Source organism: Parus major, chromosome 14 (genome assembly GCF_001522545.3).
Source record: "Parus major isolate Abel chromosome 14, Parus_major1.1, whole genome shotgun sequence".
Lineage (NCBI taxonomy): Eukaryota > Metazoa > Chordata > Aves > Passeriformes > Paridae > Parus > Parus major.
The window spans coordinates 12034132-12106220 of NC_031783.1; the positions used below are offsets into that span (position 1 = coordinate 12034132).

Consider the following 72089-nt stretch of genomic DNA (forward strand, 5'->3'; position numbering starts at 1 on the left):
TTATTGAAATACTTTAAATTTTTTAAAAATGAAATGTTAGAATGGAAGAATTTCCAAAGACATTTGATTTAGATGAAAACATATTTTCTAACAGAACAATATTCCATTGAAAAAAATTCCAATTGCATTTTCTAGTGGGCAATTTTTCAATGACATTTTCAGAAGAACAATCTGCATGTGAAAAATTTTCCAACAAGCTCTTGTGAGCTCTTAAAGGCAAGAAGAAGTAGTTTTCAAATAATCCATTTTGAAAGGCAGTTATTATTCTATGTTTTACACCTCTTACAGTAAAAGCAGCAGACCAAACACAGCGCAATTTTCAAGCTTTCTGTTACCTCCTTTCTAACTTAAAATACAAATTGCTGAGAAATTTCCCCAGACTTATATTAAAAGCCATGAGTGATTTTAAAATGGGGTGTGCTGTGAATGTTGCTTACCTTAGGTAGGGATCCACACCTGGGATCCACACATGGCAGCCAGGCTGGAGCTCTGGTGTCCAAGCACAGCCTCCAGTTTCAACTCAAGTCTGTAGCTTGAATTTCCCTCTTTAGACTGATTTTGAGGATGCATCTGAATTTTGATGGTACCTCCAAGTCCAGTTATTGACCCCAAATCTCAGATCAAGTGCTATCTAAAATACAGAAACAACCAAAGAATAACTCAACATTAAACTTGTCCCATCTTTGATGAGATCGGGTGGAGAATCTGATTGAGATTCCATTGTGACATTATTTACAGGGAACATTTACAACATTTCCAATTCTCATTTTGTTTTCTTAATTGCTGTTCCCAGTTTTTCAACCACACAACCCCTACTGAAGCTGGCTATGCCTGCTGAGCTTTTGTGCATGTGCTGAGCCCAGGTCTGTGTATCTGGGATGTGCATGTGAGGAGGGTGATACCTCACAAGGGAGATTTAGCAGAATGGGAAATACCACAGTGATCTACAGCCCAAATTCTGACTCTGCACTTCAAATCTGCTGGTTCAGAACTTGGAATCCACACTGATTCAGGCACTCTGACATTCAGGAAAAATGATGGCCTTTTTTCAAGATCTGAATGTATTTCAGAAGGTGCAGGGGTTAATTTCCTTCAGTTGAGAGGACAGCTCTTGGCTCCAGAGCAGAGGCACCTCCCAGCCAGTGTAAATGACAGCGGCCGCTTTGGGCTCCTTTTGCAGCACCACCCCAGCTATGGATCTGCTCTTGGACTTCACACCCAAAAGTCAAGAGGGAACAGAGTTTTCAATCCTTTTCCACTGAGCCACAGAGAGATGAGGTTTGTGCAGGGTACAGCACTCAGCTGTGTCATGAACTGCACTGGACAGGGTCTGGTTGTTTTGCATCACAGGAGCAGACAACCACAATGCCCTGTAGTGTCTGCAGAGCTGGGAATTTACAGAGGCACTTGGACATGAAAAAAAGGTCCATTCCATGTATCCATTCCTCTCTTGTTTCACAGAAATAATTAGATCTCTTGTTCTCTGCCACTTTTCCCATAAGGTGGTTTAGCTGTCCTAAATTACAGATCAAAGAGCTAAATGCTAAAGGCCAGGCTAATTCTCTTGTTTCTGGCTGTAGTCTATGAAAGCCCCAGACAGTTCAGAGGGCAATTCATCTCACCCTTAGATAGCCATCTCCAGTAAGGCAGAGAAACAGCTCTTTGGAGGAGTATCTGTGCTCACTGCAAAGGAGCCTCCTCCAGAGTTTGGCATATGCCTTTCCTGTGCCGAAAGTGAAGTGGGACAAATCACATCTGCAGCTTTGTCCATGAAAAGAGGCATAAAGCTGTGGGGAGAGGAGATCACTGCAGAAACAACCCCAGCATTCTGAGACAGTCCATCCCCTCTGCCCCACCTGCCATCTGTTGCAGCCATTCCAGCAGATGGTAGCGATCCCTGTGGCACAGCCGGTGGCACACGGACATCCTCCACGTGCTGCCCGGTGAGCAGTCAGCTGCTGGCTCCTGGAGGCATCTGACGCTGACCTGGCTGAACTTTTTGCTGAAGCAGCTGAGAAATGTTCCTGCAGTCCCTCCCATTGCTCTGCTGTGGACTCAAAAGCTTTCACAAGAGGGGCAGAAACAAACCACGGGCAGCTGTTACACAAGGTTGCATTATCAGGACATTAGGAATGAATGCAAAATGCTCCTGGAAGGCTTAATTCTTCCAACTGATGCTTTCTGATTTCTGCTTGAGCTACATATTCTCTGAAGAATCATCCAATTTGTTCTATATATACCCCAACTGGTTGTTATTCTTTGCCCTGGAGGGAGTTGCAAATTGTGTGTGCAGCCTGTCCTTTTTGTAAAGAGATTGCACATGGAAGTATCCCCCTGCTTGCACAGTCCAAGCAGATGGCATTGGGCAGGTAAAGAGCTATTCTCTGAGAAGTGCTAGCTATGAGCATTCTTTCAAACATTAATAACTTGAGAAACACAGCAGCAGTAATTAGATGTAAAGTGACATAAATTACTTCTCGAAGATTCCATTAGTTAAAAAATTATGTGCATAAAAGAGAAGAGCATAAAAGAAAAAAGAGCATAAAAGAAAAGTATAGTCCCACAAGCCAACATGAGCTGACCCAGTCTACCTGAGAGACACCCACAGCAGAAGTTTGTTGCAAAGGCAAGGGAGCAGCTAATCTAGTGAAGGCAACCAGGCCAGATGTTCTGTTTAGATTCTGATTTTTTTTTATTGTGGGCTGCTGTACATCAGTCCACAGCACCAAGATGGGGGACTGGGAATGAATGCAGAAGGAAAGGAAATTTGTTATTAAATGCATCTTTAAAAGAGAGGGATATGGCAAGGAATGAAGGATCTAAGGACAATGGGATGGACCACTCTTCATCTGTAGGTCAATTTTTATTGCATTTCAGATCAGCAATTGCACGAGTCATTATATTCGGGTCAGTTTTATTGGATCAATTTGGCAATCTCAGTACAGCGTCTAATGTCGAGAGGAAAGATTTCAAAGACTGAAGAGATTTAGGAGTCTAAGTCACACTCATGAGCAGTGGAACTTAAACTCTCTGAGGACTTAAGTGCTTTTGAAAACGGGACATGGTCTCCTTAGCTCTACACACACTTCTGGAAGCATTATCCCACTTGGCCACAGCACAGCGTGGTGCCCGCTGGTCTCCTCGCTCTCAGTCATGGCACACAGGTCAAGGACTGAGTGGTTCACAGCAATTACTGGCTTATGAAATTCTCCTTTCCTAAGAATAGTCCCTCCTGTAGAGAGCAGGCATGTTGGCAGGCAATGATGTTGTAGAGAAATATTTCAGTGAAGAAACAGAGAAACCTGTTGTCCGAAGAAGGCACTGTGGTATTTTCCGTGAGTAAAAAAAAATTGTTAAAAACTGAGAGATGTACAGATGAATGTGATGCAGAGGCAGGGATAAACTAAATGAAACGTTGGCAGATCTGGAAAGATCTATTGTGCCACTGGGACAGTGAAGTCTCTTTCCTGTAAGCACCAGGACTACAAAGGAAACCTGCAAAACTGTTAAATAAAAATGGGGTTTCAAAAGGAAGAGAAAATTTTCATTTTAGTTAATGCCAGGAGGAATAGATATTTTCTTCTCTTTTCATTAAAATGACTTTGGAGAAACAGGGCTACAGAACTGCTCTGGCCATCAGCAGTTGTGTTGCTGCTGCTCCCAGCCAGCCTTCAGCTTCCTCAACTGGGTAAGTTCAGAATCTCACCTCAGGGAGGTGTGGGGCACATCTCAATTCCACATCCTGGAGCCCAGTCCCCGTGCCTTATCCCTTTCAGATTCCACTTATTTGGTCTCATCAGAAGTTTTCAATGAGACAAAAGAGATCCATATTTTGAACATAATAAATTACCCCAAGCTCCCTCTCAAGATCTTTGTCCTCATGTGTTAAACAGGTGCTGTCCCTTAAGAAATGCCAGTGGATCAGGAATTGTGGTGGTGGCCCCACAGCCTGGATCTCAGCATCTGAGACTCTGGCTCTTCAACACAGCTCCAGTCCCGTTCCAGACATGCATCCTGCCAGCAGGAAGTGCCCAGCCAGCAAGGGTGAAACAGGAGTGAGCTCTGGGCACCTAACCAGAGACTTCTGTCAACCCCTGCTCCACCTGGGTATGTCCTTTCCTCACCAAAGAGCTCCTTGTTACTTGGGGCTTTTTATAGCTGATCTTCATCTATCCAGACGGTTTTCCGCTGCTCTTCCCCGATCCTGTCCTTTATTGTCCGGATAAGATCCTCAATGCTGCTCCACACCTCTGCCTCCACAGAGGCATAAAGGCAAGGCAGTGCTTCCAGTTCTTTCTCCTTCAGGCGGCACATCCGTAAAAACTCATCCTCAGTCTCCGGCTTCGGCAGCAGTTTCCTGTATCAAATGAGCAGACCAAAAATAAATGTCTTGCATTTTAAGTTAATCCTGTAGTCCCAGCTGTCCCATCAAGAATTTATTTTCTTCTAACTACTTACAAGCAATAAAAGCAGTGAGGAATGCAGCTACTTCAGGTCTACCATCCCCTTACCTCCATGCTGCCCCCAAGGAGAAATATTTGCTATGGGGAAACAATTCAAGAGGATTGAATGGAGGGAGAGTGCAAGTGTTTACGAGCGCTCCTCTTCCAGCTTGCATTACCTTAAGAAATGCTGTGGGAGTGCTGAGCATGGAGAAAACCACATTTTCTTCTGTCTCATCCTCCCACAATGCTCATTGCCACCAGTGACAGTGAAGGAGTGCCAGATTTGGGGAATTCCTGCTTTCTCTCGTTGTTAGATTTCAGGGAGGAGTCATGGGAGGAAAGAGTGCACATAGAAGTAGCAGATGGAGAGGGATGAGGTTCTTTATTTCTCTCAGTGAGAACATTATAGGACTCAAGAATTATTCACTGAATAAGACGGAATATCAAATATGCAAAAGGTTTGACATGTTACCTGAACCTCTTGATGTTTTTCTCTGAGACTCTTATAAAGAGAACAATAGGATATATCTTGGCTTTGATTAAATCCTTCGTGCAGCTTATTCCAGCTTCCAGGAGACAATGCTTGTTCTAAAAACAAAGTCATAACAGTGTCACAAAGGAAAATTCATTGCTGTGGAATCTCAAGATAACGATACCTATCCCTTATGGGGTCATTTGGAAAGCACTCTATTTACCATTGTACTGATGTAAAACCTTTTAATCAAATATACATTTAAAGTCCAGCTCCTCCTACTGTTTTAAAACTAGTCAGTCAAATAACAGCTGAGCTTAACAGCTTTCTAAAAAGGTTTAAAATGGAAATGGATTGCTTTAAAGATGAAGAGTATGATAAAACACCAGTTTTACATATAGACACAAACACACAGACTTGTTTTTTGCTCAGAAAGAACATCTACTGCAACTACTTGTGAGACAAAAAACCATCACTTTAATTCTCCTTTTTTTTTTCATGCTGTGCATCAAATCTACTCTACTTGACATCAGATCTGTGTCTTGGGCATTGTAATCTTTGTTCTTTACACCCCTGTGTCTGAGTTTCAGGCTTCCCTTTCCTTTGTCTAGGTCCTTGTATCTCTTACTCTCTCGTGTATTCATATATACTTATGATATGAAAAGGAAATGAATAAAGGATGGAGCACAGAAAATGAAAGGATATTTAACTGCATCTATGTGGGTCATCACAGGGAATGAGGGGGAATACAAAAGAATATGGCAGAGGATGTGAAAGAAAAGGAAAAGTAAGTGCACAAATAAAAACCATTTGGGGGAACAAATAAAAATCTGAGATTGAAGAAAGGCAGGAGAGAGAATGTGCAACTGTAAATTGGCCAGTCTGTTATCCAAGACATTGCAGAGAGGTTCACAGAGAAGGGACACAGAGCACTGTGAGCACCTTGAGAGCAACAGCCTCGATGTTGGCAGGTACAATACACTCGTATGTGTTCAGATTCTTCTCTCTGCTGAAGATGACTGTCTCTGTCCTTTGCTTCCTTAAGAACTCTTCCTTTGTTACAATATCTAGGAGGAGATGTGGATGGGGACAAAATCAAATTTACAGCAGCAGAACACATAGAAAAGTACCCAGTAGTACTTTACATGGGATGTGAGGATGGTTCAGGGTAGGAGGATGAGCAATGAATTGTCTTAACAGCTGCCTCATTTCTTCCATTGAATTCAATTAAAGCCTAATCTGATCACAGCTGAGCATCTCAGCTATATCCTGCACCAATGAGTCCTTGGGCAATTACTACAACGCTATGAAGGCATTAAATTAAAACAGTAAATACAATTCCAGCACCTAATGTTATATAGTATCTGTTCAGCAATGGAGGATGCTGAGAAGTGCTAAAAAAAGGTGGCCTCTTCAGTACAGGATCCTAAAATAAGGATTTAGTGTTCCAACATTTGTGTTTAAAGTTTCAAAAAAATTTGGCTTAGGTTGCAATGTGTGATACCGGCCCCCTTGTGAATTGCAGCTCTACATCAAAGCTTTTGTTTTATGTTGCAAGACAGGGGATATTTATTATAATACTTAACTTCTCAGTTTCTCTGTCTGGATGACTGTAAGGCTGCATACGATGCTGTGGGTATTCAATATTAGTGTAAAAATGAAACGTCAGCTCTGTTTAATGCTGGGTTGTATACAATCCTGCCCTGCAGCCATCACAGCACTGCATACTGCTTTAATAGTAAATACTTAGCATGGAAGAAAATCAGTCTTTCCAGTAGATCAAATGCACAATCTTCACAGCTTGGATGAGACAGAAACCTAAAGTCGCTCTAGGGAAGATAGTCCTCATAATAGCAAATACTAGAAACAAATTAATCAAAATTTCACATTGCCTAGATATGCAGTATGCAAACAGTATGCAAACAGAAAGAGCACTCACAGCATTTCAGTCTCTGAGGGGCAGCCTAGCAACCACACAGCATACACATGGATAATATTTATAGACACAGAATCTCATAACCATGTGTACTGGCTGTCTCAAAAACATTCAAATATCCCAGATAGTCTCAAAAAGCAGGATTTACAGCTACACATCACTCTGATGTGACTTGAAGTACCTCAAGCAACTCTCACATGTGCATTCCCCTACGTGTGCATGCATATATATGTTCGTATTTCCAACACTGAGGGCTGACAGTCATGGCCCTCTCTTATCCCATTACCTGGCTTGCATATGTTGAATTCCAGGGCACCTCCAGAGTTGAGAAGCTTCTGCACCAAGGGCTTGGCCAGCATGGTGGGGGTGAACAGCACGGGGCGCCTGCGCTCGCAGTGGATGGGTCTCACCAAGCTATAAGGGATCAGACTGAGCCTCTTATCGATTTCACTCTCGGAATCCACATCTGAGCAAAGAACAAGACATTTATCCTCTGGGTTCTTCTCCATCAATATTTGGAGAAAAGAAAGGAGGCACACACGAACCAGAAATTACATGGTTAGTCATACGTGGTCCTTCCCTTTCATTGGGGTTGTCTTTACTATACTCACAGCACTATGATGTCCAACCTAATACTAAATAATTCAACTGCCTTTTGCTTTCAAGAGATTATTTCTTAACCTCTTCAACTCAACATTTGCTTGGAGACTTTCTGCTTGTTAGCTTGACTTACTCCAAGTTAAATGTTTTGGAGCAAAAGGCAAGAAAGCACCTAGGAAGAACTGCCAGCCAAACAGGACATTTCAGTGTTCTAAAGCTGCCTGTGAAGGCTCAGTGCCCCAAGCACTTAGCAAAATCAGGTTTGGTTACAATTGCTGTTGAACTTTTGCAGAGTGGACTACAAATGCAAGACCTGTGATATATTTTGCAGCCATGCTGCTCTGTAGATGTTTATGTAGGCCTCTGTGTCAGTGCTGTGTAAAAGCTATTTTAGATTTGTACCTTCCAGTTTATCAGGCAGCTGCTTCTTCCCTTCGGATGAGCTCAGTGCCAGGCCCGAGGGCCAGCCTGTGACAATGCGGACCCGCTCGTTGCTGTTCATTCGTTTGTATTTGTTCTCAGACCTACTGACAAACTGAAAAGGTGAACAAAATAAGGAGAGATTTGAGCCTCATTTCTTGCATTATTTGTACTCCCATGTATTCATCAGCTGACACTCATTACCGATGAGATCTGAATCATTTGTGTCTATCAAAGACAGGACTCCATGGATCTGTGGACTGAATTCTGAGACTCTTTAAATATCATAGATCTGTTTCAGAGCCTGTGTTAATCCCCTTTGGGGTTTGTTGTTTTGTTCTCTGCTCTTAAGAAGCATCTTTTCCCTTCACAAAGCTCCCTGCTACCACCAGCACAAGCACTGATGTGTACATCATATCCAGAGTATGTGCACTAATGTATCACAGGTTATACCCAAACTGCCTCTTCTTTGCTCTACCAGAGAGACTCTAAAACTCCCAAATGGCATCTTTTTAACAGTCATTTTACACGAGAAATAGGGTTTGTGCTTTCCTTCCTCATCCACCTGCCTATTCCTCTATCCAAACATTAACTCCTCCTCCTCTGTATATGCTAACCTTTCCCAAACACCTTCCTTCCAAAGCTTTATCTTGCACCCACACAGTCTGTCATGCTCAGAGTCACTGGCCCACAATTAAAGGACTATTTTCTGATGGAGCCCTATCTCAGAGACTTGGAGATTTGATCCAGCCCATCAGATTTGTCTTTATGGTAAAAACAAAGCACATTTCAGCCTCTGATGGCAGATGTGTGGGATTCCTCAAGGTACATCCATAAGGGAAGCCATGCTCTTTAAAACAAAGACCCCACATCACAACAGAAAACACAACCCATCCTTTTCCTTCATGCATTAAATCTCTTTTTGATAGGAATAAATTCCCATACAACCTCTAGGCCTGAACTGGGATTTCTGGGTGAATTAGGATAGCCTGAGAATATCTACTGTTCAGATCCACTATTTCAGACATTGCACTGAGGATTTGAACTTTATTACCTGTAAAATCTGGCCCAAAAGAAAGCTTGCTCTGGAGAGGCGAGGGCTGGTTTTTGTGTCGTTCTGCAGGGCAGGCTCCTCTGGCTGCAATGTATTCTAGTAAAAATAACATAGGAGTTTTTCTCCCTCCCCCTCTTTTTTGTATTTTTTTCAATCATAACATTTGAGAAAAAAAGAAGCCAAACCAGATACTTTATATTTCCAATAAAAGGGATAGTGATTTATACCTATCCCAAATGCAATGTTCTAAACAAACAGGGGACATTGCATGGCCTGTGCTGACAAACACCGCATTTTTCACTGCTCTTCACATTCCTTTGTTCATAGACTGCTCTCCACATCTAAGAAAAAGATAATTTCTGCACCAAGAAAGAGCATGCACAGCTTTTGCTTTCACATGCACCTCTGCCAGTGGTTTCTGTCCCTTTGATCAGTGGGGCTGGGAGCACAGAAGGAATGTGTGACACTTAACCTTGACTGAAATCAAGCACAAGCACTGTCTACCTAAGTCTCTGCAAAACTTAGCAGCATGAAAAGTCTCCCAGACTCTAAAAATAACTTACAGTAACTAATACACCAGGAAGGCAGTTTTAATTATGTAAAAATGGAATTTGGGGGTCTAAAGAAAGAAAAATCAAATTGCTGTAATGATGGAAAATGAAAAATTAGAAGGGCTGTTGTGTGTGAAGGCCTGATAATCCCAATTCTCTCCACAGCATCCACCTGGAAGAGACAGGTCTTTCTAAAGTGGGACAACAGACTCTGTGGTTTAGAGGCTTATTCACAATAGGAGAGAAATAATTCTGATTATTAACTGCAAGGACACAGATTCTTCTTCATGTGTACATGAAGATGCATCAAACATTTACATGCAAAGAAGCATGAGAAGTAAATGGAAAATAAACCACAGAACAGACTTTGGACTTTTAAAGTGTAGTCTCTCCTAGCTGGAAGGGTTAATAGAGAGCCAGAGCTGGGTTCATTCCCAGGGACAATATTATTTAAAGCAAACAGAAGGTGCCCATTGCCTGACACAATCAAAACCTACATATAGTGTAAACAGGAATTTCTTTAAAATTATGATTAAAAATGAAAAATGAAAATCCAGCAGCAGGGGAGTATGAGGTGTTAAAAGACTTTGTTTGTAGATATTTACCCGCAGTGCCCGAAGGGTGTTGTAGGAGTTTTCTGTCTCATCTTTGCTTCCTCTGTGCATCAACCGCTGCAGCTTCACCAAAAGGAGTTGCTGGGCTCTGAAAAAAAGGATGAAATCACACAGATCAAGATATTTTTGAAACCACTCACAAGAAAGCTGGACTGCAATGGGTCTGTGCCTACAGAAAAGATTAAATAGAAATAGCAGTGAGGACTGACTGAACCATGCAGTAAAAGCAGGAATGAAACAATACAAAGGACTGCAGTGCAGTTAAGGATTAAAGAATATCCATGGAATATTTGCATATGGTACTTTTTGAGCAACCCACTTTATTTTTTCAGGTAGCATCTGGAATCTCCATTCTTAAGTTTTATAGCTCATACTACAATTTAACACCCTATCTCAAAATTTAAGACATAGACACCTCTTTCCTTAGAGCAGTAATTAAGTTGCCTGTTCTCAGTGATGGTCACTCAGTATCACTCTCACCTGCTGTAGCTGGGAATGGTCCCCATCTCCAGGTCCCTGTCAGTGAAGGGATCCACCCTGGCACACAGCCACTCACACCTGCCCTGGTACATGGTGTCGAGAATGTGGACGATCTCATCACATTTCACTGACAGGGAGCAGCAGTCCAGCTGGCTGGAGATGTTCAGGTTCAGGCGGATGTGAAAGGAGTCCCCCGAGGTGATGAGCCCTTCCTCCAGCTCCGACAGCAGCTTGCGGTACCCTGCAGCAGGGAGGGAAGGGGTGAGGCAGGATCCCACACTCTGCTCTTGCTGCATTCCCTCTGGGAGAAGCCACAGCACGAACTCCTGAGGTTCCTCTCAGAGAGGTTTGTACTTCCAGAGCGCTGCTTGCAGTAGCTCCAGCAAGATTATGGGCCTGCACCTCAGAGACACTGATGGGGCACTGACTCAGGGACAGCCCAAGCTGCTGCTGTCAGCTCTGTGGGAATATTCTCATTATAATGCTACTTTTAGGTAACTCCATTCTCAGTACTCACCACATGACCTGTAGAACAGAGAACTCAGCAAAGACACAGACACAGCCATAGCTCTGCCCTCTAAGTACCATGTGAGTTCTGCTAGCAATTTTAATGACAAGCTATTCCCCTTATTATTAGCTCTAATTGGCACTCCCAGAATCTATAACATGCTTTAACTGCAGCTAAGTGATGCTCAAAAAATTGCAATAGTCTTTCCTACCACTGAAAACATCAAAGAAAATCAAAGGCATCACTTCCTGCGTGATCTATGAAGCTGAAATTCTCTAACCAACATAAAATCATGAATGCCCATTTATACACATCAGTAAAGAATGGATTTTGGAATGTACTTTTTGATCCATAACCTGAAATTATCATTATAGAACCTGAACACTAAAATCAAATTCTGTTCGCCACACATGAACTCCAGATGTTAAAGATAAGATAAAGCCACAAAGGTAATAAACAGGGCAACTCCATCAGGTAAATGCTAAATCGACCAGCTGCATAAAGATCATTCAGCTTGCCACATTGTATTGCAGAAAACTATATACATAAAAATAAGCTAGAGCATGTTTCATGAGTCATGTTGCTATTGGCCACCATGTAAATTTTTCAGAATCCTGTTGACAAGCACATGTTGTTTTTTTTCCTCAGATGCCAGGCTAAAAGCTGAAGCAGTTCCACAGAGGAGCTGTAGTTAACATCAGTGGCATGCTCCAGATTTATCCCAATATAAAGGATATGGTAGTCCTGTCATTCTCTTCCAGACAAGTTGCTATAAAAGCCCTGAGACTACTTGAGATAAGAAATATTTTTGGTCTTACCTTCATGATTTGATTTATACTGGAGTGTTACTGGACCACTGCACCTCTGAATTGTCCAGTGAACTTCTTCCTTTGTGCAAGTATCCAAAGGAACACTTTGATTTTCCCCTTTAATGCAGCCCTCCAACTAGATATGAAAGACATATTACTCTCCAGTGCAAGTTCAATCTCTGAGTCAATTAAACCATTTTTTTCAAGTGCCATGATCTTTTTCTTATTAAACAATGCAGACACTTTGTTATATTGTATATTATACAATGTATATTATATGTATATTATATCCTAATTATATAATTCTTTTTCTCTCAAATTAGGAATGCTAGTAGTCAACAGAAATGCAGCACTTGGACAATCCCAGGCTGCCCTGGGAGTAGGAAGTGCAGGAATATAAATTGTGAGGGGGTGTTTTTTCCCTCTTGGAGGCATTTAAACAGGAAAATGGTTTGGGAGCTTTGGCAATGGAGGGAAATCTAGGTAAAGAGAAACTTGGCATAAACACTGTTGAATATGGCTCATGGGATGCCAGGGACAGCACAGGTGGGTGGGCAGACCCCCAGTGCTGCTTGGTGAGGATTTCATGCTCACCAGGAGGATCTGGTGTCCCTCCCGAAGGCCAGCTTTCTCTGCAGGGGAGCCTGTCTTGACAGAGCTGACGAAGCTGCCTTTGTCATTGCCCCCGAGCAGGGTGATCTCGGAGTTGAGGCTGTCCCCGTTGAGTGTCACGCGCTGGATCGTGTGACACGAGCTCCTGATGCGGCCCACGGATGTGACAGAGGGACGGAAGGGTCTGTGTCCATGAGAGGAAGGCACAATTGGTTATCTCACTCTGAGTTAAATGCATGCAAGAGAAATGAGAGATAGCATTATCAAGCACTGGGATCTAAGGACTCCAAAAGAAATCCTCCTCGTTACTGCATCAGTTCTGGAGAAGAGCATCTGGATTGCTCCCAGTGCATCTCTGAAAACTCAGTGTATAACAGCTCTCCACCCAGCAAGCTCTTGCAGCAAGATAGCAAGATCACAAGGAGAAATTGAAGCCTTTAGAACATTTTGTCTGCCTTGAAGTTTTTGAACTTTCAGGATGACCTTCACGGGTTTACAGTACATGAAAGGGCTCCAAGATAACGTTATACTGCTGCCACTATAATCACTTCTGCTGTTATAACTTCAGCAACTAATAAATAAATAGAGAGTTTCTACCACAGCACCCTTTCCTCTCAGTCTCTAAGGGAAGTAAAATGGCATCTCAAATACCTTTCCAGTGAGAACTTTCTAAATATGGAGTTGACATGCTCAAGCTCATAGGCGTCCAGGCCTTCTGACTGATGAGAAGAAGAGGAAGAGTGCACTGAAGGAGCTCCATGTGACTGCCTGTCGTGACTGTCATCTGGAAAGAGTAACAAGAATTATAACAAGTCCTAGATAAAATGACAAAGATGGAAAAGGGGAAAATGAATTTTAATTGATCCCAGCAACAGCTGAAATAGGAAATTCTTCTCGCAGAGGTATGATTAATATCCAGAGGATGTGTCACAAGGAATGCCACTCTCATAGAACAGTAAGTGGGAAGGGACCTCTGGAGACTGTCAAGTCAAAGTTCAGTGCAGGGTCAGCTCAAGGAGATTGCTCAGGACTTTGTCTAGCTGGCTTTTGGTATCTCCAAGTTTGACTAAAACTGTCTGGACAATCCTGTTGCAGTGTTTGACCACCCTCATGGTAACAAAATTAACTCTTTTCCAACTTCACTCTTCAGGAGTGACTGCTTTCCCCTTCTCACTTACCCTTTGTTTTCTTGATTTACTCTCAGGCTTTTTGTCCCATTTACTTAGAGCAGGGCTGATTATCTGACACTCTCTGTAGCTGGGGAGTTGATCATGTATTAGCTCATAATTCAATTATAAATGATATCCTCTTGCTTACCATCCAGCTCCAAAGCATCGAATCCAAAGCTGTCATTGTCCTCTTCAGCCAGGCTGGAATTAAAAACAAAGCATGAGATAATGGCAGAGAGACAAAGCTGAACACTTCCAAGCTTTCAGCAGATTGCCAGCTTCAGCAAATTTCATTAAGCTCTGAAGGAGGAACTTCTGTGAAAAAGGAAGATGTTGGAGGTGTTGCATCAGGCAATGGTGCAGCTGTGACAAAATAAGCAAGTAACATCCATCCTTGAAGGTCCAGAGAAGACACGGAAAAGGGCAGGAGACATGTGTCAGCCAGCATGGGAAACAGCAAGAAGGTTCAGAAGGAAGAATGGCCAACAGCAGTGAGGGAATGCAGATTTTGCTGAGGACAAGAGGAAGCTGCTGAGTGATGTTCTGGTGTGTGACTCCCAGCACACTTGGTTCAGCACAGACACAGGGCTGCACCATGCCTGCTATGCATGCACTGCACCATGGGGGCTTTCCACTACAGAGCAAAAAGCCACAAGTTCACTTATGGACAGAGGGACTGCAAGGGAAGTTACTGAGGTGCAGCAGGAGTAATTTCTCTGCTTGATTTAAAGTACCTGAAGCATTTTATAGCAGTTTCAGGGTACCTTGCATGGCTACTCAGGTACCTGCAGGCAAAATGCTGCGGGCTTTTGCACAGGAACTGCCACAGCTCTGGACCCAGCCCAGCTCCCAGTGACACAGCCATTCCTGCAAAGGTGATCAGGTTGGCTGGCCTTAAAACCACTCTAAATTCACTAAAATTTTGCTCTTACAGGGGTATTGAGGCTGTCCAGTCAAGTGAGTGATCTGTCAGCTTCACTAGAAGGACTTCATTAAAGCATGTCCTTTGGTTGCAAAGCTGTTTAAATAACAGCTTGTTGTTTTTCCCATTCAAAATGATTTGTAGGTCTCCTGTGGGGCTGATATTCCTCATATTTGGCTTCAGCTGAAGGGTGAATTTTTGCAGCCAGGCTGCAGAGTATCAGCTATTTTTACACCATGCATAAGCAGGGAAATAATGTACCTTTTCCTACATTAAATGATGATCTCACCTTTTTTTTCACACAAATTAAGAAGAGATGAACTGTGAAACCTGCAACTTGGCTTGCAAACAGCAATTATTCTGTATTATGTTCACAAATAAGTTCCTAAAATTTATCATGCTAATTATAAAGTTATAAACTACAGTGAATGTTTGGGCAGACTCTTGAGACTCTTGACTTTGGTGATTATCAGCTCAACAAAGTAAGCCCACATTCAGACCTGTTCCAGAGTACCTTTTCTTTCCACATGAAGAATATCTAATATGAGGGAAAAATTCTGCTTTTAGTACAACTCAGTCTTCCAATGCCTTACCACACAGGACAAAATAGAGTCAGAGTTACAGTGAAATAAATCCACAAGATGAATAATCTCCAGGTAATCTCTACTGTGTTCTGTAATACACTGCAAATATTGAAAAGTTCAGACATGCCAAGGGCTTCTCAAGCACCTGCAGCACAAAACATTCAAATCATTAATAAAAAACCCCATTTCTCCATCTTGAATTAATACAACACACTATAAAAAGAGACTTGGAGGACAATAAAGTAGAAGCTAAGGGAGACTAAAATAAACACTGCTTAAATCCTCAGCAGCCTAGAAAATGATGTGGGAGAACCAGCTGAGGATGGCCTCAGTGGAAAGCTGTCTTGCAAACCTATCCAGAGAGAAAGGCAGAACTGGAAGTCTGCCCAAGATCAGATTGTTTTGAAAAACATAAAAATATGAATAAAGTTCTAATAAAGATTAGATATTAAAAACAGATCTAATAAAGATCTAAACTCCCAACTATATTGCTTTCTTCTAAATTGGTCTGCTCTGATATTTTCTCCTTCTGCTTGAGACCTTTAGGGAATGTATTTGTGTCTCCTGGTATTTCTGATGCAGACACTGATGCTGTTGACACCACACCAACATAGCATGTCTGAGTATCACATTGCAAAAAACTTTTTAGAAAAGGGGTCAGTGTCCTTTCAGGAACTGTGAGGCTGGAGAGGTCTCTCTCCTTCCTGCCTCCAACTTCCCACTCGCCAGCTGATGTGATTGCACTGCCAGGGGAAGTCCATGGGACCCTGACCTGACAGAAGTGGAAGCTGCAGCAGAAGGTGAAGCCAAGGGCAAAGCCTCTCTTCCCTCCCTTCTCTGCTGAGAAACAGACCCTGAGACTCTCAAAAACCACCTTCCTCCTCCACTTCTCTCCTCCAGTCCTCACAGATGTGCAAGCAGCTCAGCTCTGCTTTGGCAGCTTACAGAGTGAAGAGGGGGCTTTGAGAGAGGGGGAAAGAACGGGGACGTGGGCAGCATGGAGCTGAGGGGCAAAAACTGAAGCTGTGTCTGGAGGCAGAGAGAACACTTTCTCCAACAGCATCAGTGCCAAGTCATTCCAATCCTGTTTGTGTTTCTGTCCATTGCAGTCAGTGCTGCAGTGCTATCACTGTGTCACTCATCCCAGCTGAACTGTCAGACACTCCTGAGTGCTCTGGACAAAATGCGGGATGAGGGGCTGAGCCTTGAGAAGTTTGAGTTAATCCTATGTCTCTTCAACCAGAGGCAAACACGAGGACCTCTACATCCCTTTTTCCCTTGTCCTGGTGCCATCAGGCTCAGGGCAGGGCTCCCCATGTGTGACCCACCTGCAGTGAGGGGTGTCCTCTTTGCAGCGCCGCACGATGGAATCGTTCCCGGGAGGCTCTGGGGTGGTCGACATGATGCTGTCATTGCGACTTCGCAGGGTTTGCTTTGAAAGAGAACCAAAAGGTGTCAGAAAGGTTATCTGGCTGAAATGTGCTCTAACTTCTAACTCACAGCAGCATCAGCAATGGTGCTCTGCACTGGCTGCACTCTGCACTGAGAAGCACACACAGAAAGAGAAGTTGATTCTAGCTGTGCAGAATGCAAGAACACTCGCATATCCCAGTTTTTAGCACAATGCACAGCTTGTGTGCTGCCACTGCACCTTCTCCTGTGACCACATAACTGCCTCATTTATTGAGCCATTGTAACTTTACTTTTGTGTGTGGCACAGACATAGGAGGAGGGGGATGAAAAGCTGTATGTGTGCTTATACAAATATATATATATATTTGGAATGAGGAATAAAAATACTGATCTCAATATATTAAATAATTAATCCTCCAGTACACTGGAAACTGAACCCAGAATTGCAATAGGGGGAAGACAGTATAAGTCATCTAAACATCCAACAGATATTCCAAAAAAATATTCCTAACCCAGCTAAGCTTATTACAAGTGGCAGCAAGTTCTTTCCTGGCTATTCTTGAGTATAATTTTAATTTCCTGGGGGCAGCATTTTTCACGGTGTTCTAGAAAGATGTTTTGTTCTTTGTTATTAACACTCTGCAAGAGCACTCTCTCTATCTGCCTGTCCTGCTGTGTCAGTGCCCACATATGTATAATGGAATACCTACCTTGGAAGATTATGGGGATACAGCAAGCAGGGAAGAAATGGTTTGACTATGGTATGCAGAAATTTCCAACTGTGATCTGCACCCCTTTCCTCACTTACTATTACTTATAGACAGGAAAAGCATTATAGAACTCAAAAAACCCTTAAAATTTTCTCAGATAAGTTACAAAGCAGCTTTTAAAGCAAATCACATTCTTCTAAAAGTAAATGTTAAATGGCATAAGGAGACAGCAAGAGGTCATAAATACTCTGAAATATCTTTAAATAAACATAAACCAATTCTGTGATTTTGGGAAAGGCTAATAACACAGTTCTAACAAAATACTGGTAAAAGGATTAAGGGAGCTTCTGACAAGGGCCTTGAATGGGATCACAGCTGGGATGCTGGGGAAGTGCTAATACTGAGTTGTGAAAGCTCTGAACCACATTAGGAGAGATGGCTGTAGACAGACAAGGGGCATCCTTACAATCTTGGTGACTTCACAGCTGCTGATGGAGTTACTGATGGACACAGAGGAGCTCGTGTCCGTGCGGCTGGTGCTGCCCTCGGCCCCATCTTCATCCTGTGCTCTGACTGCTGCACTCACCAGACAAGGGAAACACACAGACAAAACACACCAGAGAGAAACATGTCAGAGAACTCCCAGTGCACAGCCTTTCTCAGATGTGCCGCTGCACTTGTTCTCTTTCCATTTCTTGTACTGGACAGGGGCCCCAGACACACACCTGCCCTGCAGCTCTGCCTCCCATTCCTTCCCTGGCAAAGCACAGAAATTCCCACCCTTCTGCACAGACTCCTGCCTGCTTTGTCTCTCAGCTCCATCCTAGATGTTTGTAATAGATCTGTGAATGCTATTTGACAAATTAAAGAAGGATTGTTTCATGAATTTATGTTTTAGTTTCACCACCTGAACCTGACATCCTGCAAGTTTGGCTCATAGATTTACATTTTGTTACAACAAAGAATTTACAACAGGGACCAAGAAGCCTGAGATCCATCAGCAGCCCCAGGTAACAGAGTGAATGTGGACTCCTTCCCTTCCTCAGCACCTCTGATTGGTACTAATGTTTCACAGTGCCTGACAGCAAAGCTGCTGTTTAACATGGAGTTCCTTGGAGCAGGAGCTGTTTTTCCCAGGATATTTTGTCCAACAGGGGCACACACAACTACTGAAGGAAATGCTGTCTCTGAAGGTGTTTGGTGTTGGAGGGGTAGTGTTACACAAACAAGAAGAATTAGGAATAGATCAAACATGAATGTACAGCAACAAATTTGGTAACTTGGCAGCTGGCTGGGGCATGGGTCAATCCCCCTCTCCCAGCCTTTGCAATGCTTTAGATTTAAAATTAATTCCCTTTTGCTGAAGGACAAAGGAGCTCATTAGACAATCACTAGATTAGGGCCTTTTCAGCCTGAATGATTTTTCCAACAGCAAAAAGAGAATGGTATAATGATTTTTAGTACAGATGTTACACAAATGACTTTACAACTTTTGTAAACTAAATGGAAAACTGAGAAAACAGAAAAATTAGCTAAGCTGTGGGCTGCACATTGTGTGCCTGGGGAGGTATCTTGGGATGGAGAGGACAATGAAGTAGAACACTTGACTATTTTAAATCATTACGTTTGTAACTGTGAGAGAAAGTGTTAGCTTTTTTTCACTGACTTGGACTTAGTTAAAATCTTCCCTGGTTGGCATATTTGTTAAAACAACTTAAAGAGATTTAGTGAAAGAGACAAAGCAATGGAATAGGAATAAGGACATGGGTGCTCTTTCTGACCTTGAAAGTCTGATGTTTTGTTCATGCTGACAGGGGATTTAGCTCTTGGACTTATCTAAAAGAAAGAGGACAAAAATCAGCACAAATGCAGAATATTTACCACACACTGTAAACCAGATATTTTCACCACCTTTTTTCACTGTTATGTTGTAATATACTTGCCCTCCTTTAAACAACAGGACCCAAAATTTAGAAGATATTTAGGTATCTAAATACCACAGCAGTGATGAAGGATGAGCTACCTGACTACTTTTGAATGCCTGGCCCAAATGCATTGCTTCCAGATTCTGCTGAAGAAACAAAGAGACAAAAGGTGAAGTGGGTGCCTTGGGACTGGTTTCAGGCTGCTGTTAATACAACAGGCATCCTTTTGGAGTGTGCAATGTGAAGAATGCAGCTCTATCGTCATAAGTAATAATGACAGTCAGAGCTCAGAAAGGTTATGAAGGGCAGGGAGAATTCAAATGCAGATGAAAAGAAAGAGAACCTCAAAAGCCTGAATGTTAGATTTTTGTGGGGTTTCATTACAGTTCATGAATCCAGCATCAGATAATAGCCATGTGAATGCAACTAGTCAGGGAAAGCATGAACCTAACTCATGCTACCCCTTCCTGTTAGGGGTGAGGAAATTGCCATAATTTAATTCTAAATTAGATAGCTAATTTTGCTCTAGATTGTGTCCATTTCTTTCTATTTTTCCCTCCAGCTGCTGAGAGCTTTTCCACCAACGCTTCGTTTTTCACCTTCTGTGTGTGTTGGATCTCCGGCATTATGTCATTTTCTTTTTTTCCACAAATGTTAAGGAGGCAAAGAATCAATTTATTGACAACGCTCCAAGAATGTGAATGAACAGCAGAAGCAAGAAGAAAACAGAAAACAGTCTATGAAGCCTGATTAGATCTGCTCCTCAAGATGCAAATCACCACAGGGCAAAAACTGACAGCTCACTATCATCCACGGATCTATTCTTATCTTTACAGCAGTTTCAGAGGCACAGACACAACATGTGTTATATCTGATAGTTCTAAAAGTCCCTGCTCTGTGTCATTCCAGCCTCAGATTCACACACACCTGGATCCCCTTTAGGTTCACTCTTCTCTTGAGACGAACTTGATCAGGCAAGAAGAATTTGTTGTCTTCTGGAGAGTCCTCAGAAGTGGAGGAGTCATCGGCTTCCTGACCATTGGCTTTTGGGCCAGAATTCCCAAAGGCTTGGGAGATAATGGTAATGGGAAGATTCCGTGGCAAACTCTAAAGATCAGAGGGGAACACTTTATTTCTTTATTACAACCCATGACCTTCCTTTAGAGTAATCTGATTGAACCTATTGCAACTCCAGCACTCCAGAAGCTCAAGTAGAATGTGGCTCCAGACCCAATCAGTAATTTGGGCTGAGATTTGTGGGGGTTTCTGTTCACAGAATGAATTTTTTTTCCACTCACATTCCTAAAAAAATATTTGTAGTTTCTACCTCAGTGTAGAAAATAATTGTTTTTCTGCATTTTTATCCCTTCCATTTAAAGTCAAGCTGTGGAATTGCAGCCCTTGGGAAGCCATGTGCTAACAACTTGTAAAACACTATAGCAAAGAATTCACAACACTGACATTTAGTAGGAGGAGATTATTTTTTCCAGTTAATTCATGTAAAGAATTAGAAAAGTCCTCTCTCCCTTCCAGACCAAAATATTTGCAAAAGCAAGTCTTAACAAAGGAGATGGTGTCTCAGATGATTGCTCAGCTGTACCTGGTCGAGGAAGTTGCTGTCCTTGGAGAGGCGCCGCAGTTTGCACTCCAGGTTGACGATGCACGCTTCCTTGCGCACCACCTCGATTCGGAGCTCGTCGTTCCTCTCCTCCAGCTCCCGGATCTGCTTCCTGTATTTATCCTTCTCAATCAGGCAGTGGGAGTACTGGGTCTGAGCCTCGTCGCGCGAGCGGAACGCCTGCAGCGGGGGCAGGAAACCGCTTTGGCACCGGGGCACCAGACCTTCCTCCTCTGCTTTTGTTTGTAAGGTGTTGGCAGTGGGGACTTCAGAAGTGGTACCCAGTCACCCACTAACACAGCAATCAGGACCAGGATGAGCCACGGTAGCACCATTAAAAATTATCATGATTATTATGATGATGAGGGTGGTTCATTTACAGCTCCCTCTGGGTTGGTGGAAAAATGTCCCAGAGTGCAAATGGGGTGACTTGACACTGACATAAAGACTTGCAGGAGCTGCTGTTAAGATCCTGGTCCTGCCTGCCAGATGCTACACTGTGGAAACAACCCAACATTACCCTGTGTTTAATTACCATAATGCAAATCCCAACAAGTGATTCTTTTAACTGCTTATTTTATAATGGTATTTTGGGTCCAATTACCTACAATTCCCCAAAGTGACACAGAGCAGATAAAGGCTTTTGCTATTGATTTTCCCCTACTTTAACTGTGAGATACCTGGTCCCGCTCCTTTTCCACCTCTTCCAGCTGTATCATCACAGTGTTCATACGGTGCTTGTACATCTCACAGTCTTTTCCTAGTGTTGAGCACTTTAACTCCAAATCTTCTTTCTCTTCAAGATACTGGAAATGACACACTGTTAACCACCACTGCTCTCAGAGGCATTTTGGCCACCAGCCTGAGATATTCCATCTCTCTACCCTTCCATTCCTCACCTTGTCTCTCAAGTCCTCCACATGACGAATCTCCTCTTGGAGATTAAAGATCTTGTTGACCAGCTCATGACGATCCTCCAGTGCCTCCTTACGGTCGTGTTCCAGAATATCCAAAATGGCTTTGTCTGAATCTGGCAAACCCCTCTTGTCAGCCTGAGGAAAGACATTTTTTAGAGCCAGACCAGGGAAACAGAAGATAGTTTTGCAGGGAGAGAAGTATAAGAGACAATAACAAGCAAGAGGAATAGCAGAAGAACAAGGTACTGCAATGGGAAAGCAGGAGAAGAGATGGACATTTGCTCACATTTTAAAGCAGAGTCAGAAAAGATGAATAAAATCTGTCTTGCTGTCAGAATAGTCTGATGAAGGAACTGTTTTACTGGTCTATTGTACTGGCTATAATTTGATCTGGTCTGGATGCAGTGACAATTCTTCACTCCAAGCCCTGCATTCAAAATTCTTTTTCTATTAATCAGCTCTAACTGAGCACAAAAATCACCCTTTTCAAAAGAGCAGGGCCTAAGAAAATATTCAGGAGAATTTTTAAGGCATGCACAGGCTTTTCAGGGCTGTGCTCAGAGAATATTAAACATGCCTGGAGTACCTTGTACTACTGCTTTATTTTCTACATTGTCCAGGAATATAATTTCTTTCAGATTTAAAATTAACAAGATTACCAAAGCAGGTTCCAACACATTATTGCCATCCAAAATTAACCATAAATGGAAGATGAAAAAAGCATAAAATGCTAGCAAGGAATATGCCTGTTTATTTTTGAAATACCTAGACTGAGTTGGAGATTTCAGGGGCATTTTGGTTATCCAGTATTTCTAAGCATACCTAAGCATTTTTAAACCAAACTGGTTCGAGTTTATTTATACTTTCACTTAGGAGAATTTAAATCCTATTTTTAGCTATTTCTCTAAGTGCTATAAAATCATTTCAATTAATATAAGAGACCTACATGGACCAGAACTCCCAGAATCTTCAATCCTACACTCTTTTTCAACCTTTGAATTGGATTTGTGTTAGAATTAAGAATCGTTAGGCACTGCTAGAGGCTACAGCCATTTCTGAAAGGCCTCCTATTGATAATTTTTAAGTGTCATTTTAAAATGCCACAAGCCTTTTCTAACAGAGGGCTAAGTAATCTCACATATATCCCAATATTTGGCAAAGTTCTTCACAGAGGAGTCCTAAATGTGCTGCACATTAACTGCTTTCCCTACCTGCCCAAACACAGGTTGGTGAAGCTCCCTGTGCAGGTTACAGCAGGGTTCTGCACCCTGGTTCTTAGTGACCACTCAAGTACAGGAACCTTTATCATCTTCTGCTTCATTAAAAACTTCTGCCAGAGATATGAAAACAGCCTAACATGGGGTACATTGAGCCCCTGTCAGAAATTTCTGTGCTGGCTATTTAACACAGATTTGTAGTGACAGGCTGCTACAATGTTCAGCAATTAAACACTGCACTCTTGGAAGAGCCAATTTTCATGTACACTTGATTTTTTTAGCAGACTATTTTTGTAGAACTCCTCCTCATGCATGTGTCTGTACAGGGAGCACTCCAGGCAGCTGGGAGCTGTACAAGCAGCCTTCTGTTTGTCCAAACTTTGCACTTATGCTGCTTGCAGCTTTGCAGGCAGAGGTTTCAACCAACACTTCCTGCACTGTAACTGGAGTATGCATGAGTCTGGATTTTAAAGGCAGCAAGCTGCTTTTATACCTGAATGATGGACTGTAACTCCTGGATTTTTGTCTTCATCATCTCATTTTCCCGCTCCAGCTCCAGAACCTGCTCCTTTTTGGGTCGGTTTTCAATATCATTTTTCAGCTTCAAAGACTGGTTTCTCTCCAGCTTGCACTCCTCTTCCACCTTGTTCAAGCGATGCTTCAGCTGGTCAATCTAGAGCAGCCAGGGAGCAGCGAAAAGGAGAAAGAGGAGAGGAAGGGAATCCTCCCTAGCTCTGACATCTAGTGCTCTGAAAAAAACTCTCACTTCCAGGTGGAAAACATATGGGGGAAAATACCTTAAACTGTGAATGTTAATGAGAAGTTGACAATTGGGTGCTGAATGTCCACAACTGAACGGGTGAAATCTCAAGTGCTACTTGCCAGCTACAACTCATATGGGCTGGTTGTGAAATTTCAGAATACCTGGACTAAAAAAGTGGCACATTCCAAATCCTCCAATAAATAAAGAGATATGAAATTGAATGAACACTTAAGAGGCTGACCACACATTATGCTTTTTGCATGTGGACTATTTGGATCAGGAAAAACCAGGAGAAAATTCAGGATATCTTTCTGAATAAATCCCCAGCAGCTGTAGTGCTGCTGGATAACTGTACCAAGATATTACTGAGCCTAAAAAAGCTAAAACTATGTTTTTAGCAAGCAGTTATGTTTTTAATGTTATTTTTACTTGCATTCTATTTTGTAAATTCATTTTTGGCCATTAATACACCTCACTGCGGTTGGCATTTCTGTACAGTGATGCCTTCAATCATCTGGATAAGCAAAACAAATGAGAGCTCCACATCTTCCTGCTGTCAGAGGAGGTCTCATTTTCCCAGATGCCACTGGCACCCTCCATTGCTGTCCAGAGCATTTATCTCACCTCCAGCTGCAGGTCCCGGCTCCTTATCACAGCCATGCTCTTCTCGTCACTCAGCTGGGCATATCTCATGGCCAGATTGTAGTTCTCATCTTTCACCTTGACCAGCTCATCATTGTAGTTATTCCTCTCCTCCTTCATCTTGTTGTATCTCTCCTGGAAGGTCAGCAGCTCTATCTTGTTCAGCTTTAGCTGCTTTCTCTCATCCTCCAGCTGGCGGGACTTGGCCAGGAGCTCACAGCGCTGCACGTCTTTTGTCTTCACCTGCTGCTGGAGCTTGATGATCTCATTCATTAGGAAATGGGTAAGGCCTTCATGTCCCTCCTCCACTGAAAATGTTTGAGCAGCTTATCAGTGTCTGGTAAAGTAACTTATTTAATTTGTTTTATTAATATTGTATTTCAATAATAAGTAGGATCAGCAGAAACAAAACGTAAGAAACAAATGGCCCAGAATATGTACAGAGGTGCAGAATTTACACAAATTCTCACACATCTGTATGTCTAATTGGGAACAGTGCAAATATTACACAGGACAATGGTATCACAATCACAATATGCATAATGACAGCTTGCCTAGATAGAGGATGAAGCCTTCACATTTGTCTTGTTTCAGCTGAGCCTGTAGAAATAGCACAACTTTTGTGCAATTAATCTGTGCAAGTACAATTAATCTGAATGCTTCAAATGTGCTGCACATGTGTAGGTCGTCAGTGTAATTCAGTCCACTGTTCCAACATAGCCTCTCTTGAGAATTCTGGTAATGCCTATCATTCCATTTGAAGCTCTTCAGCTTCATTCAGACAGCTGGGATGTCCCTTTGCTTTATACATTACCTACCACATTTTGCTTTGAAGGGGACTGAAAAGCATTCTACACCAAGATTAGCTTTTATTTCCACTTCTTGCCTGAAAAAAACCGAGCCAGTCTTCCAGAGAGTCCTTACTTACAACAACTCCCTTGTGATTGATTCTACTCACCAACAATAGTGGAAAATCTCCGTGTAGGCTCTTTCCCTGTCACCAGTTTGTAGAGTTCAGGGTAGTAAAACTCCAGGCTCTCTAAGAACACCACGTAGCCCCTCTGGCCCTTGGTGTGGAGGATGTCCAGCAGTCGGCCTGGGTACAGATAGCACAGAGGTGACACATCAGCCCCACGAGCAGCACAAGCAAATACCACATCCCTGAGGTTCCTAAGCTTCATCTCTGCCACAGCAATGAACTGTGCAAAATCTGGCTGATTAACTGAGTTCAGCTGAACCCATAAAGCAATGCCACCAATTCTATATGTTTGTGCTGATCGTTATTCTGAGGGAGTGTGGGAAAATTGGTCTCTGGAACAGAAATTTCTAAGGACAAGTTATTCAATGCAGCCTTTACCAGACAGGGATGGTAGATCTTCCAGTGACAAATCACAAAGTACAGCAAGACAGCTGAAAAGCTACTCCTGGAATGGCACTGCCTGCTGCTTGTGTTAACTGAAATATTTTCCAAGTCTTTGATGGAAATTTGAACTCCACAAGATCCAGTCTGCACAGCACTGGAAAAAGTCTTTGTTATCAAAATAGCAGCAGAATCCCCCTGTACTTTAAACCTCCTGTAAATAAGATAAAAGAGTTTCCATCTGATAATCTTTAACTTGATTCAGGCACTCTCCAGACTTACAGAGCAAAGCCATTCAGACAGAGATGCAGCCAGTGATCAGATAATTACCTGCTCTGTTAATTTTGGAGGGCAGCATGAGTGAGTTGAGCACCTCATCCTCATCCTGCTCATCAATGACTTTGCACTGCCGTAAGTAGGGGGTCAGCTTGGCTGGGTTGATGTAGCGGCTCAGCATGTGCCGGTTGCACTCCACATTCTCCCACAAAGCCTCCTCCTCATCTTTCAGGGTCTCTAGGCAGTCATCCATCTCTGGCTCTGCTCCTGAACAAGGGACACAATTGACAAATGAACACCAAGCAGGACAGCTGCAATCCCAATACTTTTTTGTGCTTCCATGTCCTATGGGATGAGCTCAGAACCACTTCTGACTAATGCTGGATTTGCCCAATACTGAAGCTGTTTGAAGTGCAGCCTGTCCACAGCTCACTTGGGCAATGACAGTTCACAGAAGTGCTGTCTTGAGCATATGAGACTCTCCAGTGATGAATCTGCACTCAGCCACCTCCACCAAGCTCTCTGCAAGTCAGAGGACACCTCTGCTCAAGAGAGGCAATGGCAAAGGGCACAGTGCAAGGCAAAAAGGGAATGAACCTGCAGAGCTCAGAGCAAAGACCAGTTCTGGCTTCAGGCAATGAAGGCTTTCATCCTTACCTCCTTTACTCCTCCCAGCTGTACTGATTTGAACCTGCACAGATGTGCTGAGGCAGCACCTGTAAGTGGCTGCACACAAGAATAGCTAAGGCAGGTCTGTTCTGCAGCTGGCTCTGGATGCACTGAGGGGTGTGAGTGCAGGTACCTGGGAGCTCAAACCTTGCCTTTCCCTGCAGGAGGGGGCAGGTAACAGCACTGTGTCACTGCAGTCTGAAAATGTTCTTGACTATGCAAATGTTGTCACACGGTTTCTGAGTGCTTGCAAAGCAATTTCCTGCCAGCTCCTAATTTGTACCCACCTCATTAGGGAAGGTTACATGGAAGGCTACAGTGAGGCAAGAAAACTTTGATTAAAATTAAAATTAAATAAACTTTTTTTAAAAAAATAAAATCCTTCTTTATTTTGTAAATAATATTAATCTTTCAACTTTCATTCTTGCATTCTAGCTTTCACAGGAGCTTGTGATCCAGATGGCACATGGAACATAAACTTCTATTTCAAGTTCAGAGACCGTGGTGGAAGAAGAATATGCAGTTCTGGGATCAAATGAGACGAAAGCTTTGCTTTATGAGGCCTTGCTGGTAATAAGTAACTAAAGACCTCAAAAGCACCATGTTGTTTTTCTCAGCTTCCAGCTTTGAGAACTGGTGAGCAGCCTGTGTTACACTGAGCATCCCTGAGCAAAACCAGCTCATGAACTGCATAGCCAAGGGCTGTTCATTCCTCATTTTGGAAACTAAAGCCAGAAGTGCTAATCTGCTAAATAATGTGTTTGTCAGTGTTCTCACATAATGAAATACAGAACATTCCTACAAAAACAATGCATGCTCTCTGCTTGATGCTTTTAAAAGCTTTCCCAATTTGTCAAAAATCTTAGTCTGGGTTTCAGTATCTCTATGAGAAAAATTTGGATGGTTTTTCACAGTATGGACAAGTTAAGGGAGTATTGGCAGGGGCTTTGTTCTTCTGTACTCCAGCAGAGTTCTTTTCTTTGCAGTTTCACATCCCAGGAGCCACTTATTCCATGTTTGCTTTGATGCTTGCATGGGGATTCATTACTCCACTGACTGCTATTACATATTCTGAGAGAGACAGCGGTCCCCAGAGGGCCAGGAAGACCAGGGCAGTTCAGTGGGATGCAGAATCATGGGGCAAGGCTGTAGTTAGGGGGAAAATCTACCTGATCTTATGAACTCCACACTGGCTGAGTGAAATTCTCACTGAATGCCATTATTTATGTGTGGTAAAAATGACACTGAAGCAATGAGCAGAATAAAGGTAAAACAATGGAGAAAAAGCTTTACAAAGCAGGTTGCAGTGGGAGGAATGCTAAAGGTGAACGAGCTTCATCTGAAATCCTCACACATTCTCATGAACCTTACTCTCCACCATTATTGTGGAAGTAACTGTGTTTCACTTCAAAGCTGAATTTAACAAACGCTACATAATTGGAGAAGCTGGACTTTGGGGAGTAGAAGGCAGTGAAGCAGAAGGTCACACAGTACCTCAGTCAGCTCACAGCCACAGCCATCCACTGCAGCTGAAAAAAGAAGAGTCACAGGCCCTTTAATTTCTGGGAGCATACCAGGGAGCTCACGGATGGACCTCAGAGTGCAAAAGAAGCATTTCCCCGAATTTCATAAAATGCAAGATATCTTGTAATCTGCTGCGCTGAACCAGAAATTATTGCACACTGTCAGCAGTTCCCTCAGGACATTAGTAAGGGATTTCTCCACTAAATGATTTAAAGAAGAGTTCACTCATCAGCGTAATTTTCAACATGAATATGCTTTTTTTTTTTTTTTACCTGACATCAAAAAAAAATCTTTATCAAATAGTCCCTTGTATATGGACATAATACATCCATGCTGTTATTTTGGGGACATAATGTTTAATGGGAAAGTAATAAGTATATTGGATGTGTGGCTAAGAATTTTGAAAGATTTCTGGTAGCAAACTCCTGTTAAACACAGTCTACTGTAAGAAGCAAGCCCTGAGAAATGCCATTTAGTGGAGTGGTCCTTCACTGCTATGAAGGAATGTTAGACTCTCTCTTTTGCTTCCTTCTTTGGAATCCACCTTGGAAATGCCCAGCCAGAATCCCAGCCAAGCTCTGTCGTGCCTGTGCTGCCCATCAGCTCCCAGGGGTGTCACAGCTCTCACTCCTCCCCTCCCTGGAGCTTGAGGCCAGGCTGGTGTGAGAGCACAACCCCAAGGAGCTCCAGTGTCCTGTGGAGCTGTTCCAGAGAAAATAGCAATGTACAGCAGATATTAGTGCAGAACCACTCCTACTAAGCAAATAATTCTTTGATTTAGTATTTAATATAGTGTTGAATAGGAAACAAAATGCTTGCCATTGGTTAAAATTTTGGTGTGCTGGTCAAAAACCCAGATGTAACAACTCAAACTCGGTGGGAAACCAATAAAGGTCCTGTATTATTTGCTTTAATTTTAGAAGTTTTTTAGCACAACATGCATTTTCTAGGCATTTAATAATTGTTCCCTGCTTCTGTCCTTTCTTCCTATGATGATATTGCAGGAAAGCTGTTTAAATTTATAAAATGAAAAATGACTGATTTAAAATGTTTTCAAATGTGTAATCACTTATTTAATCTGATCTTTATTGCCATTATCTAATTTGTGATTCCAACACCTCTTGAGCTGTAAACTAACACATCCAGGAGTTGTGATATGTCAGAGAAATACTATGGCATCCATTACAAATCACAGGTGTGAAGTCTCAGACTTGGACTGACTTCAACAGACATTAAGCAAAAAGAAATCAGAAATCACCACAGCAGTTAAAAATTGCTCTCCTGCTTCTCCTTTCAGTATTTAGTACACAAAATAGCTTTTAACTGCAGGAGAGCTTAATCCAGTAATAATCTCAGCTAGTTCCATCTCTTTCAAAGGTCTCTGTAGATGTAGACAAATAAAAGAGAGAATCCCTTTTACATTAGAAAGAACACTCTGCTCCCCTTGTTTCCTTTTCTCTCTCAGGGACTATCCTTCTGCTGGCTGTTACACACAAATGAATCGTTCTGGGTGTTTGCTGGTTTTTTTGTGGTGTATTTTTCAGCTGAACAAATCACCTTGCAGTTAAAGCTGCTCTCTGTTCTCACTCAGACTCTGCACTCTCATATGTCAGTGACACTCTCCACTGATCAAGGGAATAAAGCCTGCAGGCTTCAGACCCAGGGGTTCTATAAAGTGCTCATCATCAGGTCACATCTAAAGCTTCATTTTTGGTTTTTGTGCTTTGTTTGATGATGGTGCAGAAATTAACCCTTCAGCTGTTTAATTATTTGCATCCTCGGGCTCTCAATTCCTGCCAGCCTGTCAATACTCAGGAATTGCCGTGTAGCCAAGTGCAAATGCAGCTTTCAGCTCAGCTTTCTGATTTCCTGATATTCCCTTTGTGAAATATGAAAAAAGGGTTTTATCTTTGTACTGAGAAGCAGAAGAAAGTTTATTTAAAGAGGTAATCTATTGTTATGTTTTGGATTCCTGCATTTGTCACAGATGTTCGCAGATGCAGTATTTTTAAAAAATCAACACAGCACACAAAATGTTTTGCATATTTTAAGTTAATAAGAACAGAATTTTATGGTAAATGCTGAATATGAAAGAATTGCATCTAAATCATCATACTTTAAACCAAAAATAAAGATGAAAACAACACTCTAAAATTGTCTATCTAATTATCCTCAGCATTTTGAGGGTGTTGTTCTACATCCTCTTTCTCTGCACATCTCCAGAGTCTGTGGGGCAATGTCTTTTCTCCCTGCAGTTTGTACAGCACCTCACATGACAAAGTGTAACAACTGGGTGATTTTCTCAAAAGCTGCTTGTGTGGATATGTGCAGATTTGCAATATCAGAGAACCACAAAACCACAAAGGGATTTAAAGCTATTTTTACTTTTAGAGGAAAGTCACAGTTTAAAGTGTGATAAGGAAATTATATTCCTTTGCTTAAGGACAGGAGAGCTCTGTGTGCCCTCCAGGCTTTCTGAAATGCTGAATACCAGAAGTTTCCAATTATGTTGGCTGCTCTGGATGTTCTGTGCTACTGAAAACCACTTTTAAAAGGTTTAAACACTGATAAAGACGACTAAATTTGCTTACCTATCCTTGCAATTTTTTTGACACAGATGTCTAAATCCAGACTCCCAAAGGAGACGAGACAGTGTCTTCATCTGCCTGTAAGAATTTGCACTTTATATCCATCCTTTCTCCCTCAGTGTCCCCACCTGAAAACAAGGCTGGCAATTGGTATGTTTGTGACAAGGTAGGACTTGTTAATTAGTGACTGCAAAGCACATGGAACCACTGAGATGGAAAGCCCACAGAAGAATATTTATTATTAGTGCAGTTTTATTACTTCAGATGGCAGACCTCAAAACACTTTCTGAAGGCAGCAAATCTGCTGACTGGGATGGTTGTATTTCTGTTTTGGGTCATAGTAATGCACATGAAAAGAACTATTCTGTGTATCTCAGAACCCCTTCTTTATACAAGGGATTCAACCAGCTTACTTATTTCAACAAAATATATATATATATATAAAAAGGAGGATAAGAGATACCAAAGTAATAGAGGAGCAAGAAGCTTTAAACACAAAATAGGATTATTTTTGCACCAAAATGTCTTATTCAATTCAACTGAGTCAATCTTCCTGTTCCACACAGCCTACAAAAGAAACCCCAAACACCAGCACACCTGCAAGGCTGCAGGGAGGTAAAACTAGATTTTCAGTAACTAACATGAGCAGCACTCCCATTTTCTGAACAGAAGAGAGGGAGAAGGAAGCAAACCAAACTCCCTAACTGGTTCAGATAGCTCTGGAGGCATCTTCATCTGCCTTCAGGAGAGAAGGAAGGAAAGAAAATTCCCTTTATTTTTGTGACTATAAGCTCAAAACCCAAGTGAGATGAAAAGAAATGAAGAATTCTATCATGTTACTCTCCCTTCTGTACTTCAGTATTTCTGTACTGTAATTCAGTACTTCTCCCTTCTGAAAAAAAACCAAACCAAACCAAACCAAGCAATTGAATAAATCAGAGATTTATGTCTAATCACTATTCCTGTCCTAACAGAAGGGGATCAGAAGAATTAATACTCTTGAAACTCTGTTTAATTATCACTTTCTTTGTCCTTATTCACTTTCCTAAGGACAGATCCATATAAAACCCCATCTCAGAAAAAACAAGGGTAACTCATGCATAAAGTGTGGATCAATTATTGGTGTTGTCAGTCAGGACACCCAAAAGTTTGCTTAGAAGCACCTAAACCAGAAAACTCCCGTGTGCAACAAAGACAAGTTTTCAATGCTGCAGGATAAACTGAATTCCACACTTACTACATGGAGCTTTTGTGTGTTTTGAAATTGCAAATGAAATTCTATACAATTCCTATTGCTTTCTGGAGGAAAACACTATTTACACATTAAGAACATTGTTTTGCCCAATGCAATGTTGTTGCAAAGACCCCAATCATCACAGCAATACTCCTTAGGCTCCTGTAATGGTTTCTATTTCAGAAAAAGCTGAGATTGGTCTTTTCCCATTTCACACCCCACCTGCTGGCAGAATCTGCTCTACCTCTTCCTCAAGTCTGGCAGCTTTAGAGGCTCTGAGCTCCCATCACCTGATCTCACAGGAAGGAAATGACTCATTTTGCTCAATGGCCAGAGAGGTTGTGCTGCCTCCAACATGCAACAGGCAGCATCCAATCAGCTTTGGTCATATACATTATTGATAATAAACAAAGACAATGGAAAAATCCTCCTCTGCTGAAATGATGTTTTCATTTGACAGAGAAATGACAGTTTCAAAACTGTCATTTCTCTGGGTGTCACTATTTCCTGCAAACAATTAAGCTGCTTCCAGTTCTGGCAGCAATACACAGTTTAAGCACTACTGAGAGAAGAGTAAATTTTGGGGGTGGATTCATCTCATCATTTTGAATTAGGCATGAATTTATAATCCAGTTCCTCTCTAGTGAATGGAAAATGCTCTGTTCAAAACTCTTCATTCCACCATTTTACACTTCTACCTTGGAATGCTTTCCAAAGATTGGTTTTCTGCCACCCCAAATCACTTGGGTTCCCTCTGGGGTCCATGGAGAGAGATTTGTCCTCCTGATGCCAATACCTACACTGGTGATTAGATGGGTATTATTCTGTTTTCACATATTGTTTCAGAATCTGATACCCAGGTTTCAGAAACTGTCATACTGCCATTATTAAGCACTAATATGTGTTAAAGTAAATGAGAAATGAGAGATGCAGAAAAAAAAAGTGAAGAGGGGAGAGAAATGAGATTTGAGGGTGAAAAATGGTGAGGTTAGGGGAAAAGAAAATATTAAATAGGGAACAGGAAAAGAAAAAGGTACTCAACAGAATGAAAGTGAGGAGCAAAAGTGAGACAGAGATGAAAATAGGAAAGGCCTTACTAAAGGCAAAGCCAAGGAACGTGGGGATAAATAAGGAAGGAGCTGCCACAGATCCTGAAACATTAGGAATCAGCGCTACTTCTTAGCATGCAAATCAAGATAATGGCACAATAATTAAAATAAATAATTTACCACAGGACTTCAGTGCATCAATTTTAAAGGATTTCCAAAGTAGCAGTGGAGAGCTGAGTGCCTGACATTTAATAAATGCTTTAATCTACACATGCTCCGTCCTGTTCCGCATGGTGATGAGGAGGGCAGCAGAAATCGCTGTGCTAACGTAGTACAAATATGTTTATATAGCTGCCCTTCTGTTCCAGAGCATCAGCTACTGACACAAGCATTTCCTTTCCACTAATGTGTGCTAAAAGCCAAGATCTAGGAAAGAGGCTGTCATCCTCAGGCTGCCGAGGCTCATGAGAATGCTGGCCCAACAAAGGCCTCAGAAGTCATTACTGGGTCCCAGGTTAATTTTTTCTTTAGACTGACTCACTTTGTTTTTACAATTGATAATGAATTCCTGCCAGCTCAGGAGGAGGTGGAGGCACAGCTGGGGGTAAGTCCTGTGTGTTTAGGGTGAGTCTTGAATTAAAAATTCAAGTTGCTCAAAGATGCAAATGGTTTGATGACAGTAGGTTAGATCCCAGTAAATGTGTGTTCAAATTACAAAACCCAGCACATTCTTTGGTACAGAGAGCCAGTGTTTGTGAGGAATCTCTACAGACTGAGCTACATAAGAACCTGGTAAGGACAAAGATTCATTAACTGGTACATGTGAAACCCAAACAACCCTAGCACAGACAAGCCTGACTCTTACCAGTGTTGTTAACATTTCACTTCTATTAATATAAGTCACATCAGGAAGAGAGAAAGGATTGTAGCTCTGCCAAACAAAACTCCTCCTTAGCCTGTTTCTTGAAAAAATTGTCGCTTTCTACAAACTCTTACATTACAGAAGTTAAAAAAATAACAGAGAGAAGAACACTTTCCATCTAGTCAGATAATGACCCTCTGTAGGTGATACTCTCATCTCCAGGCAGTCAAAGGATAACACAGAACACATTCGAGCAGAGGACTGCACTCAGTTAAACAATCTCCACATTCAGAAACAACTGACAGTAAATGTGTAGGCCATTCTTAAAACAGAAAAGGTCACACTCCAATCTTGAACACTGTCAGATAATCTCACTGTAATTCACCATGGCCCAGGAAATTTGAAAATAATATTTCATATAGCAGGCTTTATAAGATGGTAGGAAAATAAGACATAAACCTCTGTGGAGGATCATAGAATCATGGAATCTTCTGAGTTGGAATGGACCCACAAGGGTCAGCCAGTCCAGTTCCTGGACAGACACCCCAGCAATCCCACCCTGTGCCCCCCTGGGACTGTTTTCCAAGTGCTCCCAGAGCTCTGCCAGCCTCGTGACCATTCCCTGGGGAGCCTGAATAGTGCCAGTGTTGATAGACCAACATCTGGGCAAAGAACCTTTTCCTGATATCCATCCTAAACCTCCCCTGCCACAGCTCCAGCAGTTAAAGAATCCCACAGCTAGTAAAACACACAAAATACAAAGAAAGGATAAATAAGAAGCCAAGTCTGATAACCCTCCTTTTAAGATCAACCTTAACAAACTGCTCCAGACACATGAAAAACAATCCCTGTGCAAACTGTTTACTGCATCACAACAGCAGCAGGCACTGATTGTCAGAATATGATTTAGTTAAGTATCTTAAATACTCTGCAAAGGTATAATAGCTCTCATCTAGCTCTGTGAAAATGTACTCATTTGTGTTTAGCTTCTAATTTCCAACAACATATCCTGTTGGATCAAACACTGGACAGTCTCCTAAAATTGATAACTCCTGTGGTTCACACAAACATTTTGCTCATTTTATGTAAATGCATAGGTTATGTAGATAGAACAGGTATCTAAACCTGTTATGACTTTTTTTGACCTCTTTGTAACCATTACTTAAAAATTTTAAACTTTAAAATAGACTCTAATTTTAAAGAGCATGCTGCTGTCCTGCAGCTCCACTGTAGCTGGAATAATGTCATATATACATTATGTATGCTCCACTCCTAGCCACAGTCTGCCTCAGTCCTGGGTGCTCTGCTCATTGCCCAAATCCTTGCACCTTGCTCAGAGCTGCAGGAACATCTCACCCAGCAGCACACAACACACACAGAGGACAACTGGATGCCATTTGATGAGAAAAACCCTACAATAAATCACAGCAGTCTGGTCTAGGAAGGGCAAACCCTCACCAGGAATCAGAAAGAACTTGATATTTTACTTCTTGTACATGGAAATGCTTGTGCTTCTTTTCTGAATAGATCTTCCTTGCTTGTGCTTTCTGGCCACCTCCTCTTCTTGCTCTGTGCCCTCTCTCTTTTTTCACCAGTGTTGTGACATGGTGACATGCAGCTCCGGAAACCTCCACCCACCACCCTCCCTCTCAGACTCACAGCCTATATATAGAAGGCAGAAAGATGCTGGGGGCTGCCTTACTTCCCTTTTCTTCTGAACAGAGCTTGTGGGTAACTTTCAAATGTGACACCACTGCTGAGGGAAGTCTTAGAGGAAGAGTTCCCACAGCCACAGGAGCTGCTCTGGATGGAGCAGCAAGGGCCTGAGGAGGACCTCAAACAGGTCCTTTTTTCCTGCAGAGAACCCAGCTGGGTTTCCTTAGCCATCCCCTGACACCAAAGGCCTGCAATTAAGAGCAGGAAAGCAATCTCTGGAAAACAGAGACAATTCGCTCTCTGTCTTGCAGAAGGGCTCCTGTGACTCACTTTTGTAGCAATCTAAAGGAAAAATGGTCTGTTTGTACATTGTCTGTCCATTATTTCTGTAGTGGTAATGTCTCCATGACCTTGTCTTGCTGTCTTGGGGAAGAGATAATGCCAAATACTTGGCAATTCTATATTTTCTATGTTCAAAGCATTGCAAGGAGGAATTAAGCATCTTCTGTTGCTCTCTCCATAACTAAACCCATTGCTCTGATGATAGGGAGTAAAATACTGTAAAGCTTTCATGTGGAAAATTTATCCCCAAAGAATTAACTAACCACAGGAAGAGACTAAACTCTGCTCTCATCAGGAAACTCTGGCTGGTTCAGTTTATGGTTAATGTGTATTTTTTTTTCCTTACAGACCAAAGAAACAAAGTACCAAAATGGCAATAAATCTAACTGTTTGTCTTCACCTGGTGTGGTTCTTGACCATGAGTCAAAGTAAGAAGTGTGAGAATTGTATGAATATTTGTGAAAACAACTGTGAAATGATACCAGAATTACATTCCTTCTGTGAGCATCCCAGCCTTTAAGGATGCTGTTAAAACAACTTCTACAAAAACTACTACAAAAGCAAGGATTTTCAGGATTATTTGCACCCAAACCTTGATTTTCAGATGTTTAACAGTACAAAGTCTGGTAACCAACTCAGAATCAGGGGAAGTTTGTTTTACTCTTCCAACTTATGCCTTGAAGCACAACAATTCCTTAGCACAGGCTGACAACAAAATCATTTGCAAAATGTGCAGAAAAGCCCTTGTTTTAAATGCAGTGTTGCATTTGTGGCTGAGGTGAGGTTACACACAAGATGAGCACAAGCAAAGGGCTCCCACGCGTGAGGATTGATTTCTCCTATTTCTCATTCCTGCTCCAGGGCACAGCTCATAATTAGGGTCAGATTTTCTAAGAGCACAGGTGGTATTTAGGCATCAAAATAAATGGTCAGATTTTTACCAGCCTTGCCCCAGAGTGTGGGATAAGGGGGTGTTATGAATCACAGTGCTGCTGAGCGTTAAGCACTTTTTACAATCAGGGCTTCTGTACACACTTAAATTGAAGTTGAGCACTTTCAAAAATCTTCTCACAACTGGAACATTCTTCAAATTCTAGGTATGGGAAGAATGGGGCTTTAAAGCTTTGTGAGGTGCTAATTTTTACATGACTAGGGAGCCACTCTCAATAGCACCTATAAATCTGGCTGGCAGCAGTATTTAAGTAGCTCTGGTTCTCTAGTGTTGTATAAACTCTGCAGCAGAGCACATTCCATGGGGAACAGGGCAGATGCTGTGTACCAGTGCTAACCTGTGTTAATTCTAAACTGTGAAATAAATATTTTGCTAGCTAACAGGTGATGACAAACACTGCAGATGCATCAATCTCTTTTCAGCATATTGTCTCCAGCTACAATTGAGATTTTAATAATTAAATGAAATTTTAAGCTTTGAACCATCTGAGACATAATAAAAGAAAGGTTCTTGCTACACGGCTTTCTATGAGGAACCAAAACAAATTTATTTTTCTTATGCTCAAAAGCTACTACAGTGTAGAAACTGTATGAGGTTTTAGATTAGACTCTCCTTTCATCATTAGTTGCTCTATTTATCTTTTTTTTTCAAAGCCGGTGAGTTCAGCCTTGCAGAATCCTTGCTGCTGACTCAGCTAACTGAGCCAAAACTCATAAAAATCTATTTAAAAAAGGTCCAATGATTTTATTTTCTAATCGTAAATATGAAATTTAATTAGCATCTCATTGCTAACGAAGTCACCATGGAAGACAAGACTGAGGAATTAGGCACAGGGATGGAACATCAAGTGTAAGACAAAGTAACTGTTATGCAGGAGCCAGTTTAACTCCTGCTTTCCTCCACTCATGTTTCAGGTATTTTAAGAATGAAGGGCTTTTTTCACAGGTTTCCTTCTCTGAGAGCAAGGCCCTTCTGTCCTCTCTGTGGCAGTAATTATTTCATCATGATATCCCATTGTGTGAAATACAAAATAACAACAGGTAAGGTTCACTCTGGACTGGAAAAAGAAGCAAGGCAGAACAAGTTGGATCTGAATTCAAAATCCTGTTTTGCCATGAGCTACTCAGGTCAGCAAGTGTTTCAAATCCTCATTTGAAACATCCTCAAAGTTCTCATCAAATGAGAAAAGAACTCTCATTTTTCTCTGAGGTATTGCAAACATCCGAAAGATTACAGGAATTTTTTTAAACTAAGTATAGGGAGAATTTAAAAAGCCTCTTTAAATAGGAATGTGCCCAGCTTTTTCATTATTAGCAATTTTAGAAGCTGTGTCCCAGGCTGACATCAGAGATGAGATGAGGTCAGCATTACTGGGTGGAATTCTGTTTACTGGGAGCATCCTCTGCCACCTGAGCAGGAGCAGGAGCTCCCTGAGCTCCTGAGAGGTTGGGAGCTCTTGCTTTGGCTTCACCATCCCAAGTGGGCAGGAGGGGGCTCAGAGCAGCACAGCAGCACAGACACCTGAGCTGAAGGCAGGGACAGGTGCTCTCCTGGTGCCCCACTGGGTGCCTCGGTGAGGGGGCACAGAACACAGACCAGCACAGGACAGGGGACTCTGTGCCACGCAGGCAAAGTGCTGTGGGACAGCTCTGCAAGGGCTGGGGAACTGCACTAACCACAAACTGTGTGTGCTTTCTCCCCACACTCACACTGAAATTGTTCACAGCAATCAGTGTGGGAGGAAGTGTTTACAGGACCTTTCCTGAGAGTGACTAATTGTTAATAATTCCTGGATTGCTAGAAGAGCTTTAGCAGTACCTCTGTGAGTGGGCAAGCCTCTTGGGTGCTCTCAATGACAACATTCTCTGGGGTAAAAAGCAGTTTATTAGTGGTGGTCCTGGTTACCTACATACCTCAGGACAGTTTCACATCAGTTTATATTGTCAGTCACTTGCAATAGCAAAGTCACACCCAGAGATGTTATCACAAGCCTGACTGGGGTAACACTGCCTATTTTATCTGCAGTGCTGATGCTGAGGTCAATGGTGGAGTGGAGGTGAACTGAGCAAGGACCAACAGCTTTCTCCAAACAACTGATGCACAGTCCCTGGTATCTTCAGTGCATCTTCACTATCTGCAGTGGTGATGGAAATTTCTGTAAATGAGACTTATTCCAGTTCAAATTCCTGAAACAACTGTTCCTTTCTAGTATTTATGATGCCACTTATTCTAGCAAGGAAAAAAGAAGGAATTAAACTTTCTCACTCTGCATTTAGAGGGTCTGAAATGGACAATTCTGGTAAAGCATATTTTTAAAGAACAAGGCAAGTTTAAAGCTATGGCCATATGCTCCTTTTGGAGCTTTATATGCAAACTTTTAGCACTTAGCCAAAAATGTCACTGTTCCTTTTCAGGACAGAATGGTCCAGCTGGTGGCTCAGAAACCACATTCAACCACCCACCATTTTTTCTATGGATGAAATAAGGATTGCTGGTTTGGGCAGCAGAAGCTGTTCAGTTTGTCTTGGGCTAGTGTAAGGCCAAATTCAAGGTAGAGCAAATTTCTGGTCTGGGGTTACAGAGTTTGCTGCCTCCACATGACGGGAGATGAGAGGTGGGCAGGAACCACTTCTAGACACAGACAACATAATAGAGAACTCCAGGATGTGGCATTGCCCAGCCCACAGAAGCTGATGCTCTGAGCTCAAACCCAGCACAGCAACCCAAACAACCTGGATTACTACAGCCAGCTGTATGTGTGAAGCATTCTCCACAAGTGAAAAGAACTGGAAGAATATCCCAAATGAAAATCTGACTTTTTCTAGAGAGTTTAGAGCACAATGGCCTGTTTTCAGGCAGGTTTTCTTTCATTTGCTGTGCTTTGTGCATTGCTTCACCTCTGTCACAAACTGGAGGTGAGTGATGCTTTCAGCTCTAAAGTCTGCTGGACAGAGAGGAGTTTGCCAGATGCCTTCTGTCACTTGATGGGACTGCCATGCATGGGCTGGGAATCAGAATCAGAGAGGAGGAGGAAAGGAGATATTAAACAAGACAAGTGAGGGGAGTCAGACAAACTGGTCAGGCTGAAGGGAGGGAGGACTTGGAATGTTCTGTGAGGACCAAAGGAGCAGTAACACCCTCTGCCTTTTCTCATGTTCTTCCCTCACAATATTTGAATGTTCAAATCATTTCTACTGTTCAGTCCCTTTGTGCAGAGACTCTACTTGAAGTGCTGCTGGCATTGGCTATTTAATAACCAAAATTCCTAAATGCATTCAATATATATAATACTATCCTGCTCAAGAAGCTTTGGATTTCTCCACTATTATAATGTTGCAATGATGCAATTGCAACGAGTTTACATTTTTCTGCAATGCAGCAAATATCACAAAGTATCAGGAGCTTGTCACAGCCTTCAAAGGGGCATTCAAATTCTGATCACTTCTGCCTCAGACCAAGCATTTTCCAGTTGTCCCTTGCAGGTGGAAATTCTTGCTGGTACTGTATTCTCACACAGCTGCTCAGGCCAGTACAGAGCCAGCCCTGCTCGCCCAGCCCAGTGATTCAGTGAAGGTGCTGCTGTCAATGGTGTTTAATCCAGCAAAACTGCCTGCATGCTGCTCTCAGTGTGGATATGGATGAGTTACAAAAACACCATTCTGCAGCGTAACACTCCATATGAAAATATTCGAGTATCACTTTCCCTTCAGGCCACAGACTTGCGGATTAAAAAACCCAACAGATTCAGCTTTTCCAGCCTTTCGGGAAATGTAAAACTCCTTCAATTTTTTGAACAAGTCAAGCAAAAGGAAAACATATTTTTTTCAATCCTAACACAAAAGTTTAAACATTTTTTTTGTTTCATACTACATTGGTATCTTTCATGGCATAAATTGCAAAAAAAGACAGAATAAAAGAAAGAAGGAAATTAAACCTTCAAAAATAAAACATGTTAGTCTTGGGTCTTTCTGAAAAATATGTAACTGGAAATACATGAATATGCTACTGGAAGGATAAAGCACACACAAAACATTCTTCAACAAATAAATTTTGAGACGTATTCTGACTTGCTTTGGCAGGAACTGTGAAGGAAGACTAGCAGTGTAGGAGGAGGGAAGAATCTTACTTTAAGCTTGTTTTTTTTTTTCTTCAGGAAAAAAATCAGCTCAGCAATAGTAAAGAAGGTGGGAAAAATGGATGGAATTTTCTATTTTCAGTCACTGCAAATCATTAGTGAAAAGAGTTTGATGATCTCACTAACTACCTCATTATAAAGTACAAAAACCATATGGAATGTAAACTACCTTCACATGGTGCTCAGAGACATGATTTAGTGCTGGACTTGGCAATGCTGGGTTAGCAGTTGGACTCAATGACCTTAAAGGTCTTTTCCAACCTAAATAATTCTGTGATTCAGAAAAAGCCAAGCAAAGAGATGCAGGAAGCAGATGCTGGATGGACACTGAGACTTGTTTTTGTAAAAGACTGGGATGCACCAGTAGACTTTGGAGAGGATGCACTGCAGGATGAAACTGCAACCAGGGAGGAAAGGTTCTTCCAAACACAGACTCCATGGAATGGACCAGTTTGGACAGCGAGTAGTGTAGGTCACTGGTATTTGAATTGAGTTGTTAAAAGCCAAAAGCCTTCAAATGATCTTACAGATGTGATAATTTTTCAGTTCATGATCAAAGAGAAAAGTTTCAATCACCATTTTCATTGTAGTTTGGAAATGTACTTGGTGTAAAAAGACTTGAAACACCCTTTGGGTATTTTCTCAGTTTCATCAGGATTCAGAATTCCTGAGGGAAACATTTGATAACTGTCTTCACTAGTGTTTAAAATCTTGGAGGAACTTATTTTTGTGTTCAAATATATTAAATGTATGTAACAACCTATTAAGTACATTCAGACTGATCTCAAATATGAGCACAGCCAGATTGGAGATGTTTCTACACATTTAGAGCTATAAAAATGAAGTGGAAACAATTCTTCAGCTGCTAATGACAACCATATATATACTGCTACCATACAGCTTCTTCTGCATGCAGATGGAAAAAAATTCCTTATCCCACTTTAAACAGAAACCTCATGCTACATTTGGTCTTCAGCATCTCAATTACAACCTGAGGAAAATTTTCCAGCAAATACCCAGTGCTCAGAGGGCCAGTGGGAATCCTTTCCTTGGCTACACTGAAGTTGATTCCTCCCCTGAACTCCAAAAACCAGGGCTGACTTGGGCAAATATCAAGTACCTGTGTGTAAAGCCAAGCTGGCCTCGGGGACCAGAACAAACACATCCCTTAATACAACACCAAGTTACTTCACACAGAGAAATTCACTGAGGCAACAATTACTACAAATAATATCACACACACAGCTGTATATACATTTATCCTTTTGACAAAACCAGAATGTTACAGCATTTCATTTGACATTTCTGATAGATTTCCAGTGGGATTTGACAAATTTCTCTCTCCTTTTGAGCTGCTAAACAGATTCACTGAAGTAGACAGCATTTGAAAGTAATGCCCAATCCAGCCCTGAAGATAAAATAGGTTTTGCAGGACTAACATAATAGGAATAGTCTCCACACTACATGCTCAGCACTGGGAGCAGACAGTGAACAACATGTTGCCAGTTTTGGATGCTATTAGAAATGTATATTTGCTTTTTATATATGAAAGCACAAAGCTCTTACCCGCTGGTAAAATGTTACATGTAGATCATTAAGCTTGTGAGCTCATGGTACCCACAAACTATCACCCTTCCTAGAGCCCAAATATTTGGCAGAAGGTTATGAAGGGAGGTGTTTGAAATCAAAGTCCAGAGGAGACCTTTCTCAACACTGACTCAAGTCATTGTGCAAAATTCAGCCAAGGGAATCCACTGTCCAGAGCTGGGATACTCCATGACAGGGAATCTGGCAGAGCTGCTGTTTAGTCTAACTGCACTTTAAACAGCCTGGCACTGCATTCTCCTCCTGCCTGAGAGGAGCAGAAGTAGAGGGTGATATAGGGAGGGAATAGAGACTAAAGCAGCAGAGACAACGAAGCTTTTATCACTCATTGGATGTGTGCCACAGACACCAATTATATACATTTGACAGCAACCATTATAATTCCAGAGTCCTTGAACAAATCACAAGCAGAAAGGTTACCTTCCTGAAAATGTTCATTGCCATTAAATAAGTGACCCAGACTAGAGGGTGAAGGCAGCACTTTAGAGAAAATTTGGGGGAAGGGTAGGGATGGAGAATATTATTACATGTAGACCTGTAAAACCCCATCATTTGTTCTGAAAAAGGAATTGCAGGTTCACTGCAGATGCTGGATTCTCAGCAAAGCAGACAGTGTTCTGCAAATGCAAATCCCACAGACAGCAGCAGTGGCAAAACAGACAGGAGACAAAGAATTTTTCTCTCATATCAGTGGTGAAACTTGACCAGACTTAGTTGGGTTTATGGTTTTACTCTTCAGTTTGATAATCACATGGCATACTTCCATATTTCTTTTTAAGTTTAGATTGCTGTGGAGGCTACTGCCAAAGAAAGCTGCCATAGGTCAAACTCCACCATCAGTTACACAACTTAATGACCATATCTAAGTGAAAGATTTGTATTTCATGAAAGATGTATTTCAATATCAAAGTGAGAGTTGAGCCATCTGCTAACAAGTGGGTAGCTAAGGATCTCTATAAATTTCATCCTTTGTGAACAATCATCCCATATATCTACTTGCTGAAAACCTTCACCAAGCAACTGTATAGAAACCAAGGTCATTTGGTAGATGGCATTCTGGTATCTTCAGCATATCCCAGTTATTTGGGATTCATCTTTCTAGAGAAGGTCCAAATTTTCTTTAATTGTAACAGATACGTGCAGTCAGATGGTTATTCCTTTTCCCCTACACTGAAAGTTCATTAAGAAAGTTTATTATTAAAGTTTATTTAACTCTTAATTAAGAGTTAAATCTAATTGGAGGTAACTATTTGCATAAAAACATGGAGTCAAACATGTGATTCTGAATTTCTGTTCTGGGGTTGGCTCTTTTGACAAAGCAATTTGCTGCAGAGGACAGAAAGTTTCCAGGCTCTTTCCTGCTGATATTTCTCCTCTTGATTCAAGAAACTGGACAGAGACACACATAAAAAAATAAAATTTCTGCCTCCAGGTCCCCTTGCAAATGTCACAACACACCTTTGACAATGTCCATTATTAACTCAACACAAGCAAACTATGTGATGCAAAAGAAAAAGGAGGGAGGGAGAGAGAGAGAGAAGAGACATTGTCACAGCCAGTTTATTTATGGGAACCTTTACAAAGAGAACCAGTAATAGGGGGAAAAATACTGATAAAACAAGGCACAAAATCCAAAAGTTTTGTAGAATAACTCAAAGGAATACAAATGCTGTTCCCATCACAAGATGAGTTTCAGCAGAGTAAGAAAGAGTCATATTAGACCTGAATGTATAAAATTAACATCTCTTCTTTTATTGTTCTAGGCTTGTGGACTTTTTGCAAGTTCCAAAAGGCAAGGATATTTTAATGTACCTGTTTCTGTATTCAGAAGAGAATGCTCCCAGCTCAAAGGCCACAGTTTTCTAGCTCTGAATCAGAAAGGATATCTTATAATTGCAAACATAAAAATTTAAGCTCCTTTCACTCATAAGGAGATGGACAATTTGAGAGAGCCAGACAGATTGCTAAGAGAATTCTCCCACATAATAATTCTCTTATTAATTCAGCTGAGTTTAATAAGTGAACCTTATTCAGTTCCCAAAAGACCACACCAGAACATCCATAGAAATAAATCTTCAGTCTCAATAGTCCAGCTTAAGAAGGTGAGGCTAAAAAGATTCATCAAAGACATGCAGTTATTTGTCATATCTGATTCAAAGCATAAAAATTTGAGCATGGAATAATACCAGATATTGTCCTTGGATGCAGTTTTTAGCCATGTCTGATCTTGGTGACTCACCAATATGTCTGGTATAAAAGACATGAGCTGTTTCCAGATCCTAGGAGCAAAGTTACTGCCACTACAGCATTGGAGTTGAGAATTCCTACCTCTGGGACTTGGAATCCCATAAGAATTGAAAGGACAGAAACTATGCCAGTGTCAGATCAGAAATTCTGCTGTGGGGCAGGAATTCCAGAAGCTAATTAAGTTTAGTAAAAAGATTTATGAACAATTAGAAGTATTTTTTACAATTTTCCAAAGGCATTTTGAATTGTGCTCTCCAGTTTTTTCATCTACCTTCAGTCCCATCACTAAGCTCTTTCTCTGCTCAGGTTGCATATTCTGCAGAGGAAAGAGGAGCTGAGAAACTGCAATACTTCCTCTGCTTCCCCTGCAGGCTGGCAGCAGGGATTGTAAGGCAGCAGTGCAAGCCCAGCTGCATCAGCAGTTCCTCCCAGTTTGAATGCACTATAAAGATAAGAACAGACAGAGAAACCTGGTGGAGAGTTGTGGTAAGGAGGTAGGAAGGAGTGGGATGGCAGAAGGAGAAGGGATAGAATACACAAAGTCAGGGCAGGTTCTATTTGAGAGTGGAGAGGAAGACAGAGGGGGTTACAGGTGTTAGAAAATGCTGTTTGTGAGACAAAGAAACAGGGACGGGATGACAGTGATTATTCGTTGTGAATGACTAAATACGAGTCTGGGCATTGGAAGGAAGTGAATGCAAGTGTAAAAGTCTCCTATTTTGAGATACATCCCCAAAACTGTAAATATACAAATCCTGCACATGGCCATGGAAAGGAATGACAGGAAAGAGATGTATGTGCAAGGACAGCCTGGTGGAGAGGCAACATCTCTCAGAAAATGATCTTGCCAGGGCAGCAGACACAGGAGAGAGGGGATGGAGCAGGAAGCAGGAGTGTGAAGTGTGAAGAGGAACAACGGGAAAGGGGAACATAAGGGCGAGAAGGAACTGACAGAGGGGAAGGAGGGAGAGTTTGAAAACTTGAGGGAGGATGTGCAGTCTAGTGCACAGGCACGAAAGAGGCAGAGGGAAAGGAAAGGAATGAAGAAGGGAAATATTTGTCACACAGAAAATACTCTTGATGGTATAAAAAGGCATAACAAGATGGTGAAAAAGATAATAAGAAATAGAGAGGGTTGAGAATAGAAAAAAAGGAAGTGAGAAGAACAAATAAAAAGAGGAAGAAAACCAAATAAGAAAGATTTTACTTGTTAACAGAAAGCATAAATCTCGGTGAAGAGATTTACAGAGAGGGCTAGAGCACAATACACTATGGGCAGAACAAGAAATTCCCTGGAGACCAGCGCTGATGATCAGTCCTTCATCTCCCCTCTCTAGACCTCCATATTAACTCTCTTTCCCAGTGCACATTTGCACCACCAGCTACAGATTCTCTGCCTCCCTGAACCTTGGGCTCCAAGGATCGGCGCACACAAAGTACCAGACTTGTTGAGGGCAAGGAAAGCACAAACACAACCATTTTCAAAGAAACTTTTGAATATCAATGCAAAAAAAAGGTGAAAGTGGAACTTTCAGTGATCAGAGCCAAGTGCTGTGGTAGGCAGCAGGGAGGTGGAGCTGCTCTGCCAGCTGCTTTCCTTACCTTGGGTGCTCATGAGTGACCGGCTGCCTCGCTGCAGCTGCTGCAGGCTGCACTCTCTACGTTGTCTCCATGCAATTGTCAGTGTCCCTCCAGAGTCTTGGAGAGGTTATTTGTGCTCTGCAGCTGTTGATAAGTAAAGGAAACTCAAGGAGTGAAACACCCCTTGGCCCCCAAAGTACAGAAGTTTCGGGAGAATCAGGAATGAAAGAGGCTGGGGCACTGGTGGCAGAACGAGCAAAGAGCCACACAGAAAGTAAGAAAAAGTGTGTCAGAGACTGGGAGGGGCGGAGAAGGAAAATGCAAAGATCTGACAGGAAACCAGACTATAAATCTGCTTCGGGTTGAAAAAAACACATTTCTGCTCCCCAGCGATAGGGCCTGTTTGCAAATGACTCTGCAGGCAGGTGACAGCAGAGCCCTGTCGCAGCAGGCAAGCAAATGAGGAGGCACCCTTGCCCCTTCCCCAGGAAGAGTGGTGGGCAGAGGTGGAGACAGCACAAACACCTGGCTCAGGCACAAAAATCTGTCTGTCTCCCCTGCCTCACTTCCAGCTCACTTCCAGGGCATGTTTTCCTCAGGTATAAGGGGATGTGCTTAACGCCAGTCTGGCTGGTGCTGTGCCTGTCGAGCACAGGGCAGCAGCCCCGGTGTGTCAGGGCACTTGCTGGTAGAAAGCAGGTGGGAGAGAAAAAAGAGTGAAGAAACTGAAGAAAACAGGGTTTCAAGAACAACAGTTCCAGGTAAAAGGAGTTCTGGGTTTTCCCAAGGTTTCAAAGGTTTTTCCTCAAAGCACCGATTTTATCGAAAGATTCTTTTGCTAAAAATGTAGTCAACAAAGTTTGCTTTATGCATCAGATTATTTTACAGTTGAAGGATGCTTTAAACAATGTTTTCCAAAGGGAGTTTTTTCTGACACAAAGAAGCTGCAGGATCTTGTATTGCTTCAATGCTGGACTCCAGGCTTAAGGCCAGCACGAAAAGCCAGTCCCTGGTGGGTCTCACAGAGGACATTTACCTGTAGGCTGAAACCAGGAGCCTCCCTACAGCCAAACCCACCAGAGCAAAGTCACTCAGTCCCTGCCTTTGCTGTTCTCTGGGTCCTGCAGGACCAGGAGTCACCATCACCTCTAGAAACATCCTTGAGTGCTGCTGCCACCCTGCTCAGGGTTCCAGAGCCCAAACCCCTTGCGTGGTGTGCTGATTCTTGTACAAGAACAGGTACAGCTTGACTCCCAGTCACTCCTGAGCTTTTACATTTACACTGGGCAAATGTGAAACCTCACTGCAGTCAGCTTCTGGATGTGTGAGGGACAGAGAGAAAAACCCTCAAAGAAAGAATGAGTGTAACAAGGATGGCAGTGTGCAAGGGTGACACAAAGGTCACCAGTCCAGCTACGAGTGCAAACTCATCAAATTACAGGAACAATAATGGGGAATTTGAGCAGTCACCCACAGGTTTTGCTGCCTGTAATACCTTCTGCTCCCTCATGATTTTTGCAAGGTTCAGTTTTTCTTTGAGGGTGACTAGAAAAAAACAAGTGTGTATATATGGGCATGGGCATGTGTTTATTTCCTGAGAGAAAATAACTGAAATAAAATCAGAAACACTAGAAAAATAAGCATAAGCGACCTATGAGAGATAATTTAGGAGTGTGTGTAGGGGGAAAGCATGATGACAGTAGTGGAGGGAGAAAATAAGAAAGGAAAAAGTATTTGGTAGAGAATAAAGCAAAACACAACAAATGGAAAATAAGTACAAAAGAACAGTGGAAAAACTGTTAAAGGATAGAGCAGCGTCAAAGAGCACAATAGAGGAAGTGAGGTGATACAGTGAAAAGAAATGTAAAGAAAATAGAGAAAACACATGGCTCAAAGTTTTGCTACAATAACACAAAGTGTTCTTACCAAACTGAAAATCTGAAGCCTGCAAAAATTTTAAGGGTGCAGAATACATTCCAGGCAGCAAAACATGGTGGGCTGCTCTGCACCAATCCTCCCCTATGTTTTCACTAATTTCACATGTTTGTAACTGTACCTGGACTGGTGAGGGTCTAAGTTTATCCATAAGGATTATTCTGAAAGGGATTCTAGCAGCAATTCCAGTTCTCTATCCCAAGACCTCCAAGATTAAGGAAGGCAGGAATTTCTGTCTCCTGCTAAGCAACAGAAGAACTTGCTATGTCCCTACCAATTTTTTTCCAGTGAGGACTATACCATGATGTGTTACTTTTATTCTTGTGCAACTTTACCAAATTCACTGCTGAACAAACTTGGAGCTACATGTGACAAGGTTCAGGAAAAACTCCTGCTTTGAGCAGCGAAAAATCTCTCCATGTGACAACTGCACAGGTGAGGTTCTGCAGCTTCTGACCAGGGGAAAATCAGTGAAACTTTGGGGGAAAACAGTGAAATAGAGCTGTAATTCTTCCATCAAAACCAATACAAGTCACTTTTGAGTTGAGCTTTCTGCTGCTTTCACAGAGGAAGCTGATTTGTGCATGCAACAGAGGAACCATTTTAAGCACAGAGAAACTAACTCTGCTAGCAGGAGGCTTTGTGGCTTCACTTCAATTTTAAAATCATAGATCTTCCACACATGGTTCCTAACCTGAAAGGACAAAAACATGCTAAAAATTCAAATCAAAACTCACCAAGTCTCATTACAGCTTTGTCCTTCTGTCCTTGATTTCTTCAGCAAACAGGGTATCAGCCAGCACACTCTGAAACTGCCCTACAGAGCCAAGCAAGGGGTTAGGTATCATTTGTTCCTGTTCCTGCTTTTGTTTTGTTTAATGCTGTAGATTACAAACACATCAAAAACTACAGTAACTGTTTTAAAGAAGGTACCACATTTCCATGGGTTTAAAGTGACACCACAGAGATGAAGCAATTATCCAGCAAAGCCTGAGCAGCTTTAAGGAATCTATCATAGAAATCAAAGAACCTAAAATTCTCATAGTCATAAAGGGTTTACTGGCAAACTGAGATTAGCTGAGCAGGATACAGTCATCAATCACAAAGCCACATGTAACTGAGTATCAACTCTCTTTTAAAAGAATTTACAATCTTAATCCCAATTTTCAGGTGTAAAAAATTCTCTCAAGCTATAAAAAAGTGTTATGGTGTGGCTGCAATTCCTTGAGGCTGGCAGACTGAAGTTATGTGTTTCACACAATATAAGTGGAGAAAATAATTATGTTCTATAAGGCAACCAAAAAAACCATGAAAAACTTTGGATGCATCACCTAAAATAGAGCAAAAAGCTGCAGAGTTTGAACTGGAGGCTTTCCTGGCCCAAATGCAGGGTCTAGGAGCCTGACAGATAGAGTTCTAAGCACGAAATATTTCTTTTTAATTTTTATTTTTTACAGTTTCACTGGAACTTTCAGTTTAACAAGCTGTCCAGTTAAAGGGTAACAATAAACAAGACTTTTTTTGTTATTTGTGTTGCCTATGGCTTCTCAGATGTTTTTCATTAAACTTGGTGCAGGAAAAAATAAATTGCACCTCTGCTTTCAAAGGAACTCCTCTTACCTGAAAGTCCCCTGGAAGGACACACTTGGAATGTTTGCTGTCTCTCTCCTTCCTAGAGACTTCAGAAAAAAAAGGGAATATTTAGTTCCTTCCAATTGGTCTAATTCTGCAGGATCTGAGCCCTGGTGGTACAACCTGAATGAGGTTACATTTTAAATCCTTTGATGCTACTGTACCTTCCCTTCCTCCAGGCTTTTACTTTGAGTTCCTTGCATTAAAAAAGCCAGAAAAATTTCAAGGTTATTCTATTAGGTGATCAACCAGTGGAGAAGATTTGGAATCTTAGATATTCCTCCCCATTTTTGCTGGCCTCCTACACATTTTGCCTGTGGGTCACTTTCATATCAGAACATCATTACTGGGGTCTAGAGGGAAAGTTTCTATCCTTTCTCCTGTCTCTCACACAGGAATCACATATACATATAATTCCTATGGGAATATTGGTGTAAGGTTCTTGTATACCACAATGTCCTACAGAAGGCCTTTTTAAAGATTCATCAGCTCTAGGTCAGAACTGAAGCTGCTTCAGAGCTTTAAATAATCTGCAAAATGAAGAGTTTAAAAAAATAATCAGCATTTGGAAGTAAAGAAACACTAAAATGTCCAGCTTGTAATCTGCTACTCTTATTCTTCTGTTCCCTTCTTCTCCCAAGAAAGCCATCCCAGCCCATGAGGAGACTGCCCTTGACTCCTTATCAGTGTAACAGTCCTGAAAATCCCTGGATACCAGAAACGCATTTCACAAACTACTGATTTGAGAACTAATATATTGCATTTCTCCTGCATGCCTGAGCACAGCAGCACCGTATATATTGTTAACACAACCCTTCCAACTCCTTAGAGCAGAGAAACAGAAGTATTAAATATTTTCCCCATTTTACATATTTTATATTATCAGCCTTGCTCAACTATCCTTAGAGACTATCACTCTTACTTAAGGATGCTCACAATTTATCATTTTTCTCTGGAGATCTGACTTCCAGAACAGAAGTATTTCCCTATTCAATTCACCAGCCTGTGCATAAGCAGCTGTTAGTGTTCATCTGCCTTTTCTAGGCATTAACATCAAAAATGCCCCTTGATCTTAAAAAGTGACACACAGCGTGGTTTCTTTAGCACCTTTGGGGGTAATGGTTTAAATCCAGCAGGGAAATGTTCTCATCTATAGGTTTATGATACACATTTAAACAGTGTTTCAATTGCCTCAACTATGAAATAAGATGACAGGCAAACATATATCAGAGAGGAACAGAGAGCATAAAATTCCCTCTTTCATTTGACAGTGGTGGGGCTTACGTGGTTTTGCACAAAATGTACAGTCTCTGTCAAGTTTGACAGTGGTATGGGATTTATCCCAGTCACCTGTTAGCATATTCACCCATTGTGGAAAATCTGGGTTCAAATCCATTCTGGGATCTGCGTTCACAATCCATGGCACAAAAGACCAGCCCTCCACTGAAACAAAGAACCCAGATCTGGGTTTTTGATAGGAAAAAGGGGAATAGCTTTAAGGTGAAAGAGGGTAGATTTAGATGAGATTTTGGGAAGAAATTCTCTCTGTGAGGGTGGTGAGGCAGTTTATCCAGAGAAGCTGTGGCTACCACACTCCTAGAATTGTTCTGGACTGTATTGGGCAGGGCTTGGAGCAACCTGGGATAGTGGGAGGTGTCTCTGCCCATGGCAGGGGGTGGAACAAGATGGGCTTTACAGTCCCTTCCAACCCAAAGCAGTCTGGGATTCTACAGTTCTGTGATTCTCTGACCAATTCTGCCCTTTCTTGAGGCATAAGGGAGAGAAACTCCAGACTCTGATGCTCTCTCCAGAAGAGTCAGAGTTAATTTAGTGTTATTCCAGCAATTCTCTTCCTCTTAGACTTACATGATTCATCAAAATTGGGCATGAGCCATAGCTCAGGTGCTTATGCTCTTCCGTATGTTCTTAATTACATGTCCATAGGGCTTAAAATCCAAGGATCTTTAAACCTTCCAGACAAATGATTTAGTTTCACAGCAACCAATGAGTTATATATTCATATCCTTCCTCAATGGATGATGAGACAAAGTATTGGAGAGGTAACAAAGGAATGTTTCCTCTCCCTTACAAGTGGTAAAAATAGCTTTTTCACACAGTTCAATATTTTGGTCTATGAAAAAAAAAATCCCAAAAACTAAACCAATACCACCACAACAGGAAGAAGTTAAGAGATCATGGCAGACACTCCTAAAACATTTTTTTTTAAATAAAGAGTCAGAGGAAGAAATACAATTACTATTATTGAAAAAAAACCCAAAAACATGGATAGAATTCAGATCATTGTCACCAGAACAAATACAGGAAAAAAATTATTTTAGTTCAACGACTTCTGTTAAATTTTTTTTCTAAATAAATTAATCAGTCTCATATCTCACCTTTTGCTTAAAACACAAAGTCATCTTTCCCCATTTATATGATAGTAGCACTGTCAATATATATTCTGAATATTAGACTGAAGGATTTAACATATCTGGAATCTGAAGGATAATCTATCAAACTTGAAATTTAGTAGATGCCAGGAGAGGTGAGTTACTTATTTTTGTTTGTTTGTTTGTTTTAAATTGGAAATGTTTCTTGTCTTTTTTATAGGTCAGCATTTATTACAATTAAAAGTATGCATATTTTAATAGAGACAAATTGAAAAACAACTGCTCAGTTTTAATGGCTCACATTCTTCAACATTTTATCTTTTTGAATCTATAGAGATTCTTCAATAGGTCAGGAGGAGGAAAACTTGTGCTGATAGCACTAAGATACCATACAGAAACAGCAATGTTAGAGTTAATTAATAATATGAATGATGTAATTGCTAAACCAAGAGTTATATATTAATCCACATAGTTCAAATGGCAAGGGGACATTTTCCACAGTTTAAATATCCAGGGAATGCAACACAGACCTGGAAGTTAGAGATTTTTACCTTTCATTACAGGCCGTCTGCATCCGCCATGATTCACAGAATCCACCGGTGCTTCTCCCTCCTCCCCTGTAAAGAGAACCACCACACCTTTGAACTTGAAACTGTTACATAAATGTGTCAAAACCAGAGCATGAAGCTCCACATCAGCATATCATCAGTACACCTCAGAAAAGCAAGAATTCCTGTATTGAGTCACACCAGAGATCCATGTCTGCCAGACAAGAGCAAGTGCATGTTCCCAAAGCTGGAAACTGAAGCCATCCTTACATAAATGCAGCTCCACTGCAGGAGCAGGAGCTGGTTCATTACAGAGGAGAACAGAGATAAGCTTATGAAACAGGAATTTGCCACAAGCAACTTGGGCTAAGTTAGTAATTTGATGGAAAAGTTATCAGATCCCAGAGGTCAGACTGAGATATTACCATGTTATGCCTTATTTCTCCTTATTGTTTCCCTTAAACAGAACAAGCTTTAGCCAACATCACATCGAGAGTTATTCTGCCAAAACAGCAATGATCGTTTCTGAAAGCAGAGGATTCTGAGGCAGGATAGGAACATTTAATGTTTTCCAAGCAAGGGAAAAAGGGCAGAAGCAGCAGGTAGTGGAGAGTTCTTGAGAGGTTTTTTAACAGCCTGTGAGACTGAACTGGCCCCAGTGGCTGAGCTGACAGAAATCCCGATGTCCCACTTGATCAGTATGTGGGATTTCTCTATGACTTGCTATTTATAAATTACTTTTTCATCTTTGGATGTATTTGTTCTCCCAAGATCTCATGTTAATTTTCTTTTTAACTGTGTAGCTCCCAAGGGAAGGACTGAGCATTCCTGTAGAAGAGTTCTTAGGATGTATATAAATAGTGGTCATATATCACAGCACATTTTACATATGTGAGATTAAACATAGCCATAAAACTATATGACTGCTATTTATTGATCCATAAATGAATACCTGAGTTGGAATTTTTAATATTTCTCTTTGAAACAATAGTGTAGGTTTCTGGAAGCTGTGATTTCTCACTGCATGACAAGTGTGTTAGAATATTTAATACAATATTTACATCGATGGGACTTTCACTTCATTCCAATGCCCACATACCCACACTCATTACAGGCCATGAAATTTCTAACAAACATTAATTCACTTATCATTCATGGAGTTACTTCTGATGCACCTGATGTAATAGAATATAGATAACCCATCTCAAAATAAGTAATGGAAATGAAATTAATTCAAGCACACATAGGTCTAGGTTTTTATCTGTAGATCTAAATTGCCACGATTTTAATAACTTCTTAAATTTATTACATTAATAGATAATGATATCTAATAAAACTGAAGCCTGATTTTATGAGACATTGCACTAATTATCTGGTTTGATGCGTTAATCACTGATTCTTGTATAAAACATACCAGACCACTGCTGAGTTTACTGACCCCCACTCATTCATAGAAATATGCCTACATTATATTTTGTATAAAGGAGACAAAGGACAAGAGAGAGAGATGGGCACAGTCCTTTCATATAAAGCTGAAAAAAATCGTCTAAAATTTACAGCACTGCATAGTGCTTTAGACTTATTTAAGAGTCTAAAAAGTTTTGGAGGGAACAAAGAAACCATATTGTCTATTTCTGAAAAGATATGAAATTATGCATTAATCCTCTTTTGGCTCACCAAAATATAAAAAATTGCTTATAAACTTGTAGGCTTAAAATTCCAGTGAGTGAAACCTGTAAATTTTAAGAAACCCCAGTGACTCCTAAATTGGACTTTCAGTGAGACAAAGAAGCAATAATCTGAAGAGTATTGACAGAAAGAGGGAACTACCATTTTATATCAGGATTTAGAGAATGATATATTCCCCTTGCAACTACTGTATCCAATTCCTATCCTTACACCATGAACCAAACTAAATTCTCTATTCTAGCACGGATCTATCATCTATCGAGCTCTCTCTCTACACCAATATAACTGAGGAATTTAACAGCTACTCACACTAATCCTGACAATTTATCCACAACAAAAGAATTCTTTCTCAAAATATACCCAGACAGCCTTTTGCTAATGACCTCCCTGTTGTTAGGGCCTGGCCTGCCTTTCTCCTGAGCAGAAGTTATGCCTGTCTTGTACCTCAGGTTGTTGTATTTCTCTGAGCATGAGGAATGCAAGCGTGCATGGAGTGGATTTGCTCTCATTGTATTTAACTGCTCACTAATAGGTGATTCAAGGTTTTTTAGCATCATCTACTTAATGAACAAGACAGGACACTTCCTTCAGGAATGGTCAGCAATCCATTTTTGGCTGTGCAAGCTTCCCAGGGGAAAAGTGAAGTGTTTGAATAAGGCTATGGTTTGGGTCTTAAGAGATTTAACACATTGACAGCGGGCTGTCACGAAGGCTGCGAGCTGCTTGGAAAACCATCGGTCTTCCACTTACACATCAGGGAATGCATTTCCTGTGAACATTCTATGAAATCTTTGTCCTATTCTATTCTTACAGAACCTAAGTGATCAATGCTAGAGGCAAGGTGCTCACAAAAAATCAGAGAAGTTGAAACAGGAAATCTGATTTTTTCCCATTTAATTGATTTTTAATACAGAAGGTCTAGGAAATGTTTCACATTTGGATGCAGCCTGTGTCTCAAAACACCCCCAAAGTAACTAAGCAATGATGTAATCAAAGTAATTAGGAAAACAGGGTTTGGAGATGAGAGAGGGGCAGTGAAGATGGGCACATAAGTTTCAGCAGACTTAACTCTTACAAAAAACCTGTTAGTGGCCCACAGGTTTTTACCTGTAGATAAAAATCTGCTGGCCAAAAGATGCAGCTCTTTATAGTTCTGTATGGACAAAGAAGCAAAAACTCTCTAATGGAAATGGAAAGGTAATGAAATAGTCTCAAGAGTGATTTCATACACACAGGACTGTGTTCTGGTCTGAAAACTATACATCAGTCACTGGCCTGAGATCTTCCTGAGAAATACTCTGGTAATTGATGGCTTCAGAAATAAGAATAGAGATGACAGCAAGGAAGAACAGGAAGCTTGAAATCTGAAGGGGATAAAAGAATCATACGTGAATATTGCACTTGAGATAATGAAATTGAAAGGACAGAAAGGAAAACCGGACCTTGGACATGGAGTGTTGGTGGAAGAGGATGCTGAGTGGTATCTGAAAACACAGATGTACATACAAGTGGGAGCTTTTGTCCTGATTTCTTGAAACAGACCAGGAATTAGTTTACATTTCTAAAGACTGTGGTAGTGTTCTGCTTTCAACAACACTACAAAACAGATGTTTGCTATCAATAGTACTGTGTACTGCTACAATACCTTCATCTTGAGTTCTCAGCAGTCACTACCTCTCCCAAAGAAAGCAGCTCAGTAATATTGACCCACGCATGCAGAAGAAACAGGACTTGAAATTTTCCACCACAGCCACAGACACTCTCACCAGAGGCAAACAAGAAGTGGCCTCATAAGACCTGGCACAACTTGATCCTTATTATGTTAAAATCGAGGTCCAGCCTTTCTTCCATATGGGAAACCATTGAGGATGCCTGAGGTATGAGAAACAAAACAAGTATGATAGTGACTACCAAAAGCCCTAATAAAGATGAATTAACAAACAAGAAGAAGTGAGGAGAAGGATTAAGATGATGATACAATGCTTTCAGCAGAGGCTTTCACTTTGCTGAGTCTAGTCTAAACTGACAGCCGTGGCTGGGAGCAAAAGCTCAAGTGTTCAGAGGAGTGGAGAAGGAGAGCTCACTTTTGTATTTTGCTGAGTTGAAAAGTGTCACTTTTCATTTTGCTTTTATAGTTGCTGGAGACCATTACAGCTCAGCCCAGCTTGGCTTTCCCTGCCCTGGAGAAAGTAAATGCCATGAGAGGAGGCAGTAACTGTGTGGTTTATCGGCTCATTACATGGTACCCCCACAAAAGCACTGCAGGCTCATCTGCAACGCTTCAGCTTCACATCACTTGGGTGAAGCAGTGTACCAGGCACAGCTACTTTTGTTTATATAACTCTCAGCAGCTTTACAACAGGGCAGCAGGAACACAATGTCTGCTCTGGCAAGCCCAGAGGAAAGCAAGATCATGACAGGAGACCTTGTAGGAACTCGCTGTCCTTGAAAAGAGGAGGGTTGATAAGGAGAACTCTCAGGAGATGCAGTGGAATGTGCACATGGTATAGACACTGGGCACGTCTTATTTCTGGAATAAGACATATACATCCTTTTCAGCTGAATTCAGAATGTCTCCACATGCTGTGAGGGGGTGAAGGTGATGCAGTAAGGACAGATTCTTTCTGGCACAACCCTGAGAGCAGGGAAAGGGGCACTACAAATCCCAACCGATTCCTTTTGGTTACAGAATTTAGATTAACCCACTGTGAGGCTTCTGAAAGAGAAGACAACCATGGATAAGATAGTACTGCTCTTTTTTCTAGTACTCAATGCTCCGGTGGATGGAAAGAAGAGGAAGAGGAGGCAGCACCCAGCTGTGCTGCTGGAATGGTCACAAGCAAAGGGTAACTAATTCTGTCATGGAGCAAAAGAGAGTAAGAGAAAATGAGAATATTTGCTGTCTGTAGGTTCAGGGGCTGGATGGTACTGGGGTTGTGAAGTCACAGACTGTAGGATCAGTGCACAAACACAACCTGCTGCTCTGCAGCTCCCTGTAATTGAGGCAGCTGGCAACTGTCCCTGGAAAAAGAGCACTGTTATAATTAAGAAGACCAAGGCAAAGTTAGTGTTTTGGATCTCAGTTCTGCAAAGTCTCACGTAGGTTCTTCATACTGTGAGCAGTCCGACTGAAGTATCAGTTCTTAAAATTAAGGCCATTAATAAGTCTCTGCAGGATCAGAATCAAGGATGGTATTTTCAATCCTGTGTTAATCCTGGAAAGGAGCTTCATGAGAAAGATATTAGAATAAAGTAGACTGCAAAGCATATTCCATAAATTCTAAGATCCTGGAATCCAGACAAGCTGTACTATTCATTAACATTTCTGGTCTTCCCCAAACTCATCAGAGATTAATATGATTGCTGCAGCAAAAGGCTACAAATACTATAGAAAATAAAACATTTACATACATATAAAGCCAGACTAAATTTGATTGCTTTTGCATAGCATCTCCACATTTGTATTGATACATTTGCTATCATAAAATGGGAAAAAGAAGACACTAATTTCTCTGCATTATTTCCAGTGCTGAATCTATCAACAGTGGGAAACATATGTCATAAACAGCTGTGAAATCCAGCCTTTCATCTCATCAAGGGTAAGACATTAGCCAGGTTATTATCAACAAATGACACACGCAGAGTAAAGGAGAGGGTTTCAGGTGGGGTTTTTACATGAAAGGTAAAAAGATTATTTCCATGGTGAGTTTCTGTGACTGTTTTCACTGCCTCAAGCAAGTTGCATTAAATCCCCCTCCCCAACAGATATCTTCCATTACCTCCACATGGATGCAGAGAGGATTATCTCATACATCAGCTTTTTATTCTGGTAGCTAATGACTCCAACCAGACTGAAAGTACTAGAAATAAAATGCAGAAAATTCAACTGAAATGGTTTCAGGGTTTACAAACTCACAGGAGGTAGTAGAGTAGGAAACAAAAGTGAACTTTAAAGCTCTGCACAAATTGAAAGATGGATTAAAATATACTTCAGCTCATTTATTTTGTATCTACAGTAGATCAAATTATCACACTTGGTTCTTTTTGAATTTTTTTTTCCTCCTCTCCAAGTGCCCAACCCTTTTCCTTGTTCCTGCACGAAAAGAGACAATTGCATTCCTTAGTTCCCATGCAGAATCATATGTAAGAGGTCTGTGGTTATTTAAGAAATCTTTGCCTCCAAACCCAGGTCCTCATTTGTCTGCCAGTGCCAACTTGAGAGAGCAGGCAATGATGTGAAAATGTGGAACCAGAGAATGTGCACACGTTGCAGTTTCAAACTTCTCATTCCCGTATGTGCTCAGTCACTCGCAGCCTTTGCTGTCCCTGTTTATCTTCCCCAGGAGCAGCAGCGCAGTTCCCTCGGCTGCCTTGGTGTTTGTTGTCCCCGTGCCATCTGCATGTGTGACACTGATTTATTCAGCCACGCAGAGAGCTCCCAGGTTTGGCCAGGAGGACGAGCAGCAGCTTTGCTCTCCTAAGCAAAACCCTCGCGCAGTGCCAGCTCAGGGTGCTGGGGTCTGATGTGCCACCTCCCCCTGACAGTGCCAAGAGACCCCAAATATCCAGATCCTGGAGTCTGGGAGTGCAGCTATTTCCACACCACAAGGAAACAGGAGAGAACAGCACCTTCCTGTCCCTCTCCCCCTGCAGTGCTCAATCCCCACCAGACCCAGCTGGGTGTGAGAGCTGCACTGTGCTCTGCTACTTCAAAAACTTCATTACTTCTACAAAATATGTTGCAGCACATTTAACAATGCTGTGAAGGATTATAAATAATTAAAACTAAACCATTCATGTCAGAAATAAATGAACAAAGCCCATTTTGCCATGCACCGTCCCTGATTTATTTTTATTGCATTCATTTAGCTCATTTGTTAATTCTCAAAACCCAGCAGTCCGCACAGAGTGGGTCTCACACACAGTAGGGAACGCTAGTGAGGTTGTGTCTTCTCTTATAAAGAAACAAATCAATTTGGGTCACTAAAAACCATACAAAATACAGAAAATTATCAACCAACTGCTCCTGGATTTCACACTCTGTGTTTTCCAAGTGTCTGCTGCTCTGAACATCTCTTTTTAAGAACCTTATCTGCACACTGCATTTGCATTGGGGTACAAAATATGCAGAATCACACTCCAATTAGAAATAATTTTAAATACAGCTCTGGCTGATATCTACCCTGTGAGAGACTAGTATTATCTTGGCTACTCCCTGACTTCCAGTGGGCTTGTTTGTGAGCATCATAAATAACATTGCTTCTATTTAAAGCTGCAGTTTCACCAGGTGAGGATTTCTTTGGGGGTCCAGATTATGGTAGCAGGGATCAGACATTCTCCCCTTATTGCTGTGCAATTCTTATTTTCTGTATCACGGATATATTTCACAAAGAAAGCTTTGATCTCACACAGGAGAAGATAAATAAGCATATCATCTCAGATCTACTGCAATATGAACCCATAATATTAAAAACACTACTTTTCTGTTTTCTCTTATTTTTAAAGAGAATCTGTGTGGAAATCTAGAAACAAATTCCTATATTAAACACTGAAACAATTCCCCAATAAAATTATAATGGGCTTAAACACTACTTCAAGCTATTTTAGAACAAATGTACATGCATCTGCAGCAAAATAAAAATCTGGAATAATATTGGACCCTTCCAATTCCATTCATTTAATCACAAACCTGGGTTTGTCTTTATGGCTCAATCCCTGAGAGCAGCAACTACTGTAACAGAAAGAGCTGTTTGGGCTTTATTTGCTGGAAGAATGCCCAAAGAAGTTGGAGAGCACAAACTTATGTGAAAACCAAGAGAAAGCAGAATGCTCATCTCTATTAAGTGTCTTTTCTTATGATTCTGCCAAAAAATATTTCGAATTCTAATCATGTATTGTTAATACTATGCTTAAATTAGTTCCTACTATTCCAATATTAATTATCCCACAAAATTTTGCAACCACTGCAGAGTTATCTTTGGAAAAATGTCATAGGTTTATTGATTTTGTGTCAATATTTTAATCATAAACAGTTTCACAGATGGAATATTTTAAATCCTTCCTAAGATTTCCATGTGCTTCTCTGGGCTACTTTTTCTTACCATTTAAGGAGTAAATACATTCTCAGAAGTTAAAATGGATTTGAACAGGTAAGAAATCAAAGGCTTTGCTTCTGTTCTGATCTTTTCTATACTATTCTATGCTGTTCTGGTCCATTCCTATGCTTTTCACAATGCTGGAAGTGGAGAGGTTTGTAGTCCCAAGTCACTGCTTTTCTCTGGGAGTTTCCCTATTCATGAAACTATAGAATATCCCTGCTTGCATTCCAAGTGCACCATAGAAATTAGAGCATTTAATCTTGCTGCCTAATCACGGCAAAAACACCTATAAAAATGAACAGGATGCAGAATTAGGTCATACCCTTTCATTCTGAGAACAACTTGCTGTCACGCCCGATGTTTCCCAGCACAAGCAGCTCCTGATGCCTGGGCAAATCACCGTGTCCAAGCGTGCTGCTCCCAGTGGGGATGTGGGCACACACAGACCTACCCTCTGCAGGCATTAAAAAGACTTGGAGAGAAATGTATTCCTCATTTCAGGGGTCCAGGTGCTCCCCAGGGAGGGGCTCTCCTGCTGTGCCAGGGGGTCACACCAGGAGGTGCTGAGTGTTTGCTGAGTTGAGGCACAAGGAGAGGGGAGGAAGCAGATCCTCAGCTCTAATTCCCAGTGAGAGAGGAGCTTCTGCACAGCCTCTCTTGGGAGAGTCTTGAAGGAAGAGCAGCTGAGCTCACCTGAATCCCCCAGCAAGAGATTCTTGTGTCCACAACTCCACAGAAAGGACTGGGACAGACAATAATCAAATAAATAATCAAATCCCCCTCTTGTTCTGTAGGATGGGAACAGGCACTCGCTGGGCACGAGCCTGGCTTCTCCCAGAACGTACCACACTCAGGGGCTGAACTTATGCACATAATGATTATTCTACTCCATTCATCTTTATGCATGAACTGGATTTATTTTATTTTTCTAAGCCACTATTTAATACAGCAGGCAGTGCAGAAAGTAAGAAGCTAATACAATCACTTCTCTTGTGTACTGCATGCTTCTCTAGCTGAAAATGTAAAAATGTCAGAATGCATGAAGGATATCAGAAGTGTCACAAGGTCTGTTTTGCATGCAGAAGAGCACTGGAGAAGATTTTTTATTTAAAAATATATATTTACTCCAAATTACATTTCTCCTACTATACCTTAGGTACTCAATTACTAGTTTTTTTTTAAAAAAATCAGATTGGTTTTAGATATTTATAAGAAATGCAAACCAAATGATTAACAAGACTCAGATCCAGACTGCGATGTCAACATGCACAACAGCCTCAACCTGAGCAGCCTTGTCAGCCCTGAGCTTTTAAACAAATGTGAACAGTTAAGGTGCTTCCCAGTTCCCACCGAGGGAACGGCTCTGAAACCTATTTTGCATAGACTAATGCTGCAGAGACTGAAATCTTCTCAAAGGAGCCACGTTTCAACTAATGCTGCTCAGTTTTAAACCTGAATGCCTCATATTTGGTATCTCCTACTTTCCACCTTACACATCATTTGCATCAGAGGGAAGCAGCTGAAGGATCTACTGTAGTCACCTGAGTTTTTTTATACATAAGACCTTTAATAGGGATTGCAGTTCTGGGAAAACACAGTTATGTCACTGTGATAGTTAAGTGATGCTATGACATTTGAACCAGCAACAAGTAAAGCAGAATATGTGATTCTTCCTCTTCAGCTGGAGAGCAAACAGGCAGTCATGGCTTACAGACCCTTGAGCAGAGCTGAGATCCTGCCTGCCCAGCCTGGCAGGGCACACAGGGGCAGCTCCATCAGCAGGGCCATGAGCAGCAGTGGCTGGAGGCCACAGCAGGGCTGGGCTGCACCAGACCCTCAGTCTGGGATATCTGTTCAAGGGTGCCTGAGCCACCACAGCAACAGGCAGCAGAGTACTAACACCATCACCAGAACAATGATGACTCTTCATTATAGAACAAACACCACTTTAATGACCCCCTTTTTCTATTAAAACATTAACAAAAATCCCCAATAAGTAATCTGCATTTCACAAATGACAGTGACCTCGGTCTGCTGCTGCTCCAAACATAGCTTGCTTTAGGGCAATGGGCTCTTAACAACCGTCAGTTTACAGCAAATGAACATTTATCTGATTTTTTTTTTATTCTATTGTATTGTATTTCTGTAATGGTGCTTGAAATTAACATTTTTACTCTGTTTTTTTCACTTTTTTATCATTAATGTAGTAAATTATACCAGCAAAATGACTACAATGGTTTCATTTGTGTCCTAAAAACCTATTAAGTGTCTGAGTAGAAATTGTGGAGCTTTTGGAGGTTGACTGTCTTATTTCTAAGGTCATAGTTGGCCTATTGACCTAAAGCAAACTGACTCCACCTCAAATATTGACAAGAGGAATCATATCAAATTAAAAGCATGAAGTGAAAGAGGAAAATAGAGCCTAGACACATGGTTACATCATCAAAGCTAAAATTATCTGTATCTAGTCAAAGTGTTCCAGAGATCTCCATTGGCTTTTTTTCCCTGGGAAGTCCTTGTTGTATTATTCAGATTTAAAAAAACCTCTTAAGTTGAGGTATTCAACAAGCTGCTGGATATAATTTATCTTATTTTAATTTATTGGAACATGTTTCTTTATCACTGTTCTTATTTTAACAAAGACATTTTTTAAACTGGTAAAACTAAATGCCTATTTAATTTATTTCACCCAGTAAAGAATTCTGAAGAAAATCAATTTTCATTTCCAAAGTTCTCCCAGCAGGCTGGGTGTCCCATTATCACAGTATTGTGCCTCTTACATCCACGTTTATGTGACACATGCTATCATTTCTTCTCCATGATTCTATTACTTCTGGAAAACTATATTAAAACATAATATAACATATAATGTGACTTCAGACTGACAAAAGCTGTGAAAATCCAAGGTAGTGCTGATCACTGGCAGGTTGGGTGACAGCACACCCAATGGTCAATGCATACATTTCCATATTTCTGCCATGTGACCAAGCAAAGTCCTTATACCTCACCCCACAAGCACTGAGGACTGCCTTGGGCAGGGTTTCTGACCTGCTGGGGATGCACTGGGCTGATTTCATTCACTGCTGCTGCTTCATTCAGTCATTTACCCTGACCCCAGGACTGACAAACATCCCACTGACACCTTCCCACAGCAGCAGGCACTCAGCTGGATGAGCTGCTCCCCTCTGAGGCTGTGCTCTCAAAAACTGCACTGATCTATCTCACCCTTCCCCACCTAAAGGTCACTTCTTCATGCTTGGATCAAGGAGAGGGATTTTGTGTCCATTTTTTGAATTTTAGACTATAAAAAACGACTTTTTCAATTACTTATTGCTGCCACAGTTCTCAAGGTACATGTTATGTTGAACCCACACCAAACAATCCAACTCTAATAAAAGCAGACTTTGTGAGACCCACTATTCACATAGGAATTTAATTAGATTTCAGGTTGGACCTTAATTTCACTTAAGATTTTATACAAAGTATAAACAAAAGTGTGTGTTTATACACATATTAAAGGTAGTGAGATCCCATTGTGACTTCTCATGTCATCATAAACTAGAGGAGAGGGAACCCAGTGGACTGTGCAACCAGAGCCCAAACCATAAATTACATTTCTACAAAAAATGATTTGCTTTGTATTTCAGACAAAACACTAGTAAAAATGCTGTGCAGTTCCCAGCCTTTTAGTTCTCCTGCTTATGCTGCTTCCTCAGTAATGTGCCCTCTGCATTCCCCTGTTAATGTCTGTTAATTTCCAGGGAGCCTCGCTCCTCTTCGAGTGTTTCTGAAGAGTTCTGATATTCTTGCACACGACGTTTTGCAATCAATGAGCACAACTTCAGCAGGAATGCTGATTTAGGTGCATGCAGGCATACCCAGGAATTACTAGGGCTTTTTCTGGGACTGCAATGTGCACAACACTGCAATGAATAACACTGCACTCCCCAAGCTGGCATAAGAAATGGCTGTAAAAATAATCACCTCCTAGCCCAAGAATGACACAGCTGAGGTTGTCTTTGCATTCTCGATTCATCTCAAGGTGTGTGTTGCCCCTCATCCACATTAGCACAGTTTCAAAGGCATCTAAGGGAATCAGATGCTTCTGTTTCACTGAAGTTCCAAGGAATATAACTCTGTATGCAGTTTTAAAACCTGTTGAAAATGACAATTTACTATATTTAATTATACAACCTTTCTGTCTGACTCGAGGATGGTGCTTACTAAAGTGATGCCTGAACAAAGTCTTAAATTTTAGTATATCCTTAAATCCCATTTCCTTTAGCAGGAATGTAATGAATCTCTGCTTTCATGAAGTGTGATGTTTACTTTAAAATAATATCTGAAACCATCTCGTATCTAAGCACCTTTCTTTTTGGAACTGCAAGAGGACTCAGAACTCAAAAGAGGAAGACAAAAAATGTGTATTTCTTAAAATGCACATAACAACCAAAGGCAAAAATAATGGAGATAAGATTTCCAAATGTGGATGTTGTCTCTTGTATATTCACAGTATTAATATGTAGATTACACAATAGAAATACCTTTGTTCAGTATAAACACTTTTTGCTTGCTAAGGAAAAGCGATGGCAATTTGGAAACCACAGGTTAGACAGCGACAGAAATCATTCCTGTCCATGGATAATAATCTACCCATGTGACAGGAGACATTCCATTTTTATAACCTAGGTTTATGTCTGGTGACTGGGATCAGAAAATAGAGGGCAATTTGTTCCTAACACTTCTTTGTTGCACAGTTTTTGCAAGGTTTTAACCTCCAGCAACTCTGGGATTTGAAAGGAGGAGGTATCTCCCTTACACAAGATCCCTACATCCCACATCAGACTAAGAGTAAATTCCAGCAAGCCATTAGCTGTGTGTGAATCAATAAAAACCAACCAAACAAAAATAAATCCCAGAGACCAAACATATAAGATCAGAATTTCCAAGTACTTGCCTGATTTATAAACTCTCTTTACTAATTCTGAAGCCAAGCCTGTTATCAGCCCTCGAGCAGTGCATCAGGAATGCCACACAGCCACCAGTCTTTATCCTTATCTTCATCACCATTTCCCCTCTGCCACTTCAACAAAACACAGAAAAAGCAACACCTCCTCTACTCTTGGATACCACTACAGGCATTTTTGCTCATTATTTAAATATTACTGGATTGCTGTGCACAGATTTGTTATTACAAATATGGTTGTTGTCTTAATGTTTCATTCTTTAATAAGCTGCTGTTAAAAATGCCTTAAGATGCCCGACACAAACAGCTACAGCACGTTAAGTACAAAGCACAGAGAAACCACAGGGGGTTTGTGTTCATGTGTGTGCACACGTGGAACAAAGAGAAGGCAGGAAACTCTTCTAAAACTTGTCCTGTTGGAAGACTGTGCTGCTACACAAGAAAAGGTGATGCTGTGCCATCACTACACAAACCTGCACAACAATTCACCAACACCACGTCCAGAGACAACCACACCAGGAGCAACCGCCGCATCAAATTACTACAAGTTGAAATGAACATGAGGTTGCACATGCTGATTTCTTCCAAATATAGCATAAGAGTATGGTTTTCCTCTACAGATCTCTTTGAATAGTTATGAGAGGTTTGGGCTTCTTCTGAGCAGTCACAGAGCTTTGAAAATGAGTATTTTTGTACCATGCTGATGGTGATAGCATCTGTGGAACAATGTCATGGCATATGCCACAGGAATATAGCACTGAAATCAATCAACAAAGCCTCCTTCTCAACATGCTGGGGGAAAAAAATCAAGACACAGATATTTCATATTTAGAATTGCATATGTTCAGAGCAGGCAGTTGTTCAGGCAAGTTGTGCTCAGGCAGCCCCAGCTCTCTGTGCTTTGCAGGGCTGCTGCAGCGCTCCTGCCGCAGTTCAGCCCCGTGCCCAGAGCCTCAGCACGCACAGCCAGCACCGAGGAGAGCCACCTCGCAGGAAGAGCAGGCAAAATGCATCCCTGCTCCCAGCTCATATCCAAAACAGAGTTGGTTCTGTCTGTGTAACATCTTTCATCTCAATGTCCACTAAAATATCCTTTGGCAGGACTCAAAAAAATTAAAATAGATCTGCTACTTTCTGTCACCTTTCTTTTGGCACTGAGGTACCTTCATACTGCTAGGGATGCTCAAAACAATTAGTTTTTTTACATTATTAAGTAATGAAGCTCATACAGCATAAATCATCTTCCCCCTAATATCTGGGTTTCTGAAATCTTATCTTCTCAGAGGATGAAACCAGATCCAGTTCCTCAGCTGTGGTGCCCTGTAACACACCAGACACCAGCACTTTGTGACAATTACTATTCCCTAGAAAGCTGCTCTGCTGTAGCTGGAACACTCTGTTTTTAGCATATGCTGAGTCCATATCAAAGGCCAGCTGGGACAGGGCTTGGAGCAACCTGGGATAATGGGAGGTGTCCCTGCCCATGGCAGGGGGTGGAATAAGATGAGATGTAAGGTCCCTTTCAACCCAAACCATTCAGTGAGTCTGTAATTCTATGAAATCAGGTGTCCTACTGACCATATGCAGGGAGAAAGTCCCACAGGAAAAGTTTTGGAAGCAGAGGTGAGGAAATGTGAAGAGGTATTAAATTCAAATACAAGGGGTGGGGGAGGGCATGAGCTCATTCTTGAACTTTCCTCCTGCTGTCATCCCAGGTTGTGTAAATATTAGCTCTGTGAACTGGAATAATGGCTCATCTTGTCTGAGAGGATGACAAGTGACAGCGAAGAACTGGGTCAGGATCAATCCCTATTTGCATACCAATTAGTTAATGTTCTTTCTTTTCTCACACAATAGAGGAAAGGGTAGCATTTCTCACTTTTAGAATAGAAAGCTTCAAATGTCTTTCATGCAATAACTTGTGTTGTATTTTTAGAAAACTTGTTTAGGCCTCAGGAGCTCTGCTAAAACTCCTTAATCCTGATTTTAAACTCATCTAAGTCCCAGCTTCATCAACTCAGTTAATGTATCTTGTACCACTCACCTTTCCAGTAAACCCATGTGCTTAGCAAAGGGTTTTTTTCTGGCTCTGGAGCACTCACTCCTATTTCACTCCCCCAGTGTTTCTTTATAACTCGGATATTTTTCAGTATATTCTGAGAATGATGTTTGTGGCTTTCCTCTTATTCAGGCCATAGGCCCTCTGTCAACACAGCAAACCCCAAACATGTGGCATTCCTGCAGATTCTCTCTTTGGTCATCACTAAAACAGAGCTTTAGTTCCACCCTGTTTCTGTGCACAGCAGATTTATGGTAGAAATTACAAGAATCATTCATCTTTTTCAGGTTTATAGTGGAGCTCACTGCTGGACCGTTACCTCTCTTAAAGAGGCTACTTGCAGTAAGGAAATTGGAGAAAGGAGCAGCTAGATGGAAACTTTTATCATTTGGACATTGTTCTTGTCCTTATTGATCCTTGCCTTAGTTGAGCCAGTGCCCCCAGCTCCAATAACACCTTATTTCTAAAGAGGGCAGAAGCCTCGGAGAGACTCAGAGTGGTGGATTAGTAAAACAGTCACTTTCTAGGCTTATTTCTTCAAGTATTTTAATATTTCAAAGGATTAATTCTAAATGTTTTAAGAGCTTTAAATTAGTAGCTGTAACCTGATCATAAATTAAACATCTTCCCTTCCCAATGCAAAGCGATGCCAAGTTATTTGTATACTTATTGTTTGTTTACACTCAGCATCAAGATATTCCCTGGAAACTGATTTTTATTGCCAAAAGAATCTGAAAAGACAATACAACTTCCATACTAACTAATCTCATATTATGCCTTCATCAAGCTTCATCAAGCAACTTGTGCATTTCTGGTCATGCACAAACATCTACCCAAACCCATGAAATTTTAAATGTAAATAAATATCCCAAAATCCACATAAGAAAAGCACCTAATTCTCACATCAGAATGCAGATAGGTGAGAACATGTGTGCAATCATATCCAAGTGGAATTTCAGGTGATATAAAAGCTTGAACAAAGAGCTCTGGCCAAATGGAGGAATCATAGTAACTCCAGCTTCTCTCTCCAGACAAAATGGAAACTCAGAGTCCTGGTCATGCTCATATGCTAAGCCTAATGCTATTTATTTATTTATTTATTTTCTTTTTTAAAAATACAGTACATTTCCAGGCACATCTGGGTGTAACCCCACTGCCCTTGATGCTGCATGGCCATCTGGATTAACATTAAGCCAAAGGAAAGCTAAAATGAATTGTATATAAACTCAAAATCTTAAAAAAATTAAAATTATGTATGCCCATGCTGAGTTCCCTCATTATGGAAGGCTTCTTCCCCATGCTTTTTAAACAAACTTAAATCTTTTGGGCTTCTTTCTCATTCCAGGAATACATACACTTCCTTTGATTTCATTAGGAGTCATCCCCAGGCCAACAGCCAACAACACAATGGATCCTTCAGATGTCATTTCCACAGCTCATTCTGTTATTAATGAAAACTGGAAATAAAGTCCAGCTTGAGCAAAGTCATCCCACTACTTTCCCATTGGTGCTGCAGTACTTAGAGAGTAAAAAATTCCTTTTAAAATCCCAGGTGTCTTAAATTAAGAACAGTTAATTTACCTATAATTAGCACTTCACATGACAACTACATCCCATTGGAATAAAAAAACCTGTCAAGTCAACTGAGGGAAGCTTGGGAGAACAGGAGAAATTTAAATTGAGTTGGATCTCTGGAAATCATTAGCTATTGGGATGGGATTGGCCAAAATGTTCATTGGCACAAGTAAAACACTATTCTGTATCATTTGCTCAGTTTCTTCACCCAAGAAATCAGTTGACTCAAATTCCACAACCATCAGAAACACCCAGCACTGCATAACAATCCTACAGAATACCAAGGATGTATTTTTTTAGTTTTTCTAGTTTTATATAATATATAGCTCCGACAGCATAGCTGTATCAAAAATATATTTTCCAAGTGAAGAAAACTGAAATAATTAATTTCTTATTGGTCCATTTGTTTTTCAAAGAGCATAAACAATAGTACTCTTCTAAGCATTTGGAGGCCTTCACAAGTGTATGTTTATATAACTCACATTAGCTTCACTGCAAGTTGTGCATTGAGTACCTGTGTGCTGCTTTGGGCTGGGGAAGAGTTAATTTTTTTCACTGAAGCTGATATGGGGCTGTTTTTGGTATTTGTGCTGCAATTACACCCAATCAAGGTGTTTCCTGCTGCCCACCCCAGCCCACCAGTGAGGAGGCTGAGGATGCATAAGGAGGTGAAGGAATGCCTGGGGTTGCTTTGCTGGCGTGGGAGGCTTTTGCTTTGCCTATTAAACTCTCTTTATCTCAACCCACGAATTCTCATTTTTACTCTTCCAATCCCACCAGGGATGTGGGTGAGTGGTTGTCTGGGGTTTAGCTGCTGTCTACAACAACTTGGGAATTCTACTAAATTAGCAATGAAATCCATACAAGACTCCTGAAGACACCCCTACATTACTGCCCTGAACCCAAAGATACAGAAAGCTCAATGGTTTCCATCTGACAGAATATTTACAGTGTCTCATGCCTAAATGTCATTTTATTGCATTCTTCCTGCTTCATCACCTATAAATTAAAAGATGTGTGATTAATCAGTTGTACTTTGGGTTCCACACATGAATTCATGCCCTGCCAAACCCACAGCCCAAGTGTGCCACCTAATGGCCCCGGAGCCAGGAACGCAAGAATCCCTCAAATTCAGCAATAAAATCTAAAGAAAGCATTACTTCACTTGTTGAGGTGAAGGTGGAGCTTCATCATGATTTTCCTGCAGGCCCTACCCACCATATTTCCCCAGCAATTCTGGAGGTTGGATGAAATAATTTCTTTAAGGCACCTCAAAATGTTGAGATGAACAAGCATTTGAACATAACCATAAGGCTAAAGAACTCCATGGAGATTTAATTTCACAATTAAAACCCTCATAGGCAACAAGCTGCACAAAGACTTGGACATGGCCTGGCTGTCTCCAAGCCTCACTGCTAAATGATCAGCATTTCCAGTGAAGTTGTGGTGAGTGGCAGAAGTGGATTCAGCCTGCTAAATGAATGTGTTATTTATCTGTTGAAGTACTTACAGGGGGCAAGCTTAATTTAGCTGATATCATCTCCTTAAAATGCAGTTCACAGTCAAGAGAAGTGTTTCCCTTAAGAAGTATCAAGGAAAAAAATACATAGAGAAGTTGTGGAATAACATTTGCAGTGGCGATACATACAAAGAGAGTATAATTCCATTATAAAATAAATACCACAGTAGAAAACATTAATGAAGTTGTCAAGCAAAGTTCTTAAAAATACTACCCACCTAAAAATACTGTTAAGGAATAAAAAAGAAATACAGATGCAATTAATTCATATAACATTTACTATTGGGAAGCATAGCTACTTTGTAATCATTTACAAAAGAAAGCATTACAAACGTGGGGCAGAGGGTGTAGATTAAGGAAATGAGTTACAGATTTGGTTATGTACCCAGAAACTGAACACCAGGAAGGAGGCTTGGGATTTACGTTTACATTTCTTCCTGTCAGTCCCTGTTTTCTACTGTTTGAAGAGAGCATTCAGAAAATGCTTACATTTGCATGGGATTAATGATTTATCATAAACACAGTGTGCCAGCAGATGAACAAGGATGGAAAATACTCCTTGACATTCAAATTATTTTCTTATGTACTCAATGCTTCCTTTTCATTATCATTAACTAATAATGTAAAATCTAAACCTAAATATTGTCAGATACAAAACTGTATGCCAAGACAGTGTTTACATTATTTATTTTGAAATCACTTGTAATAACTCTACATTTCTTTCCAAATATGCCTGAATTCTGTGTCTTTCCTTCCCAGGCTCTACTTCACCACCTTGCTTGCTTTAGGCAGGATGAACCATATGAGCCTTTTGATTCTGATAAATTCATCCACACCACAAGATTGCTTTCTCTTTATCTAATGTTAGCAGCAGTAAAGAACAATTATATCAGTTTTATGGAGCTGTAGCAATACAGAATATCTCTGTGATACATAACTGTGGTGCCTTAGGAGGAGTAATTACTGAACCAGTGTCTTGACTGTATCAGTGGCACAAGCACAGCAATGAGGAAATGCTTGTGCCTGTGGTGGGCCCCCGACAGACCCCATGACCCAAGGTGCAGGGGAACTTCAGCCACAGTTAAGCACAACAAATCCTAACAGATACTGCAGTTCTGGAAAGAGATTCTATCATTACAATTGGATAAGAGGTTGCAGATAGCTTGAGCCTGAAAGAAAGGTATCTTATGAAGGGGGTACTTAGAAACCCTGCAATA

General features: G+C 41.2%; 1 protein-coding gene across 5 annotated transcripts; it reads right to left on the minus strand.

The window, feature by feature from the left end:
* Positions 1-2844: 2844 nt before the first annotated feature.
* CARD11 (caspase recruitment domain family member 11) lies at positions 2845-53024 on the minus strand. 5 transcript variants are annotated; one of them, XM_033517946.1, is made up of 27 exons: positions 52970-53024; positions 50017-50075; positions 49134-49213; positions 46483-46605; positions 26072-26284; positions 25340-25477; positions 24364-24689; positions 23470-23649; positions 21742-21894; positions 21523-21648; positions 20825-21022; positions 20152-20331; positions 19081-19135; positions 17766-17875; positions 16505-16608; positions 13819-13871; positions 13153-13285; positions 12484-12685; positions 11899-12025; positions 10573-10813; positions 10084-10180; positions 8928-9023; positions 7856-7988; positions 7140-7319; positions 5860-5984; positions 4918-5033; positions 2845-4357 (listed from the first exon to the last, which is right to left on the minus strand). In XM_033517946.1, the coding sequence occupies exons 4-27, from the start codon at positions 46493-46495 to the stop codon at positions 4153-4155; spliced, it is 3504 nt and encodes a 1167-aa protein (XP_033373837.1). In that variant the 5' UTR covers positions 46496-46605; positions 49134-49213; positions 50017-50075; positions 52970-53024; the 3' UTR covers positions 2845-4152. The 5 variants fall into 5 exon arrangements, with proteins under 5 accessions (XP_033373837.1, XP_033373838.1, XP_033373839.1 ...); XM_033517947.1 differs by lacking the exon at positions 46483-46605; XM_033517948.1 differs by lacking the exons at positions 49134-49213; positions 50017-50075; positions 52970-53024 and having other exon boundaries at positions 8928-9011; positions 46483-46787.
* Between the last annotated feature and the right edge of the window lie 19065 nt (positions 53025-72089).

Coding starts and splice junctions, on each gene's coding strand:
- CARD11 (XM_033517946.1), bottom strand. Junction 21,023..21,522: donor TGGAAAAGGAGCGGGACCAG/GTATCTCACAGT, acceptor CCCCCGCTGCAG/GCGTTCCGCTCGCGCGACGA. Junction 7,989..8,927: donor TTTTGGGCCAGATTTTACAG/GTAATAAAGTTC, acceptor TCACCTTTTCAG/TTTGTCAGTAGGTCTGAGAA.